Here is a 71,125-nt window from a genome sequence, read left to right on the forward strand (position 1 = left end):
GGGCCCATTCTACAGGAAGAATGCAGGCTGAGGATATTGCCCAGCCTTCCTCAGGGACGGTCATTTGTCGGGTGCCGATTCAGCCGTCTTGGAGAAGCCCACTCACGACACTAGAGAGCCACCTTTTGGACAGGTGATGTCTGGGCCTCCTCAGAGGGTATCCCCTCTCCAGGGTCTCCCTGCAGAGCCGCTGAGCACGTGGGACTCCTGCGAAGCAAGGCAGGCAAAGCCTCGGACATATTTAAGAGCGAGTTGGAAGTCGTTAGCTCCCATTTTAATTTAACAAGCCCAATTTTATAAATAAGACTGAATTTTCCCAGGCTATTATTTCTAATTATGCATTTACATCAATTCACATTATGCGGTTGATGAAATGTTAATACCAAAGGCAATTTTCTGCTGATGGGCGGCATGGAGAAGAGCTTTCTTCACATTACGAGTCAATATTTTTGGAAATAATTACCGAGTTGCTCACCAAAGTTTGCACTGACTAACGCAGTTGTTGCATCTACGTAGTCCCCAACTGGAGAGACTAAGAGGGAAATCCCCTGACAGGGAGCGGGGGGAAGAGACCGAGGACTCAGGGAGCTGAGCCAGGGACCCGGAGCAGCTCCAAGGGCTGGCCGCTGCTGGCAACCAGGCTTCCCTTAGCTCCACTTGGAGAAGGAAATGGCAGCCCACTCCAGGACCCTTGCCTGGAAAATTCCACAGATGGAGGAGCCTGGTAGGCCACAGTCCACAGGATCGCAAAGAGTCCAGTGATTCACTGGCTCAGCTCCGCCACGTACCAGACTAAATGGCTCCAGGACACAGACTTTTCATCTGCGCCATGGGAATGATCATAGCAACTCTCCCACAGGGTGTTAATGCCTCTATGCCTTCATTCATTTATTTGTCCAGGAGGAATCTATTGTAGATCTATTCGGTATTGGTACTCAATAAATGGTAAGGATGCTTATGAGGAGAAGGAAACACTCTGGACCTCCTAACAGAGCAGGCTGGAGGTGCCTCTCACCCTAAGTGACAACACAGGGCCGGTGGAGCCCTGCAAGAAGGCCAGAGGACCAATACTCAGGCCCCGGCAGCTTCACACACCTTCCTGCATAAGAGAGGCAAGCGCTGGGTTCCAGGGCTGCAGGGGGCCTCAGCATGGCACAGGGGTGGCAGGCCAGCTACTGAGACAGAGATGATCACCAAGACCGCCCCAGACCAAGCTTGCAGAGGGAACGCACAAGCTTCAGGCAGACATCCTCCAAGTCCTCCGTGACATCTATACGGAAGCCCGTGCAGGCAAAGGACCACTTCCATCTGAGCTAGAGAAGCGGGCCTGGGACTAAGTTGTGAGGAGTCCAACTCAGCAGCATGAGAAAGATGACCAGTGACAAGAAGACTGGGGGGTGTGGCCAGGGTAGTGGGGGGAAGCCGAGATGGGACATCGCAAAAGCCAAGGGAGCAAGCGCTTCCCGGAGAGGAGCACGCCCAGCTCTGCCGCCATGTCCAGACAAGGACTAGACAGCACTCCCGAGGCTGGAGAAGTCAGGCGCGCCGAGGTGTCACCGCTGGAGTGGTGGCGGTGAAGGAATGGGGTGGAGCCATGCTGAGAAGGGCCAGCGACAGGGACACCGCAGACCGCCCCAAGGCCACCACTTCCCAACCTCAGCACCTCCCCCGGCGATGTCTGGGCTCAGACACGCCTGCGCAGAACAAGCGAGAGACCCCGGGAACCGGTAAGAGGAGAGAGCCAGGTTCAAGGATAACATTCTCACCTCAGCTTAAAATAGACAGAAAACGCAGCAGAGCCGCACCTCATGGAGACCTGCAGCCTCACCAGTGTCCCCGCCGCGGGTCCAGGGTGCAGCCCAGTCCTGCATCGGCGTCTGCACAGTTGCAGAGAGCCCACCCCAGAGTGTCCTGCCTCTGGGGCCACTGGGGCTGGTGACGCCGCACACTGGGCCTGGAGCCAGCGTTAGCCTGCAGACCCTGCAGCGTGTGTTTCTGTAGTGAAATCAACAATTAAAAATTAGATTTCTCGTAAACTCCTGGGTTTCCAGCTTCATCTGAGACTGAAACAGCAGGCCTCTCAGGGTCTGCCCCGAGCCGTGCCCCCCAGGCAGGGTGTGACGGGGCGCTCTGTCCCCTGCCCCCCAGCACCTCGGAGACCAGCCCCACCCCTGTGCATGTCATCCCAGCCCACAGGCCTGCGAGTCCACACACGGGACCTTGGGCCTCCGAGAGAGACCTGAGACGCGGCACATGGGGAGAGGGTGCGCCTCCGAGAGACAGCTGAGGCTCAGTACACGGGGAGAGGTACTGCTCCAAGCCAGTCCAAAGTCCCCTCCACTGCCCCCCACCCCCACCCCAGAGCAGCCAGGCAGAAGACAGGACAGCCCAGAGGAAGGGGGAGACGGTGACGCTGGCTCAGACCCACAGTCCCAGGAGAGCGCAAGGCCGCTAAAGAGAGGGCAAGGAGAGTGTTTTGCCTATGTTCTCCTCTAGAAATGCAAATCAAAACCACAATGAGGTACCATTTCACACCAGTCAGAATGGCTGCGATCCAAAAATCTGCAAGCAATAAATGCTGGAGAGGGTGTGGAGAAAAGGGAACCTTCTTACACTGTTGGTGGGAATGCAAACTAGTACAGCCACTGTGGAGAACAGTGTGGCGATTTCTTAAAAAATTGCAAACTGCCTTATGACCCAGCAATCCCACTGCTGGGCATACACACCAAGGAAACCAGAATGGAAAGAGACACGTGTACCCCAATGTTCATTGCAGCACTGTTTATAATAGCCAGGACATGGAAGCAACCTAGATGTCCATCAGCAGATGAATGGATAAGAAAGCTGTGGTACGTATACACAATGGAGTATTACTCAGCCATTAGAAAGAATACATTTGAATCAGTTCTAACGAGGTGGAGTGAAGTAAGCCAGAAAGAAAAATATAGTATAATATAGTAAATATTATAGTAAATATAGTAAAATATAGTATAAATATTATAGTAAAAATAGTAAAAATATTATAGTAAATATAGTATAATATAGTATAATAACACATTTATATGGAATTTAGAGAGATGGTAATGATAACCCTGTATGCAAGACAGCAAAAGAAAGACACAGATGTATAGAACAGTCTTTTGGACTCTGTGAGAGAGGGCAAGGGTGGGATGATTTGGGAGAATGCATTGAAACATGTATGATATCATGTAAGAAACGAATCGCCAGTCTATGTTCGATACAGGATACAGGATGCTTGGGGCTGGTGCACGGGGATGATCCAGAGAGATGATATGGACTGGGAGGTGGGAGGGGGGTTCAGGATTGGGAACTCATGTACACACGTGGCGGATTCATGTCAATGTATGGCAAAACCAATACAGTATTGTAAAGCAAAATAAAGTAAAAATAAATTTTAAAAAAAGAGAGAGAGAGAGGGCAAGGGAAGAACCAGGGGACTGGAGAGGAGCAGAAGGAACGAGAGAGAAGTCGGGGGCAGGGGGGCCTGTTCACCAGCCCCCGCCCACAGCGTGCCTTCCCGCCTGTGTGTGCACACACACGCTCCATGTGCACACATTCTGTGCACACACCATTTACACACACCTACGCTGTCTGCTCACACCAGCTGCCACTCATCCAAACATCGCCTGTACACACACACGGAGGTCACGCTGTCTATGCACAAGCACCCCACACAACACAGGCACACTCAGCACACGCCCAGCACCCATGTCCTGAGGGTGCAGCCTGGGACTCCAGTCCCTGGAGGCGGGGCCCAGGGGAGACTTGTGAGCTGAGGGGCTCCAGGACAGGAGAGGACCACAAGTGATAAAGCCGGCCCCTGGAAGGTGCCCCCAGCCTGGAGGGCCAGGACTGCAGGCAGGTGTGGGGAGAGCCACAGCCCCCTGTCACTGCCCGGTTACCCCAGGTGTGCCCTGCCACTCTCTCTTACTACAGGGCACCCACAGCTGTCACCATTCACAGCTGCCACCGTTCACAGCTGCACCAGCCCCTCAAACTGGCCACCCTGGTCTGCGTCCCACCTCAGCTGGGTGGGCTCTGGAAGGCACAGCTGCTGCAGGAGCCCTCCACCTCAGAGAAGGCCCACCGCAGCCGAGGCAGCGCTCCTGCGGGGCCAGACCTCCCCACCCCCACAAGGCACCTGCACACTTGCCCAGAAGCCCCAGGCTGGGCCATGCACACAGCAGGCACTCACTCAAGGCTTGCCAAGCCACCTCTCTTTAAGCACCATGGGACAAGATCAAACCCTGACAAAAGTTCTCGTCCCCGCGCTCCACCCCAGGACGAGCAGGACTGGGGAGGACGGGGCCAAGGTGAGGGGCACAGGCCCGAGAGGCTCAGCATCTGGGATCTCCCCAACTCAGGCCTCTTCCCAGAGAATCTCATTTTCTCCGGTTTTTTCTATTTTGGAAAAAAAATGACATTTTGAAACATTATTGTGAAAAATTAATTTAGGCCTGAAGCATCAAAGACATTTTGCAAACGAAACTAAGGCATCTATGCGTGGCCACTGCCTGAGCTGAAAACCCCCGGGGGCCTTGGCCAGCCCTCCGTCCCCAAGGGGAGAAGCAGCCGTACCCACCCGAAACCGCTCTCCTGGGAAAAGCACGGCGTGATTCCAGGGCCCGGGGAAGAGGAGAGTAATCACACGCATGCAAGGGCATGGCAGCCGCTGGCTTCCAAGGCAGGGTGACCTTTTGTCAACTTCGGACAGGAACACAAATCTCCCTACCATCACGCCGGATCGGCCTTGATTGGATCAAAATCCCATCGGAAAACAGGGGGGAGGAAAGGCAATAAAACCTCCAGAATTGATATTAAACCACTGACATTTCACAAACCGAGCAGCACTGGCAGCTGCCAGTCTAACAGCAGGAGGAACTCTGAAGGGGCAAGTCAGGCATGAAGGTCACGGCAGTGCGGAGCCTCTCTCAGGCCCAGGCGTCAGCACCAGGGGGGCGGGGGCCCAGACGGCAGGCTGCAGCAAGCCCCTGCCTGGCAGAGCTGCCCTGAGCCCTGTCCACGTGCCTGCCTGGTGCGCCCGAGCGGGGACACCAGGGGGTCTCAGAGCCTCATGGACCAGGCCCTGCTGGATCTGTTGTGGCCTCACACGGGGATGCGCCCGTCCAGTGCTAGACTGGGAGAGACAGCCGGGGGCTAAAACTCTCCGGGAGCCTCCTACGGACCACAGCACCCCCCACTGTCCCCAAGGCCCCCACACGGACGCTCTGGGCAGAAACTTCTAGGTGGTGGCCAAGAAAGATGTGGAAGGATGCCACAACCTTAGGGGCCTAGAAACAGAGCCCAGCTGGCACTTCCTGAGTGGCTCCTGAAACCCAGAACTGCAGAGGACGTGGGACCATAATCACCGTGAATCCCCACCCGTGACAGCTCACAAAGCCACACAGTCCAGGAGGTGGGGACCCCAGTGCGCTCTGGCGGGGGAGCTGAGGCTTAGTTCACACGGCAGAGAAATAGCCATAGTTCCTGGCTTTGACCGTCCCATCACTGCCTCCACTGTGCCCTGCCAGAGGCTCTGCACTCTGTGCCCACCTGAACTCCCTGACCACGCGATGCTGACTCTTCAGAAGGCTGGCTGGTCAAAGACACTGGAAGGGCACCAGAGATGCCTCTGATCCCCAAGGGCATCTCCAGGAGAACCATCACACAACATCTTGCCAAGGGGGAGACTCCCATGGGTCTGGAGGAAGCACTGGTGCCACAGCCCTGACTCTCCGGCCAGCCCCTGGTCATTATTAGCCAGCTCCGTGTTTCCTAATCACCATCCTCATCATTAAGGTGAAGAACACTCATGGGGAAATAACAGAGTTTTATCTCAAGCAGATTGATCCACTCAGATCCGTCTGCCCGAGCCTTGTAATTCTCCATAAAGTCAAAGCAATTTTTGGTTAAGTATACAGTCTGTCCTCTACTAAATTAAACTAATAAGATCCACTGGGAAATAAAACCCCAAGTGTATTGAGAATATTAAAAAACGCACAACTCTCCATGGATCTATAAGATTTACTCTGGCAAATAATTGTGAACATAACACACACAGAGACTATAATGAAATCATTAGGGGACACAGAACACCACTTATCACTTCCCCCTGATAACACCACGCTTCCCAAGTGCCCAGGCTCAAGGAGAGCCAGTCCGCACCCTGAAAGTTCCCATCCCGCACTGTCATGTCACCAAAGTCAGCTAGGCACGCACTTTACAATGTGAACTGCTGCTGTTACTGCTACGCCCAGGTGCTGAGTGATCTGCTGTAAACACTGTCTTAGAATCAATCCTCCCATTCACCCTCTGCAGTCAGCAAAGCTGGTATTCCGTTTTTACAGATGGGAAAGCTGAGTTCCAAGAGGTCAAGGCAAGACCAGGACCTGAACCAACGCGCTCCTGACTCCGTAGCCCTAGATGCCAGCTGGCTCTGCTTTGCTTAGTTTTGCATTTGACTTACTTTCCCATCGAGTGATGGGTAGCCCAATCACTGGGCAGGATTTTGCTCTCATCTGCTCATCAGAGATGGAGTAGAGAGCCCCCTCAGCCAGCCCACCAACTCTGGCCTAGGACCATGCGCATCAATCTCAGTGGAAGGTGGAAGAGAGAGAGCAGAGAGGGCAGGAATGAGAACCCACATTGCAGTTGGGGAACCTGAGGCTCACGGCCCCTCCCAACCAAGCCCAGAGGTCCAGGGATCCCAGCAGGTCAAGGACCCAGGAAGACAGGGTTGAGGCCCTTAGCTGGGAACTCAGGCACCATGAGGCTCACCTGAAACCCGCACACTTTTGGGCCAGGTGTGGTGCTGTTTGTCAGAGCCAGCCACCAAGTGCAGAGGGACAGGAGAGGGCAGGGACAGGTGAGCTCCCGTCAAAAGGCCTCTCCTTGGAGCCGTGTCCAAACAAGGAGCCGTCTGCGGCCTTGCACTTGCTTCCAGGCTCCAGACCCGTCTCTGAGAACTCGCTTTCCTGCCCCCACCCCGCCCCACGCTGCCTTCAGGGTGGGGCCTCCTCCGTGTCCCCCCAAGCCCGGAGCGTTAGCCCGTCCTCCCCTCACCGCTCCCTGCTGACCCTGTCACTCTGGACTCCTCTCTGTCCCCGGATGCGGATGCGTGCCTCAGGCAGCACAGGCGTTTCTTCCCAGGGCTGGGCCCCCAGAACCCGGCCCCGCCTCTGTCAATCAAATATCCGCTCCACGCTCAGCCGCGTTTGGGAACCTTCCGAGGTGGGGTCTACCTCTCTGCCGGGGCTGGGCTCACTCTGGGCTGGATCTGCACCCCATGGGCTCTGAGCCCCACTCTTCTGGGTATGGAAACCCTTACTGTGGCTCCAAGGCCCCCTGTGCCCCCACCTGCTGCCCCCTAGGCCACCTGAGCCCCTCACTGGCACCCCCTGCCCTCTACCAGGCCCCTGACCTTGACCTTGGCCTTGGCCCCCAGCACCCTTCCCCTCCTGGCCTTTGCCTGGCTGATGCTTCACGTCTTCCCCCACCATGAGGACCACCATGATGTGTGTCTGTGTGTGAGGGGTGGGGTGCGGGGTGCATGTTACACATCGCTGACTGAGCTGATCAGGCTTAGGCTGTGTTTGCTCTTTGCGGGTGCGTCTCTGCTCCCTTCTGGAATGAACTGTAGCTTCTCTGTAGGCAGGTGCTGTGAGCACCCCAGTGTGGTGCCCGCAGATACGCTCCGGTGAGATGCATGATGAGGTCCTCCAGACGTGCTGGCTGAGTGAATGTTTGAGGTGACACAGGCTCTGTCTGGAGTCTCTGCCCTTTGTCCACCTCTCCAGGCAGTCCCCAGCCTCAGCAGGCCTGTCTCTGACGAGCAGACTACCGGCCCCAGGCTCCAGGGGCCCCGCGTGGGGACACTGATCCAACACGGATGGACCAGGCCCGCCGGCCTCACAGCTCGTGGTCTCCTACTGCCGCGGGCCCGGCACAGGCGCGCTGCGCACCAGGTCCACTGTGGCGTGCGCATGAGCAAGGGCCGGCTCAGCTCCCCAGGAGGCCTGCCAGAGCAGAGGGCCCTCCCTTGCGTCTGTGCCATTCAGGGGCTGAAGCCCCAGGGTCTTCCTCCCGGGAGCAGGGCAACAGGAGCTGCCACCCCCACATCTCAAGCACTCGATCCCCCATCACCCGGGACAGAGACCGCCGCGTGCAGGGAGGGCCCGCCTCTGCTGCCCACACTGCCCTCCGTCTGCCACAGCTGGCCGGAGCTGTGCCCTCAGGGGACGTCCCCTGGGGCTGGACGTCTGGCCTTTATCCCCAATACGAGTGGCAAGTCAATGACTAAACCAGCCAAAAATGAAAGTCCCCGTAAATCTGATCTTTTCCTTTAAGCTGTTGGGTGCACAGAGTGTGGCCAGGATTATTGATAGAAAAGTTTATGGATGGGCTGCATCTTAAAATGAAAACACATTACCCAAAATCAATGTTGCTGGATGTGGTTCCAGGAGGACAGGAAAGGTCAGCGGAGACAAGAATACCGAAACCAAAACTCCAAGAGGACGTGAACATTAAAGCAAATTTTGAAAGTGAGTTCCAGGAAAAACATTTACGTAGGGCTATAATTTAAGGGTGCTTTCACGAGAGGCTGGGCAGTCTTTCTAAATAGCATTTTTGAAGCGTCTTTGAGAGTCCGCTGAGTTCATCCACAAAATGGTATTGACAAGTGCTGCATGCCCCAACTTGCAGCCCAATCAGAACAGCACGTGCTGGTGGTGGGCATGACTTAGAGACCTGCCGATGGGCACAAGCAGGCCCCCAGGCAGAGCCGGACCAGCGGGCCAGGCACGCTCATCTCCAGACCCCTGTACACAGCGATCCTGCAGGCACTTCAGAGCCTGTGGACACAGAGAGGAGGGGAAAAACCTGGAGGCCAAAAGGGCAGCTGTCACTGCCTACTGATGAGCACTCGGGACCGGCCATGCAATAGTTCTGAAACGTTCTGACAGGTCCATCCGTGGGAAAGCAGTTTCATCTCACGTGGCCAACGCTCTCCTTAAACAGGGCATCTTTGTGGAAGCCCAGGGGACACTGGCAGCTGGCAGGGCTGAGGAGCTCTGGTCCCCAGAGAGCAGTTTTCCTTTGGGGAAGCAACATACACACTTTGTCACAGATGCCTTCTTTAGAGCTTCCAATGGAGACCGTGGCCCACCATGATTCAGTGAGAAGGGACTGGCTTCCCTGCAGGAGGGGGCCCGGCCCGGCTTCGGCCAGGACGGTGGGGGCTGTTGCCTGGCAAACGCTAGATCGAAGAGACTGAAGGCCATGAGCTGCCCACCAGGGAAGCCCCAGGAAAGGAGCCACCGCGCCCTCTGGGACACTCCTGGCAGGGCCCCTGGTTCCTACAGCCACAGAGCCCTAGGCACGGGTCAAACCCAGCCTGGAGGTAAAGACACAGAGAAGAAAGATGCAGCTGCGGCCTCAGTCTAGGAGACAGGAGGGAAGAACAGACCCGCCCAGCACAGAGCTGCAAAGCAGCCTCACCAGGCGCCGCCAGTCAAGGGCAGAGGAGCCTTGCTGTCTACACCAATTCCAGGTACGGGATCACAGTCTCATCTGGGGTGGGGCTGTTTGAGCTAAAATTAGGACCTCAGAGGAAGACAGACCTGGTTTAAGCCTTACTTGCCTGTGCGACTGTGGGCTAGTTCCTCAAACACTCTGAGCTCCAGTACCACACTTCTAATAAGATGGGTAAAATCAGTCTACCACACAGGAGTAGGTACCCACCATTATAAGGGTTAAATGAGCCCATTCATTCACTCCACAAATATTTACTGAGCACCGACTGTATGTCAGACCCTCTTCTAGGTGCTGGAGACACATCCATGAGTGTAGACTCCACAGATCTCTGTGCCATTATAAATAAGGATATTGGATCATGTATTGGAAGGAAGCTGGCGCTAAAGAAAGGAGAAAAGAAGCGCAAAGTCAGGGACTGGGGTGATGGAGGTAGGGATGGAGGAGTGCAGGTTGCATATTAAAACTGTGACTCCAGTGGGCCTCACTGAGATGTGACTGCTTAACAAAATCAGAAGAACCAGGTAACTGAGGAAGGAGTATTCCAGCCAGAGAAAACACCTGGTGCAAAGGCCCTGGGGTGGGGGCACACCCTGTGGGTGCGGGCACACCTGGGGTGGCATTGTAGGAAGGAAGCCAGTGTGGCCAGAGGATTCTGACCAAGAAAAAGACAGGAAGCAAGAGACGAGGACCGAGGAGGTGGAGGTGGGAGGCAGATGGTTTGACCCTGCCAGTCATTGCAAGGTCACTGATGTTTGTCCTGAATGAAAAGGGAGCCATTTGCAGGGCTTTGAGCAGAGGAAGAGTAATCTGATTTCTGTTTGAGAAGGACTGCTCGGTTGTCATGTTGACAACTAATGCATGGAGAGTACCCGGTACATGAAGAGCATGTAGAAATGTATAGCTATTATTCTTATCAATAGCAACACTGACTTATGTGGTGGGAAAGAAATACCTTACCCCCACAAGGTGGTACAGGTTTAGAAGATTCACCAACCTTAAAGGTAAGTGAGGCATAACTTCCTCTAGCTGCAGGAATCCTCCCCGTGTGCATCCCTGATCACTGGCCCTCCACCTCGATATGGTATCAGGACAGGAGACTGCTGCGTCTCCGGGCAGGCCACTGCACAGTAGGCTAGCTCCTGCCATCATAACCCCGCCTGGAATCAGCCCCCAAATGAACCTGGTTTCCTAGAATCCCACCAGCGTCCCGAGCCTGTGCAATATAGTGCAAGTCTCCCCCTCCCTGGCGAAGCTGAGGACAGCAATGGGCCTGGTAGGCTTTTATATTCAGGGATCCAAGGGTGGTTTCCAAAGGAAGGTGGAATTTTTAAGGGAAAGCTCTCAGGGGGTGGGGGCTTGAAAGGACAGAAAGCAGCTGGCAACCGCCTCTCTGGGTCCCCTGGAGAGAAACTGTAGGAAGAAGAGGAAGGCCCTGAGACATCCCTCCCTTCTTGGCCAGAAACCTTGGCCAACAAGGGCCCAACAGATGAGCAACAGTGGCCTGAGGACGCAGGAATAACTCCTGGGCCACAGATGAGATGCTGAAACTCAGGCCTAGGAGCGGGTAGATGGACCTGCCCAGGGCACCCAGCTGGCAAAGACCTAGCTTAGAAAGGGCCTGCAGCTTCCTGGACCAAAGTCAGCTGCTGGAAAGTGTTTGCCCAGTCGTATTCCACCTCCTTGGTTCTTGGGGAACCCTCTGGTGGAGCCTCCAGAGAGGCTGGGGAATAGGGACAGCAGTCACGTGAATTCACAGGGCTCCTCTCATCTCGACCTCAGGTCAGAACTAAGAGGTTAGGGATCGGGGGTGGAAACAGAGACGCTGAAGTCCGCTGCCTGGTTTCCCCTGGTGAAGGCAAGAGACGCCGAGCGCAGGCGTGGGACTCGCCCCTACAACTGTGTGTCCCTCCAAACCACAAGCGCGCCCCATGTTTTCCCTCAGGGGCCAGACTGCTCTTCCGCAGAGGGCTGAGGACGGAGGAGGCTCTGGCGAAAGCTTTGAGAGGTCCAGGGTTTCGGGGGATGCGAAGCCAGGGATGGGCTCCGAAACCGCCCTTTGCCTCCTTCCTCTTGGGGATCCCGCCGGGCACCGGTAAAGCGAGGGCTGCGACCCGTGAAGAACAAGGCGGGACGCAAGGGCCACGATCGAGGCGCAGGAACCCCACCCCGCTCGGAGCCGTCCTGGGCCTGGAGTCGTGCCGGGCGCTCCGCAGCCACCCCGCCCCACCCCGCCTCCGCCGTCACTCACTGCCGCCGCTCCGGCTCGCTCTCGCGCTCTCGGCGCCTCGGGCACCTGCTCGCCCCGCGCCGAGCGCTCACTTCTCGCTCGCACGCGGCAGACTCCGGCGTGGCCGCCCGCACCGGCCCCGGCCCCGGCCCCGCGCGGCGCTCCACCCTGCTCCCGGGCCCGCGGGGCCCACTCTCCCGCGCCCCAGCCCGCCATGGCCTGGGTCGGGGACAAAGAGCGGGGCAGCTTTTTGTCCAAACCGGGGTAAGAAGTTGAGGGCGGGGGTCTGCGGAGAGGGCCTCGGGCCCCGCGGGGCACAGGGATGCTAAGCGGCCGTCTCGGGAGACGGAGATGGAGAAGAAACAAGGGAGAGTTGGGGTGGGAAGACCCCCAGCCCGGGCGGGGGCGGGGCGGGGCTGCGCTCCAGCCGGAGACTGGCGGTCCCTCCAGGCGACCGGGCGGGGCGCGGGGAGCGCTCCGGGGCGGGGGCGGCGCCGGCTGTGGCGGAGCAAAGAAGGGGGGAGAAGAAGGGGGGGCGCGGGTGAGGCAGCGCTGGAGGCGGCCCGGCGCCCAGCCGCTGACCGCCCCCTCCCCTTCCCTTCCCCCTCCTCTCCCGCCGCTCCGGCTCCGGGGCCGCCACGCCGGACCCGCTCTCCCGGCGCTGCGCTGGGTCGGACGCCAGGTCTGCGCGCCGCGGCTGAGCGCCCACTCGCCCTGCGGAAAGAGCCGAGCAGGGACCGGCGGAGGCGGCAGCGGGAGAGCGGAGCGGCCGCCGGAGGCGGCGGCGGTCTGGCGCCGCAGCAGCAGGAGACCGGCAGGCAGAAGCTCGGGGCTCCGAGGCGCGCGCTCTCCTGGCCAGGGATGGGTCCCGGCGCGGCCCGGCCCCCGACCGGCCCGCCGGGCAGAAACTGAATTGCGGGTCCCCAGAGTCCGGCGGACGACTGGACAAAAGGAAGCACGGACTGACTGCCAGGAGCCTCCCGGCGGGACCTCGCGTTCCGCGCACCCGGAGCAGCGCCCCCCGCCGGAGCCGCGCCTGGCGAGCCGGCTAGGGAGCTGGACTGATTGGCGGCCGCCGGCGGCCGGGGGAGGGGGCGCCGCGCGGGGCCATGGCAGGCTCGAAGGCGTCCTAGCCCGAGTCCGACCGGATCCGAGCCCGCGCCGCCGCCACAGCCGCCTCTCCGAGCCCGGGTCGCCGTCGCCGCCGCGCCCCCTGCGGGAGATGGAACAGAGGAACCGGCTCGGCGCTCCCAGATACCTGCCGCCGCTGCTGCTGCGCGCCCTGCTGCTCTTCGTGGCCGAGGGTGAGAGCGGGAACTTTGCTGCCGCTGGGGTCTCAGGGGTCCTCGCCGGGGCCGCCAAAGCCAGCCTGTCCTGGCCGCAGCGGACAAAGAGGCGGAGGAAGCGAAGGGGAAGGCTTCACAGTCTCCAGCGATCCTGGTGTGCAGCCACTGCCCGGTGCGGTAGGGGGTGGAGAGCGGCGAACGGTCGCGGCGTCAGTGGCGCCCGCGCCCAGGTCCTTCGAAGCCGGACCCGGGCTCCAGCTGCGGCCAGGCGGCTCGTGGGGCGCCGGGAGTTAGCGCGCCCCAGCCTGGCGCTGGTAGCGCGGCCGGGCGTGGGGAAGAAGCGTGAGCCGCCCCCCGCCGCCCCGCCCGGACTGGAGGGAAGCGGCCTGCAGCGGCAGCCGGTCTCTCTCTGCAGCGGCCCGGCAGCTGCTCGACCGGACTTGGCCAGTGCCTGGGCCGCGCGAGCAGCCGAGGGGTAGGAAGCACACGGCCCAGCGAGCCGGGGTGGCCCCGGGCCTCAGCCCCACAGCTGGTCACGCCTCTCTCTCCCCCGCCCCCAGCGACATTCACCGAAGTCCCCAAAGATGTGACCGTACGTGAGGGAGACGACATCGAAATGCCCTGCGCCTTCCGGGCCAGTGGAGCCACCTCGTACTCGCTGGAGATTCAGTGGTGGTATCTCAAGGAGCCTCCCCGAGAGCTGCTGCGCGAGCTGGCGCTCAGCGTGCCCGGCGCCCGGAGCAAGGTAACTGGCCGCCCGCGCCGCGCCTGGGGTGACCGGGGTGAGACAGGCAGGGCGCCGCCCCGTGGTGCCACCCATCTCCTCCCGTCCGCGTCCTGACAGCACCTTCAACAACAGCGGTTGTTATCCCCTAGGCATTTGCATTCCTTTCACGGAAACCTCCCCCGAACTCCACGCCTAGCCCTAGGAAGCTACCCCTCATCCAGTTTGCCCGCTATTGCCAGCTGCCGGCCCAGAGGGTGATGGGTGCCGGGTGTTGAAAGAAGACCGCTTGCTGGGGCCGGGCTTTCCCTGTCCTCTGCCACTCTGAGGTCCCCAGGGCACACGGCCAAGCAGCTAAGCTCCTCCGGGCTGGGATCCAGCGGCTGGAGGAGCACGCTGTACAGGTTACCTCCAGCCGCTGCAGGGTCAGAGGGACTTCCCCCTCTGCCCATCTGCCTCTTTAACAGTCTCTAGCTGTCTCTCTCTCTCTCACACACACACCCACCTCCCCTAGCGCCGCACAAAAACACACACACCGCACACCCACACCGCCTACCTTCGCTCTACCCGGAGTCCCACCCTTTGCTCACATCTCCCATCGGGTCCTGTCCATCCAGTTTTCCAAGGGGTTTAGGGAAACACCATAGGGAATGGGGATGCGCCTCCGGAGGGAAATGGGTCTTCTTTCCCACCCGGGAGGCGATCCAGCCTCCCTTCCTTGGCTGGCAGGGGTGCTCCGGCAGCCCCTCCTTGGCCGGGCGCCATACTAGCTCCAAGCCCTGCTTCCTTCCGGATAAAACTCCTGAAAATCTCGATGTTCTTCCTGCCCTCCGCCGTGGCTACATCCTGAGCGGTTTCGAGTCTCAGCCCGCCTGCGGAGGATCCTCTTGCAGGAGGTGCGTCTGAGTTCTCTGAGCCTGAAGGCCAACAGCCTAATGTCTCTCTCTCCCTCTTTGCATTTTAGGTAACAAATAAGGATGCGACTAAAATCAGCGTAAGTGTGGAGCCCAGCGTGGGCCGCGGGAGACCCCTTCCGGCCGCTTTGCGCCCCGCAGCCTCCTCCCTCTTAGAAAGGCTCCTTGGCGGTGCGGTATAGGGCCCAGCTCACAGCCTGGCATTGTCGGCCGCTTGGCGTGTCCGTGCGCCATCTGTCGCCGGTCTTGTATCGGGTTCTCTTTTGCGTAAATCAAGGGTCCCAGGCCTGAATCTCCTTCCTCTGTACGCTTGCCTGTAAAGCTCTCCTGCAGGCTCCCTGCCCTAGCTCCTGGCTCAGGGCTGTGGGCCCCACTCCCACCCCGCACGCAGCCCACGCCCTGGCGGCGCCCTCCGCGGCAGCCCTCCGCTCCGCCTGGGTTGCGGGTCGCGGTGCCGGGCGCTGTGGGCTGGCTTGGAGTTGCGGTGGAGGGGAGGAGTCTTGCCAGGGTTGGGGAGGACATGCGCCAAGCCTTCCCCGCTGGAGATGGAGGGATCACGGCCTGGGGATGACCAGGGCCTCCTGTGCTTGGTTCGGAGGTGAGGGTTCCCTGGGAGCTTGGTGAGGGCCACAAAGCGGTTGCTCCCCGGCATCTCCAGCAGCTCGCAGGAGCTGAGCTTTGTCTGCCGTTCCATGCTGCCGCCGAGAGGCAAGTTCCTAGGCAGCAGGGACCCAGTGGCTGTGGCAGCAGCCTCTGCATGCACTGCCTCCCAGCGAGGGCAGAGCGCTCGCTGAGAAGGGCTGGAGCTGGGAGCAGGTATCTGCACTATGAAGGCAGAGCGACTCTCCCTCGGACACCACCTCGGCCCTCCGGGCTCTGGAATGAAGGAGTGTTAGTGGGAGCGGATGTGAAGGCCCCAAGGGCAAGGCGCCGGCCTGCCCGCCCCGGGCCCTGACCGAAGCCCCGCTCTCTTGCAGACCGTGCGCGTGCAGGGCAACGACATCTCGCACCGGCTGCGGCTGTCGGCCGTGCGGCGGCAGGACGAGGGCGTGTATGAGTGCCGCGTGTCGGACTACAGCGACGACGACACGCAGGAGCACACGGCCCAGGCGCTGCTGCGCGTGCTCGCGCGCTTCGCACCGCCCGACGTGCAGGCCGCGGAGGCCGTGTCCCACATTCAGAGCGGCGGCCCGCGCCGCCACGGCCCCGCCAGCGCCGCCCGGGCCGACGGCGCCCAGGAGCCCGGCCGCGGCGACAAGAGCCCGCCTCCCGGGGGCCCTCCCGCCGCCCCCGCCCCAGGCGTCCCCGAGGCCGCCGCCGCCTCCGCGGCGCACAGAGCCGCGACCACCGTGGCGGCCGCCGCCTCGTCCGCGCCGCCGCCGCCCCGCGAGGCGGCCCTTCTGCGCCAGAGGCACTCAGGTAAGGGCCCCGCGGAAGGCTCTCGCCGGACGGGCCGCGCCGCTGCGGTCGGTCGCGGGCGCCGAGCCGTCGGTGGGTCATCTGGCGGGAGCGTTCCCGGAACCCCGCCTCTGCTCTCTTCCCGCCGCTTTCCCATCCTTACTGTCGGCTGCTGGGGGTGGTCACCACCCACCTTTTTGACGGTGGGCGCCGCCCCGGGTACACGAGGCTGGAGGCGGGGAGCTCGCTCTCGAGTTTGGGGAACCGGACCTCGGGGGCTGCACCCCAACAGCGTCGGGCCTGCTTGTCTCCTGAACATGCAGGGTGGGCAGTAGCACCCAGTCTAGAGTGAGAGGAGGCGGTTACAGTTCGGGTCTTGTAAGTCTGGGTGCCACCTTGACTGGACTGAACAGACACACTTTGTTGGAGCCCGCGTGGGTGGACCTGGCTGCATGCGCTCTGCCCTCCTTGGCAAGCTCCAGGCGGTCCTAGACACCAGTTGGGCTATAGTCGCCACTCCAGGCTCCTTTAGGCCCTCATGGGGGACAGCGTGAAGACGGAGCCCTGCCATCGTTAGGAGGGCTGCTCTCCCAGGGAGCTGAGCGGATCAGGGGAGGGGGAAGGGGCAAGGAGAGAAGGGGAGAAGGGAGTCAGAGAGCAGAGGGCAAGGATGAGGGACTGACTGCAGGCTGGGAGCGGGAGGGCCGGCTTAGCAGTGGTGGGCTTTTAGCCAGGGCAGGAGGGCCTACTGCGCAGGGTGTCCCTCCTCCAAGGCACCCCTCACTCCCAGCACCTGCTCAAAGGTGGGACCTCAGAGACAGCTCAGCTCCAGGGCTCACTCCCTGTGTCTGCCTTTAAGCTTGTCACTCCCTCTCAGGCTTGTGAGGCACAGACTCAGAGAGAGCATCTCCATCAGCCTTGCAGCACTCAGAGTGCTGGGCTCCAGGACCGTCATATAAACCACCACAGAGTGGGCGAGCTGAAGCGCACCGCCCTACTCTCATGGTTCTTTTTTTTTTTTTTTTTTTTGAAAGCCTCGTCCCACTCTTTGCAACCCCGTGGACTGTATAGAATTCTCAGGCCAGAATACCGGAGTGGGTAGCCTTTCCCTTCTCCAGGGGTCTTCCCAACCTAGGGATCGAACCCAGGTCTCCCGCCTTGCAGGCAGGTTCTTTACCAGCTGAGCCACCAGGGAAGCCCTCTCAAGGTTCTTAAAGAGCAGATGCCCCGCCACCAGTATCAGCACTTTGTAAGGATGCAGACTCCTGGGCTCCCCCTTGAATCCAAGGACACCAGCATCCTAGCCTCCCTCCCTGGCCGATCGTCTTGAGGCTTCCAACAGTTCAGACCCTGCCAGTTTGTCTTCCACATTAGTTCAGTTGCTTCTCACCAAGTCACCCTCCCTGTGGAAGCTTCTCCATGCGGCTCAGGCTCTTGGCTATATCTGGAGGCTTCATCCCTCTCAGGTTCCACACAGGTACCCACAAGACCTTCCCGCAGGCTAGGAGGGAAGGCGAGTCAGCTGGGAACTTGTGAGGGTCCTCTCCCCAAACTCGACCACCTGTCTTGCAGCTTACACCATATCGGTTTAAGATAACATGAGTTGCTGTGCAGAACTGCAAAATGCCAGAGGCTTAACACAATTCGAATGTACCATTTCTGGCTTCCATCGCTGGGAGGCGGGGCTGAGGAGGAATGGCTCTGTTCCATGCAGTCATTCAGAGATTCAAGCCTACAGAAACTCAACCATCTTTAAGAGGTGGCTTCCACGCTCGCTCATCAACACACAGCCCGCAAACAAGGGAAGAGAGAATGGAAGCAGCCTTTCTCAACCCAGTTCCTTGAGCACACCAAGCCCCAGAGCTCTAAGGCTCACAAAGCATGTGATGAATCTTTCTTATGCATTTAGAATGGGTCTTGGTATCTGCCATTTTTGGAAGACTGAGAAGATAGCCACTCAGATAATTTTGGTAGAGTTCAGTTCTCTCAGAGAAAAGCTGATATGGAGAATGGCAATGGAAGTTTGTAAAGGCCATGCTTAGAAGTGGTCAATATTACTACCACCCTCATCCATCAGCCAGAACTCAGTCTGATTGTTCAACAGATGCAAGCAGGGTAGAAAATGTAGTCCTTGGCTTGACAGCTGTTCTCCAGTCTCATCTCTTTAGGGTGGAAGAGGAGCCTAAATCACAGGAACGAAGCCATCTCTGCCTAGCACGCTGGAAAAGGGTTACTAGGGATACTGGAAAGGGGTTACGGGCCTAGATACTGCTGGTTGGTGAAGAAAACACCCTTCTGCCCCATCCCTTGGGCTCTAGCAAGTAAACGTGTGTCTTGGGCTGGAACATTCCTCTGGGATGTCCCGTAGACCATAAGCAGAGCAGAGGAGGTGGCGTGCCAGGAGCCCAGATATGCGTTGTTTCCTTCTTTTACTGGCTGTGTGATTTTAGGCATGTGACTTACCCTCTCTGAAAGTATTTCGTTTAGAAATACTTCAGTAATCCCTGACCTCAGAGGGAACTCAGCATGGAAGCTGCTCTATTATCACCAAGGCCATTATATTCTCTGAGCCAAGAGGAGAGGATGAGGGAGATGAAGCGAGTGGCTGGTGGTTGGAGGCCAGGCTGAGGAAGGTCTTGAATGCCGAGTGGAGCAACAGGAGCCACTGAAGGTTTTGGTAAAGGAAGCCCCGTGTGATAAGAGGCCATTCCTGCTCGGTCTCCCTCCTCCCTGGGCAGAGCTTGACCCCTTGAGCCTCATCGCAGCTGCCCTGACTGCCCAGCATGGCTGTCAGAGCTCCAGTCTCTGGGCGTGAGCGCAGGGAAGCTCCAGATGACGCATCGCTCCAGCAGGGACCCAGACACGGAAGTTGGCATAGACAGTGCCTTCTTTCTGGAAGTCCTTAGGTCAGCCCTGTTCTGATGGCACTTGCCAGCCCAGGCGGGGGCTCCTCTGCCCTCCCTGGGGTGAGAAGCAGTACTACTTCCCCCCAGAAAGCAGAGCCAATGGGGCTGGCAGCAGGGCTCACAGGGCAGCTCGACCGGGATGGGGTGTGCTGGCCCTAACGCCTCTGTCGCCCCAAAGCCACTGCCGGCTCCTGCACCATCAGAAACCACGCAGACACAGTGCAGAAAGAGCCCCGGGTTCCTCTCCAGCTGTGTGCAAGCCCAGGAAGGTGGGCCCTCAGCTGGAGGACCAAAAGGCTTGTGTCCTCTGGGCTCCAGGGAGAATCACTGTGCTGTGGCCCCCTCTGTGGCCCACTCTGGGTGTAAAGAAGTGGGTCAGGACTTCTAACCCACACACGTACCCGACAGCCTGATGCCAAGGGGGCACCCGTACTGTCTTCAGTGCCCCAGCCTGCCTCACCTGCTGCGCCTGGGGGCTGTGGGCGGGATGAAGGCTGCAGCTGGGTTCTGAGTCACGGGCGCCAGTACCCTTTCTGCAGGGCTGTGTTGTCGAGCAGCTCTTGGTCCTGCCGAGCCTCTCTGGGATGCAGCAGGCAGGCGATCACTCAGAGCCAGCAGCAGTGTGAGTCAGAGAGGGAGCTCATGGCGATGACCTCGGAGTTGCTCCCCGCCCCCACTACTCTCCTCACCCCACTCTCCGTTCTTGGCAGCTTAGAGGGGGAAGGACGAGAAAGGATTGTGGCCACTTGGTTACCAGGCAGGCGTGTCTGCAGAGCGTAACAGAGGGGGCTGGTGGAGCAGATGGCACATTCGAGCAGAGTCTTGGAGGAAAGACAATGAGAGTATTTTTTAAAGGTGTGAACAAGGTTAGGACAGCCAAGGATGAGAACTGGCCCCTGGCTCATAGCAGTGGGAATCATTAGCACCTTGGGCCTGGAAGGGGCAAGGGGAGGGGGCAACTAGCAGAATCCAGAGAGGTCAGGTGGACAGAGAGACCAGAAGAGCTGAGGCCTTGGGAGAGGGACGTGCTAACCCCCGGTGGCCTGCAAGACCCCCCTCTCCTGCTGACCTCTAGTGCCCTGTCAGGGTCTCCCAGTGACCAAACCCTCCTGGGAGCTGAGGACAAGGGCACCCAGGTGATGCAGCCTGTACAGGCCAGCTTCTCAGGGCTCAGAGCAGAGTGGGGAGAGGTGAAGGGTGGATCTGGAGTGACAGAGGCAACCAGCTGGCTCTCAAGGGAGGAAGACGCATTCTTCCCCAGCCCAACACCAGAACAAACCCAGACCTGAGTTCCTAATTAAAGAGGGCATCTAACGCCTGAGCTGAATGGATACACTGGCTATTTCAGATCGGCAACCTCAGAGATGGTCCCAGCCCAGCTCCCCAGTCACCTGTTAAGCAGTTGCTCCTGGGAGAAAATCAGAAGCCCCAGACAAGACTGTGTCACTGTTTTTAAAGTGAGCCTCTTTGCTAATGCCAGGAAAGGGATGAGGGGACTTACTCAAAGCTTTGTTTTCAGCTTTCTCACAGCCAGGCCAGGAAAGCCTTCCTGTGCCCTATGCATGCCCAACATAGCCAAATACATAGTTGCACTAAAAGTTTATGTTCAAAAACTCATTCATTTCACGTCTCATTTGTCAAGAGACATTTTGATATTTGTGCCTAAAAATAACATGGGCTGGATTAGCACAACAGAGCCAGCACAGGAGACTGGGGTCCTTCTTAGCCATGTTCATAAATCTGACTCCTAATTAATTTGAATACTGACCTATTTTTCATGAACACTTTGCTGCTGGTTGCCATTTCTAGAAGAAATAAAAAAAGAGAGAGAAAACAAAACAGTATCTTCCAGACAAATGCTTCAACTAGAAGGTTGCCACAGTGAAGCCAAGTGTGGCCTCAACAAAATAGTTTGCAACTGACTGGCTTGTATGTTGGCAAGAGGTTCCCCTTTGCAGGGACCTGGGGATCAGCTCCGTGGTGTGTGAACCTCTAATTAGCCTCCAGGCTCCAGTTCAGAGAAGAGCCACCCTGGCCCCTACAGAGAGCCAGCTGGATGTGGCAAATTGCTGCCTGGTACCCACCCAGAGAACTGAGTCTCAATATTTCAATTAATAATGAGAGAAAGACAACCAAGGTCATAGGTGTGATGGCTTTAGAGAGACTGCTACTGCTGGGAGCCATCAAGGGGAGCATCCTTGGACGTCACCATGGCAACTGTAAACCATGACCGAAGAGGGCTGTGGACAAGGTGAAGGGAGCTCCTCTCAGCCCGGGCCCCTGGTGGACAACAAAGCCAGCAGAAATGCCAGTATGACCAGAGAGAATCTCCGCACGGTGGGGGGTTTCCAACCGGGCTGCAAAGGCAGGCGGCAGCCACCCGGCCTCCCCTTCTCCCCAGACCCACAGGGACCTGACAGCCATCACCTTAAATAAACAGCCTGCTCTTCCCTCAAGCTCTGATGTGATACAAGGGTCGTAAGTGAAGAGAAAGTAAATCTGGCCAAGGTTTTCCCAGAGAGGAGAAGGTGAAACTCTGAGCATCCTGAAAGAGAACGTGAAGGGACTTCACAAAGTAAACGGCCTAGCCTCACCGCTGGCAGGAGGCAGCCGCATCCTGCAAACGCGTGTGGTTGTCAACGTCACGGCCTCCCGTCCCTCACCAGCCAGTCCCATGGTTGCAGGAACCGGCGAGGACAGCCAGACTCGGCTCAGGGCATCAAGGGTGCCCGCGGGACTCCGGGACAAAGCTATCTGTGTCAACGGGAGTCCCAGGGAGCACAGCCCCGGCCCAGACGAGGCTGATGGAGGAGGCCTGCTCTAGGCAGTACGAGACCTCAGGCTGGGAGGAGGCGCCTGGGCTTCGTCCGCCTCTTAGATCAGTCCTGGGGAAGTTCCCGGGGGGGCCCTCTTTCCCTCCCAACTCTGTGCCCCATGGATTGAGAAAGTCACACCAGGTGGAAGGGCCTTTTTTGTCTATCATCCAGCCGTGAGTCAGCTCACAATGCAGCCGTTCTCTCAGCACCCGGGAGACCCCAAACTAAGGAGGAAAAACAGTACTGCAGATCCTCATAATGATAAAGAATACTTGCCTTTCACTGAGCACTAGGTGTGTGTCACGCTAGCATCTCACCAGTGTCCCCCGTTTCTACATGACCCCTTCTGTCCCACTCCATCAAACTGCCCCCACCCCAGAGCCCAGATTCCTTCCCTAGCCGGGGGGGCAGCCCCACGGGAAGAGCGGAGAGCCAGGCTTTCTAAATGTCACCAGGAGCCGAACCCACCAAGGAGCTTCTCGTTAAATACGCCGGGCGCACATTTTAAAAGCTCTGAATATTAAGGATTCCCCAAGCATCCATGGGAATAAATGAGGTCAAGTGCTTTTGTAATACGATATTGATTACTGCTGCCCACGTGGACAGAGGCAAGGGCTTGGCTGTGGTCTAAACCTCTAAGCTTTACGGGAGATGCTGGCTTGTTTTAAGATACCTTTGCAGCCCAGCAGGAAAAAAGAAAGTATCATCTTTTCTATTCCCCCATGCTTTGCAGGCATCTCTTAAAAACTCCAAAGCGGTGAGAAGCTCCCCTTTGTCTTACATAAGGGCTTCAGGAAAGTTTAAGATTACAAGCAAACAGGTCCAGCATCTGCAACTGCCGATCCCCGCCTTTTCCTTATGAAGGATGACAAACCTCCTTCGCTGGGATGGGGCTTCAGTGGGAAACAGTCCGCTTGTTGGTGGCTTTGGTGTTCTCAGGAAAGTGAAGTGAAGTCGCTCAGTCGGGTCCGACTCTGTGACCCCACGGGCTATAGCCTCCTAGGCTTCTCCATCCAAGGGATTTTCCAGGCAAGAGTACCGGAGTGGGCTGCCGTTTCCTTCCCCAGGGTTCTCAGGGAAGGTGCTCTAAGTGCAGGATGGATTACCCAGTCCAGTCTTCTCTGGGCTAAGGCTTAGCTGCCGGTGAGCTGAGAGCCGTGGAAGGGGCTGCCAGGTGCTCAGCAGCAGCGGGCCCTCGCTCAGGTCTTCTCGAGCCACAGCTCCACCAGGTGGCCCTTGAGAGGCAGGCCCTGTGAGTCTAGTCCCTGGTCAGCATCCTGGGTGAGGCCATTTCTGGAAAATACTGGTGGTTCCATTCCGTCATTACCTCTCCCCGGGCTGAAATATCAGAGCCACATTGGGCTGGCTTCTGTTCTTTGTGGTTCAAGGAGAGAGTTTTGGGGGCCCCACCATTCATCAGCTCACCCACGCACACGCGTTGTGCTCCCTCCAGCTCAGAAGTGACCAGCCCGCTGGAGGGCTCCTCAGGCGTGAAGGCCAGCTGTGCCCAGGGCACCTCTGGAGTGTGCCCAGCTGGACACCCAGTGCTGATAAGGCAGGAGGCCATGGTCAGCCAGGCTTCCCTGCAGTTCAGCTGGTAAAAAATCCGCCTGCAGTGCAGATCCCAGTTCGATCCCTGGGTCAGGAAGACCCCCTGAAGAAGGGATAGGCTCCCCTTCCAGTATTCAAGAATCTGCCCACAGTGCAGGAGACCAGGGTTCGATCCCTGGGTTGGGAAGATCCCCTGGAGGAGGGCATGGCAACCCACTCCAGCTTCCTTGCCTGGAGAATCCCAGGGACAGAGGAGCCTTGCGGGCTGCAGTTCATGGTGTCGCAGAGTCAGACACGATTGAGCGACTAAGCATGCACACATGCGTGGTCAGTCAGGGCCTAGACAAGCTCTCTTGACGGGGCTGCCCATTATGGTGGAAAAGACCAAACAAACCTGAGAAAGGCTGCCAACAGCTCAGGAGAAAGTGTTACTCACCCCTTTTCCAACCACTTAGTTCTTCCTCTGACATTTCAAACATCCCTTACTATTCAGCTAAGCTGGTTCATGGGCAAGCCAGTGTTTGAATGCCAACCCATCTTCCTGTTTCTGGGCCTCACGGAGCTCTAGCCACCCAGAAGTCACAGGCCATGCCTTGTTCCCTCGCCCTTCATAAGGACCGTGCTTCTCATTCTCCACGAGTCCAAGTGCTTGCATTCCAATCCTGACCCATCACTTCCCACCCACCACAGGCAAGTTCTCGTATCTATCATCTGGCTGACACCAGTGCCCACGCAGGACCAGAGGAGATAATCCACAGAAAGGGGAGCCTCACACAGGCCAGGCACCTGGAACACACCCACTGATGTTGGCTCTATCAGCAGCGTTCGTGGGAATGGCACTGACTGTCCCCGGTCATTTCTTGACCATTCCTGGGGGCTGGACAGGGTGCTCCAACGTGAGACTTTGCTCTGAGACGCGTTTCCCTCTGTGCACTGAGTGCATCATGGGGCCAAAGGTGAGGAGACAGCCGACGGCACTTCAAACAGAAAATGCCCTCAGACTGCAAATAGCTCGGCAAGGTGCTATTTTTGTCCTTTCTCCTTGCCATTTGGAGGAGGAGGAAAGGAAATGGAGATAATGCCATGTCCTCATTCTTTCCTGGCTGCAGCTATTTTGCATGAGTCAGGAGCAAGGTGAGCAAGGACAGGTTCGGTATGGGTCCTCGTGTCCCACCTGCTCACACCTGTGTACCTGGCCCCTAGTGATGGTCAGGCAGCCGAACAGTCTCCAGGGCCGACCTGGACTGGAGAGGAGGTGCCAGTGCCCTCCTCACTGAGACTCTCCCCGCATGAGATAGAGCCGCTTGTGCAGGGATGGGCATGTCAGGTGATGGGTCAGGCCTCTGCTGCAGGTTTGGGCCTACACTGTCTCCCATGCACTCTGGCACTCTGCCTTTTGTGTTGGTACCTGCTTGGATGCATTCTCTGATGACTGCTTGGCACCCAGGGACCCATGGGGAGAGGGTGGGATGAAGAGCGGGCTATATGCAGAACCAGAAGGCCAGGACCCCTTCAGCCCCACGTGAGCCTCCCTCCCACCAAGCACTGCAGGCTTACCCTGAAGGAGGTCTGCCCGCCTTTACCGGATGAATACAGGCAAAGATCCAGAGCCCCAACCTCTCTGCCCCCTGGCCCCTGCCCATCAGCTCTCCTTGAAGAAATACCGGTTTTCTCTAAGCCAGGAAATCCCAGCTGCAATGTCATATCCTTACAGCAACTCATTACAGTTGATTCTCACATGAATGCCGCTTAGCGCAGAGGAAGGATCTTTAATAAACCCCCAGGGAGACGGAGCTGACATGGTTCCATGGCTTATTCTGAGCTGGAGCTGCGGTGGGGGCTCCTAGCTAACTGTGTCTGGTCTGACTGAGGGTGGCCACTACCCCGGGCATCTGGTAGATGCAGCCCCTGCTTTAGGGAGAAGCTGATGGCCCAACAGCAGTGGCCAGAGAAGCAGGTGCTCTGAGAATGACTCGGCGTCATAAAGGGGACGGCCAGGGTGGGCTGGCAGTGGGGGATCACTCCACAGAGGGGAGGACGCTTCTCTGACCCTGCATCTCAAGGGCCCTTATCTGTCCTGGGCACCCAGGAGGGCCCCGCTGCTGTCTTGGGCCCCCACATTTCCCTCCTGTCCTGAACTGACGTCCTGGGCAGGCAGGCAGAGTTCGTTCTCACGTCTTTGTTCCCAGCGCCCCACACTCACATTCCCTGGGCCTGGCACTGATTTGCTCATTCGTTCATTTACTTGCACGTTCAGAAAACATCCTTGAGCATCTTATGTGCAAGATCTGTGCTAGGCACTGAGAGCACATGTGAACAAGATCAACAGGGTCCTAGGAGTCTGAAGAGAGGGACACGGCATGACTGTTGATCAGACAGTCACACAGCAGGGAGGAATCTGCGGCCATCGCTAGCACTCTAAGCGAAGGACCATGGGCCATGGCCCAGTCAGGAAAGGGCCCCTGCCGGAACAACAGTTAAGCCATAATCGGGGAGATAGTTAAGAGTGGGCATGAGAACGAGAGAGAGTAGGGCCTTCCAAGAAGAGGGGCAGCATGTGCAAAGATCCTCTGGCAAGAGGGAGCAGGGGTGTACAAAGGCCTGACAGAGTTGCTGTGTCTAGGGCACAGAGAGCACGGAGAGGCACAGGGGAATTAAGTGGAGAGGAGTTCAGGTCATACCCCAGGGAGGCTTTGGCTCTTGGCCATGGATGGGAACAAGTGGCTGGCAGGGCGTGATGCTTTCTGAAACAACATCCTGGCTGCAGCTGTGGGGGCTGGAGAGGTAGGGGCAGGGTGGATATGGGGAGACCACTGCAGAGCCGGTAATCCAGCCAAGAGGTCACAGGGCCAGGACTAAAGGTTTGCATGGGTGAGGGACAGGATGCGTGCGGAGATGAACTGGAAAACGAGTGTCTGCTGAATGAGTGAGGGGAAAGGTGTGTGACTGGATGACAGAGGTTGGGGGTCAGTGAAAGGAAGGGTGAAGGGCCATGTGGCTGGGTGGAAGGAATGTGTGCGAAAAGGCCATGACTGAGCGGCTGGATGGGAGAGGGGGACAGAAAGAAGGATGAGGAGATACTTATCCTTGGATGAGTAACTTGTTTCATCATGTGGATGAAACACAAATGCAAGATGGGCCCTGCAGGAGGAGCGGGGCTGGAGGAGGAGATATGCCTGGGTCAGGATTCTCCACACCTGACCTCTGCACACCCAGGCCACATCCTCCAGGAAGGGGAGGCCGAAGGGAGAAAGGTCCCAGGTGGTGGCGTGGGCCAGAGTTTCATGCCAGGTCATGCCTCTGCGGGCCGGCCCTGGGCCACAGAGAGGAGAGGCAGAGCAAGGGGACACAGCCCATTCCCAGCCTGCCCCAGCTCCCTTAACCCCTCAGCCTGCAGAAGGCCCTTCTGTCCCTTGCTGTGAGGGGCAGGAGTGGACACTGGGCATTCTGGAGGATGCAGCCTGGCAAAGACTTGATGATGACTGTCCACGTAAAAGTTAAATATATTTTTTCAAGCATTTAAAAAGTCAAATCTCTAGGGTAGGCAGATGAGTAGCTGTATTTGCATTAAAAACTAATGTAACAAAAATACACAAGGCAATAATTCATAATGCATTCTGTTCTACAGAGTCATCTTTTAATGCGTGACATATCCTGGGCAGCTCCTCTGTGCTAATTTTATTTAATGAGCACATGTTATAGAATTTTCAGAGCACTGTCCCTGGGCAATTAAAATGTGTGAACCTTTTCAGTTAAATTGTGTTCCTGAAGAAAAGTCCTCAGTGTGAAAAACAAAGGAATGTCCAGGTGTTGCCAAGGTGGACTCTAGAGAAAGGCGCTGCTGTCGTGCTCTGTGTGCTGGCCCTGGGGACCTACAGCCCTCCTCCCCCGGCCCTGGGCCTCCAGGCTGCCACTCCTGCATTTTCTTGGCCATGCCCAGCTCTCAGGCCTGGACCCACACAATGAGAAGCCCTCCTTGTGCAGGCACTGATTGAGTGCCCACTGTTTGTCTGACCTGGTTAAGCTGGGCACACTCTGCACCAAGGGACATAAAGGCTATGCAGGGGACAGTGGGAGCTAAAGGAGGCTGAAATGCCTCAAAGAGAAGCAGAGGCCCCTCCTCTGAGGTACTGACAGCTCTCCCCTTCCGCATCTGTGTAATGGGCATGCCAGCTTTCTGGCCTCTACAAGTCTGTGAGTCTTAGGTCTGGAAGGGGCCACAAACAGTCTCCAATGAGTAGCTCCCAAACTTTGGTCCTTGGAGCCTCGGGCTTCCCAGCCCTGCCTCCCGCCACAAACAAAGCAGTGCTGCTTCTAATCTTGTTTTCTTTTTTGGGAGGTGGGGGTTGTTGGGGTGTGAGGAGATGAGTGACTTTTTTTTGGCCACACTGCTGGGCATGTGGAATCTTAGTTCCCCAGCCAGGGATCAAAGCCATGTGCTCTGCATTAGAAGCGCAGTGTCTTAACCACTGGACCACCAGGGAAATTCTCCCTCGCATGGTTTTAAATATTGAGGTTCCACGCAGCAATTAGCTTGAAAAAGGAGGTCTACTGCTTTAAAAGATTTTAAAACTGATTTAGTCCATATATACATGCATATATATATATATATATATATATATGGTCTGTCTGACAGAATGTGGTCCACTGGAGAAGGGAATGGCAAACTACTTCAGTATTCTTGCCTTTAGAACCCCATGAACAGTATGAAAAGGCAAAATGATAGGATACTGAAAGAGGAACTCCCCAGGTCGATAGGTGCCCAATATGCTACTGGAGATCAGTGGAGAAATAACTCCAGAAAGAATGAAGGGATGGAGCCAAAGCAAAAACAATACCCAGTTTGTAGATGTGACTGGTGATAGAAGCGAGGTCCGATGCTGTAAAGAGCAATACTGCATAGGAACCTGGAATGGTAGGTCCATGAATCAAGGCAAATTGGAAGTGGTCAAACAGGAGATGGCAAGAGTGAACGTCGACATTCTAGGAATCAGCAAACTAAAATGGACTGGAATGGGTGGTTTAACTCAGATGACCGCAATATCTTCCTACTGCAGGCAGGAATCCCTTAGAAGAAATGGAATAGCTGTCATAGTCAACAAAAGAGTCCAAAATGCAGTACTTGGATGCAATCTCAAAAATGACAGAATGATCTCTGTTCATTTCCAAGGCAAACCATTCAATATCACAATAATCCAAGTCTATGCCCCAACCAGTAACGCTGAAGAAGCTGAAGTTGAACGGTTCTATGAAGACCAACAAGACCTTTTAGAACTAACACCCAAAAAAGATGTCCTTTTCATTATAGGGCACTGTAATGCAAAAGTAGAAAGTCAAGAAACACCTGGAGTAACAGGCAAATTTGGCCTTGGAATACGGAATGAAGCAGGGCAAAGACTAATAGAGTTTTGCCAAGAGAACGCACTGGTCATAGCAAACACCCTCTTCCAACAACACAAGAGAAGATTCTACACATGGACATCACCAGATGGTCAACACTGAAATCAGATTGATTATATTCTTTGCAGCCAAAGATGGAGAAGCTCTATACAGTCAGCAAAAACAAAACTGGGAGCTGACTGTGGCTCAGATCATGAACTGCTTATTGCAAAATTCAGACTTAAGTTGAAGAAAGTAGGGAAAACCACTAGACCATCCAGGTATCACCTAAATGAAATCCCTTATGATTATACAGCGGAAGTGAGAAATAGATTCAAGGGATTAGATTTGATAGACAGAGTGCCTGAAGAACTGTGGACAGACGTCTGTGACATTATACAGGAGGCAGTGATCAAGAACATCCCAAGAAAAACAAATGCAAAAAGGCAAAATGGCTGTCTGAGGAGGCCTTACAAATAGCTGAGAAAAGAAAAGAAGTGAAAGGCAAAGGAGAAAAGGAAAGATATACCCATTTGAACACAGAGTTCCAAAGAATAGCAAGAAGAGATAAGAAAGCCTTCCTCAGTGATCAATGCAAAGAAATAGAGGAAAACAACAGAATGGGAAAGACTAGAGATCTCTTCAAGAAAATTAGAGATGCCAAGGGAACATTTCATGCAAAGATGGGCTCGATAAAGGACAGAAATGGTATGGACCTAATAGAAGCAGAAGATATTAAGAAGAGGTGGCAAGAATACACAGAACTGTACAAAACAGATCTTCACGATGAAAATAATCACGATGGTGTGATCACTCACCTAGAGCCAGACATCCTGGAATGTGAAGTCAAGTGGGCCTTAGGAAGCATCACTACTTACAAAGCTAGTGGAGGTGATGGAATTCCAGTTGAGCTATTTCCAATCCTGAAAGATGATGCTGTGAAAGTGCTGCACTCAATATGCCAGCAAATTTGGAAAACTCAGCAGTGGCCACAGGACTGGAAAAGGTCAGTTTTCATTCCAATCCCAAAGAAAAGCAATGCCAAAGAATGCTCAAACTACCACACAATTGCACTCATCTCACACGCTAGTAAAGTAATGTTCAAAATTCTCCAATCCAGGCTTCAGCAGTACATGAACCGTGAACTTCCTGATGTTCAAGCTGGTTTTAGAAAAGGCAGAGGAACCAGAGATCAAATTGCCAACATTTGCTGGATCAAGAAAGAAAGAGAGTTCCAGAAAAACATCTATTTCTGCTTTATTGACTATGCCAAAGCCTTTGACTGTGTGGATCACAATAAACTGTGGAAAATTCTGAAAGAGATGGGAATACCAGACCACCTGACCTGCCTCTTGAGAAACCTATATGCAGGTCACGAAGCAACAGTTAGAACTGGACATGGAACTACAGACTGGTTCCAAATAGGAAAAGGAGTGCGTCAAGGCTGTATATTGTCACCCTGCTTATTTAACTTATATGCAGAGTGCATCATGAGAAACACTGGGCTGGAAGAAGCACAAGCTGGAATCAAGATTGCTGGGAGAAATATCAATAACCTCAGATATGCAGATGACACCACCCTTAGGGCAGAAAGTGAAGAGGAGCTAAAAAGCCTCTTGATGAAGGTGAAAGAGGTGAGTGAAAAAGTTGGCTTAAAGCTCAACATTCAGAAAACTAAGATCATGGCATCTGGTCCCATCACTTCATGGGAAATAGATGGGGAAACAGTGTCAGACTTTATTTTTGGGGCTCCAAAATCACTCCAGATGGTGATTGCAGCCATGCAAAAGACGCTTACTCCTTGGCAGGACAGTTATGACCAACCTAGATAGCATATTCAAAAGCAGAGACATTACTTTGCCAACAAAGGTCCATCTAGTCAAGGCTATGGTTTTTCCAGTGCTCATGTATGGATGTGAGAGTTGGACTGTGAAGAAAGCTGAGCGCCGAAGAACTGATGCTTTTGAACTGTGGTGTTGGAGAAGACTCTTGAGAGTCCCTTGGACTGCAAGGAGATCCAACCAGTCCATTCTGAAGGAGATCAGCCCTGGGTGTTCATTGGAAGGAATGATGCTAAAGCTGAAACTCTACTACTTTGGCTGCCTCATGCGAAGAGTTGACTCATTGGAAAAGACTCTGATGCTGGGAGGGATCGGGGGCAGGAGGAGAAGGGGATGACAGAGGATGAGATGGCTGGATGGCATCACCGACTCGATGGACGTGAGTTTGAGTGAGCTCCGGGAGTTGGTGATGGACAGGGAGGCCTGGCGTGCTGAAATTCATGGGGCGCAAAGAGTTGGACATGACTGAGCAACTGAACTGAGCTGAACTGATATATATATATGAAGTGAAGTGAAGTGAAGTTGCTCAGTTGTGTCCGACTCTTTGCGACCCCACGGACTGTAGCCTACCAGGCTCCTCCCTCCATGGGATTCTCCAGGCAAGAATACTGGAGTGGGTTGCCATTTCCTTCTCCTATATAGTTATATATATATATATATATATGTATATATATATATATAAATAACTATATATAGTTATTTGGTCACTGAGTGGTGTCCAGCTCTTGCAACCCCATGGACTGGGGCCCACCAGGCTCCTCTATCCATGGGATCTCCCAGGCAAGAATTCTGGAGTGGGTTGCTATTTCCCTCTCCATTTCTCCGGGGGATCTTCCCGGCCCAGTGATGAAACCCGTCTCCTGCATCTCCTGCATAAGCAGGTGGATTCTTTACCACTGAGCCACCAGGGAAGCTCATATACTCACACGTGTGTGTGTGTATAAATTATACAAAATACTGTTGTTGTTCAGACACTAAGTCATGTCCAACTCTTTGTGACCCTGTGGACTGCAGCACACCAGGTTTCCCCATCCTCCACTCTGTCCTGGAGTTGCTCAAGTTCATGTCTATTGAGTCAGTGATGCTATCTAACTGTCTCATCCAAAATATACAAATTATACAAATACACTTTTGTATATATATATACATATACATATATATATAATTTTTCCCTAGGGGAAAAATTTGAAGTGGTTTACAAAGCTGCACGTGGCATAACAGAGTGAAAATTATTTAACGACAAAACTGGAATAAAGGGAAAATGAAGGTGAAGTTAATTTGGAAAAAGGTAGACAAAGAGATGTGTGCACACAGTCTTGGGCAGGTGAAAAGTTCAGGTAGCGCTATGCAGTTGAAGACACAGCCTGTGTTTAAGTTGACAGAGATGAAGCAGCTGGCCAATGCCTGGTGCATCTTGCCTGCTTAGACCGCTGGGGGCCTCTAAGAACAACTTCCACTCATTCATTCAACACTTTGTGAGCAATGCAGGTGTGGGCAGGGTATGAAGCGATTGTGGGTTTTCCTACTGTCAGAGGAGACAGCAGTCAAAATGTAAGCCACCGTGACCGCTCAAACACAGCGCAGCATAAACATGACTTGCTCTGGAGCCCATGGGAAAACGGGCACCTCCAGCCAGGCCAAGGAGGATGTGGTATCTGAGAGACCCCCGTGGAGGGAGGGGCTGGTGGTGGGTGAGAGGACATGGGGTGAGCCGTGTGGACGGATGCTGGACCCAGATGGGAGGTGTGGAGGGGTGTTGAGGAGGGGCCCAGGGAGGAATCAGCCAGCCTGCATGAAGCCGCTGGGGGCTGGGGCTGGGCTGGGGGACGATGAGTACTTCGCATGTGCACAGAGCACTCTGGCCTCTGCTAGGTGGTGCCTGGCTGGTGGGTTAGTGGACGTGGACAGGCCCATCAGGAACACTGCGCTGCCCACGTGGGTGCTGGTGTGGCGAGAGGCAGGGTTCAAGGACCAGGGCAGGACTGGGCCTGGGGCAGGGGGTCCGGGACAAGAAGCAGGCAGATGGAAAGTTGTCTTGGAGGTCATGCTGTGGGCGTCTCGGAGCTGATCCATGGAGGGTGGGCGGGCTCTGGCAGAAGGGAACAGGAAGGGCTGTCTAATAGCAGGAGAGGGAGGGCCCTGTGGCTGCTGTGCAGCCGGTCTGCCTGGAGCTTGGGGCACCAGAGGCAGTGTGGACGCAGGTGAGACAGAACTTTCCCCCAGGGTGGGGTCAGGAAGGCATCCTGGACTGAATTCAAAAGTACCGGGGAGTGAACTGGAGATAACGCCTCTACCGCCTCGCAGCTGTCCATACTTAGGCGCGTTACTTCACCTCTCCGTGGCCCACCTGTGTAAGAGCGCCGCCGTTCCGCCTCCCAGAGTCTCCTGAGAGGATTAAAGGAGAGAATTCTCTTGGCACCACGAACCAAGAACCACAGGCCTGTTAGCACCCCACAGCCTCAAAGTTTAAAGAACTTGAATGAGCGGGTAGGAAATCCTCCCCTGAAGACTAGGCCCAGTACTGAGGAGCTAGGAAGCTCCATCCAGCCTGGGAAGCACCCTGATCCTGTGGTCAGGGCTGCCCTTGGCCCTGCAGACAGCAGCCACCCAACCAGAGGGAAAGGCCTGTTTACTGTTTTCATTAAGTGGCACCATTAAAGGGTCCTTTGGGGCAAGATTTCATTTCAAAAGAATTAAGGAGCTGGAAAGGAGCTAGCAGCAAAGTTGGCCACATTAAAAACCCATTATAAATGTTAAAATACAAAAAAAAAACCTCATTCCCACATGCTCTCCTTTGGAAGCAGCCTGGGGCTGGGATCAAGCTGAGGTGCCAGGGCAGGGGAGCGCCGCACCTTCGACCCTGAGTGTTGGTGTGTGCGGTGGTTAGGTGTGTGGACAGAAGCCAGATGGTCTGGGTTCATGGCCCAGAGTTGCCAATTATTTTAGAGGGGTCTTGGTAGGGCTGCTAGGTTTTAGCAACTTAAAATATAGGACACCCGTTTAAATTTGAATTTCAGATAAACAATCAATAGCATTTTGTGTAAGTATGTCCCATGCAGGATTAGAGATTAACATATATTATACTTTAAATTATCTGTTATTTATCTGAAATTCAAATTTAACTGGGCATCCTGTATTTTATCTGGCAGCTCCAGGCTTTGGGCAAGTTCCTTTACCTCTCTGGATCTCAGTTTCTCCATCTGTAAAATAGGGATAAAATAGTAACTCCTACAGTTAAGAGGAGGGGGTTTAAAATGACGCACTTACTGTGGCGCCTGGTCCCAGCTGGGCTCTGCCTTCCTGGGCCCTGGATGTGGATGGGGCCACTTGCTGGGGGAAGAGGGGAGGAAGCCGGGCCCAGCCTTCTGGCACACGGCTCCCACCGTGACTGGAGAGGCAGGATTCATGAGGAAGCTGTTTACGGGGCTGGGGGAGAAGGGGACACAGGCAAGGGCCACAAGAACAGACATTCATTGGTGCAAAGCCCTCTGTGCCTGGGTGCTCAGAGAGGGCTTCCTGGAGGAGGCAGCACTTGCTCCAGGCTTGAGGTTCAGGCCAGACTTAGACAAAGGAATAGAAGTCAGTGGTTCTGCAGGGTGAGCCTGGAGCCCACTCAAGGTGCTGGCAGAGAACAGTGGATTGGAGTACAGGGCTGATAGCAAAAAAGCAGTGGGGGTGAGGTTGCTGGGGGAGATTACGGAGCACCCCAGCTGTGGCACTGACGTGGTGGTGCTTTCTCCTGAAGGCAGAGGGAACCCATCAAGGTTTTTGCCCCTCAAGGAGAGTGAACCAGATGCGTTAGAAGGAGGGAGGCAGGCACAGGGTGGCAGTGGAGGCAGGAAGACACTTTAAGAGGTCACCGCCGCACTGGGACCCAGGCAAGGAACAGGGCGCCGAGAGGCGTGGCTAAAACAGGCAGGGACGCTCGTGTCTGCCCCCACCCCGTGGGCTTCCCTGGGGACGCAGCTGGTGAAGAACCCGCCTGCAGTGCAGGAGACCTGGGTTCAACCCCTGGGTTGGGAAGATCCCCTGGAGGAGGGAAAGGCTACCCACTCCAGTATTCTGGCCTGGAGAACTCCATGGACTGTACGGTCCATGGGGTCACAAAGAGTCGGACACAACAGAGCGCCTTTCACTTCAGTACCCCATTGAGCCCAGAGCACTCCCAGTCCTCCCAGCCCAGACACGGAGGCTGCCCTGCGGACGTCACCTCCCGTGGACATGGACCCCCAGCAGGAGGACAGCTTGTGCTTGAACCCAGGAGCCAGCTGCCTAAGGCTGGGGCAGGACCAGCACAGGACCAAGGCACCCACAGCTCGCCCCTCCTCTTGCACCTCCTCAGCCCACACTTTCAGTTTCCTTTAAAGACCAAGGCCGTTGGTTGCTCCTAGTTTTTGCCCTAGTTACCGGCACACATTAATTTTATGGCAGAAATTAAATTCTGTCCAGTCCTGTTAGTGCTCGATTATTCCTTGCTGATTCCCTTTGAATAAATATCTGTGAAGAGGGTTTAATTAAAACTTCAACAAGGGGAGCAGCTTCTTGAAAGGTGGTATCTTCCCACACAGCTGCGGGTGGGCTGCCTGGCCTAACCAGCACAGTGTTCAGGGGAGGCCAGAGAGCCAGGGTAGGATGGGTGCAGGGGGCCATCAGGAAGCCAGGCATGTCAGGGCGAAGGGAGCCAGCCCCGCGTGGTCACCCCAGGGTGTAGGAATGAAGGCGAGCTGACAGCCAGGCCTCCTGGATCCCGTACCAGAGCTTGCCCAGAGGTTGCAAACTCAGACACCTACAGAGGGCCAAGCATGGGGGGTGCAGGTGAGCGAAGCAGGTTGAGGAGAGGGCTGACTCCAGGGCATCAGGGAGGAAACAGGCAGCCGCCCGGGCCCGGCCTGGGCTGAGGCGGAGCAGTGAACTGGAGATCCCCGCAGCTAGGTGACTAGCGGGCCCGGAGCTGCTGGGTCGTGGGCCTTTCCAGTTCACATCTCGCTCTGTACTTTTATGTAAAAGTCTCCCACATTTTACCTGTTGGATTCTAACTTTCGATTTTTAGAGCTCAGCATGCACCAAGCCAGACCCTTCTGCATTCCAGACTGAAACCTCAAGTGGCAGCTCAGGGCCTCTCCATTGCCCCGGGCTCTGTGCGTGTGTCCCCCACAGATAACAGCCGGGGCCTGACCGTGGCCCAGACGACCGAGTGTTCTGTTCCACAAGCCCCTGCAAATCTCCTTGTACCCTGCCCCCAGGGAGCTCCTGGAGGAAGCCTTTCTCTTTGTCTGGGCTCGGCCACCACCACACTCACGGTCAGGGCCAGTGATGGGAACAGGGGTAAGAGCCAGTCTGTTCCCGGCTGCCCCAGGCAGACAGGCCTCAGTCTCCACGGTAAGTGATGTCCAAGTGCAGCCCACAGAGTCCAGCCAAGCCCAGACTCTTGCTGCTTGGGGGCTGGCCCCTTCCCTCATTCTCACATGGCAGCAAAGGGGAAAAGGAATAGAATCGAACAGCCACGCTGAAAGAAACTCATCCAGGGCGCTCCACTTGGTTTTCTAACATTTTCAACCAAAAAGCCCCTATTCAAAAAACATGACAGCACAAAATGCCGAATGGATGTAAGTGCCTTGCTCTGCTTGACACAGAGGAGGGACCTGTCCTCCAGACCTCCGTCATAGTCCTGATGTTAGGATACACACGCTCACTGGTGGAGTGGATTTGTCCATGAGGCTGGACTGGTTCTTTTCTGCCTGTGCTCAGCATTGGAATATTCTAATGCAGCACTTGAGGGGGCAAAGGCCAGGCACTGAGGGGTCACCCACAGGGTGAACCTCCAGCTTTGCTTAGGTCACAAGAGCCAGAATCAGCCTGTTAGCCATTTTTGTGTGTAGAACCAGACCGCAAATGTATTTTACTGACTCAAACCTGAAATAAATTTTTAGTTTCTAAGCTATAGACAAAACAAAACAAAATACGGCCTCTGAGCAGCACTGGCCTCTGAGGGCACCTTTGCAAACTCCTGACCCAAGCCAGACCCTCAGCTGTAGCCCTCAGGCCAGGAGAAGACTGCAGTGGGGAGGGGAGGGGCTGCAGACACCGCAGGACCGAGAGCCCCTGGATCCCAGACGTGTGGGTGGGGCGGGTGGCGGAGGGTGTGGTCATCCTGGGCTCACAGATCAGCTGGGGAGCAGCCTACCACAGTCCTGAAGCCTGCAGAGGGGGGTGGTCCCCCCAGTGCCCCATGCCTGTAGGAGTCCAGGCCAGAGTAGGGGTGTCCTCTGCATCCCGCTCCCAGGAACCGACTGTCAGGAACCTCCAGTGGGGGCAAAGTGAGGATCCCAGGGGGTGACTGGAGCCCAGCCTCCTTCAGTGCCATCATGAGGTGATAAATGGCCCCAGAGATTCCCTATTGTTTTCTGATGAGGGCTTTGGAATTCTGCCATTGCTGGGTAAATAGAGAAGCAGGATTTTCCAGGGGAAGCTGCTCGAACTGGCACCTTCACTGTGCCTGTGGGTCTGGGTGCACCCACAGTGTTCTTTGGGAAATGGCTCTGGTGTGAGTCTTACCCACTCGCCACCCAAATGATAAAAGTTAATATTCAGAGAGCAGCTTTGATTTCTGTAAGAATGATTAGCAAACCAGTGCTGTTTGTTTCATATAAAGAGTGAATCAGCTGCTACTCCATCGGGTGCTTCCCTCACCTCTCAAGCAGCCTAATTTTCCCACTTAACCACAACAGCAGCTTCTGTGTGCTGCAGAGCTCTTCCTGGCCCTCCTTAGGAAAGGGGGAAATAGACTGTTAGCAACCAGTCATCACAGCAGCCTGCATGTCCTTAGGAACATTGACCTCTCCACGGCGCATGACACAGGGGACCAGGATAGCAGGTCCTGCCTCAGCTGAGCCAGAGGCACTCTCCTGGTCCTTGCTCTGGAGGGTCAGGTGAGCCCTGGACAGCGCAAACAGTCCTGCCTCGCTCCAGGAAGCAGTGAGGACGTGGACTAGGGCAGCAGATGCGGGAGCAGGGGCGGGTGGGGGAGCTAGGTGCTAGACAATTGCCCACACCCCTCCACTGGACAGCGGTGGGGAGGGGATGGGGCTTCCAGACCCCTGAACTCTGACCCGTCCTGCTGTGAAGGCCCTCTGCTTCCAGGAGCAGCCCAGAAGGCTGTCTTCCCCGGTCGACCCTGGCTCATCTGAGTATCTCGTGAGGGATTCAGCAAGAGGTACCAAAACCCGAGTCCTCCACCCCTCAGAGACCCAGGGGCATCTGTCTGTCTGTCTGTCTGGAACACAAATGCTTGGGAAGATAGTTATTCTGTTTATTCCATCTTGGAAAATATTTCTCTCAGGAGGACAGCCCTCAAAATTGGTTCTTCTCCAACACTTTTCAGAAAAGGAATTATGTTGTCCTTTTCATTAACATTTTATTCACATGGCTCTTACTCTGTTTGAGGCATTTTTTTAATATATGATTGTATCAGTGAGCTTCTGACTCTAAACCGTGGTGACATGGATGTGACGGGCAGCCATCTATTTAGGTCATGGTTCTGTGGGTCAGTGCGTATTTCTCCTGCTGGTGTCTGTCAGCTTCTTCATGCACCTGTGGTCATCTGCCCTTCCATTTGGGGCCGGCTGATCTAGAGGGACCTCAGCTGGGGCATCTCCTGGCTCTTAACCTGCAGCAGGCCAGCCCGGTCTTCTCACATGGCAGTGGGTTCCAGGAGCCACAGAGAAAGGCAAGCGTCAGTACACTTTTCAAGCTGTGGCTTGCTTCACGCTTGATAATGTTCATTGGCCAAAGCAAGTCCTGTGGCCAGCCTCGTCAGTGTGCGAGGGCACCGTCACGGAAGGTGAGGGAGGAGGGGCATTTGTAGCTGTTTCTGCGACCTACCACTGTCGTCTTGCTTAGTCTGGACCCAGCCTGGGGAGCCATGCCCTGCACATACTCATTTCACAGCACCATGCGTGTGCCATCCGCATTTTACTGAGTGTGCCCCAGGACCCAGAGAGGTGAAGGGTGTTGCACGGGTCCCACAGCAACCTGGCCGGAAGCTGTCCTGGTTCCAGCCCACTACCCCATCCCACCTCCTCGGGGCCCGTCCGTGGCAGTGCGGGGTCAGGGAGATGAAGACGTGCCACCGAGGAGCCAAACCCGGCTCCCCCGACGCAAACATTGTCAAGCAGAGACGTGGACAACCCTGGTGCCTGCGCCCCAGGCACTGGCCTACAGGAGCACCCGCTCTGCAGCCCCTGTTGCCCGCCGCCTGGCCCAGCACAGGAGCAGGGTGGTTGTTTCAGTTCAGGGTTGTTTCAAAGTCTTCTGCAATTTTACAACTTTTAAACATGAGGAGGTGAGACTGCAATAGTGGAAAAGACACAGTCGCCAGTATTCGGAGGCAAGTTGCCGTCTCTTCTCCAGTCTCCCGTGCCCACAGTTCTGCAGCGTTCGTCCCGCCTGGCTGGCATGTGCCGTGCCTCCTGGCCCAGCGTGCCTTGATGATCTGGATGTGCCCTACTGCACACACACACTGCTTTTAAGTGCCTCGCATGCTTGTTTCTGTCTTGCCTGCATGGGCCTGAGTGTCAGGGTTTGCAGGAGCAGAAAGATCTGCACCAGAAGATGGGGAGGCCAGTGGGGCTGGGATGGCCACGTGAGCCCACTGGGCCCAGGAGCCAGTGCCCTGCTGGTCACCCCTGTTTCCACACCCCCGAGCCTCGGTGAGTCCACCCAGGCATGTGGGCTTCCATCAGCTGGTCTGTTACCACATCCACCCTTGTGCTTCCCAGAGACACATGGCCGTGAGGAGCAGCAAAGGAAGACCCAAGCCTTTGGAGTGACCGCACCGTGGTCCTCGCTATGACAGGGGGCAAGAGGGTGTGTCAGCTTGGGTGAAGCTGCAGAGGAGGGCCGGGCGTGGTGATGGCGTGAAAACAGTACCGCAAGGGAAGGTCGCCCGTCAGGGCCCTCCTGTCCTGTGCTCCTCAGTGGGGGCTCAGGGCTGGGTTCAGAAACACCGACCTTGGATAGGACGGGCACAGCAGATGGCCTCTGCCCTCTTTTCTTTCAGATCTTCCAACACAGCCCTCATTTCCTAAAGTGAACAGATGGAATCCTGGCATCTTGAGCCAGAATGGGCCTGGATCATTTTTCCAAGCCCCTCCTCGTACAGAGGGGAGACTGGGGCCCAGGTCACAAGAATGAGGGAAACACCTTGGACAGGAAAGACAAACGGCTCTTCCCCCTGGAGTGGGGAAGAAGTCAGGGGCTGAAGCCCGGGCTTGTCAGGGAAGCCACAAGCCTGGCCGGGCTGGCGGCAGCTGCAAGCAGCCGGGTGGAGGGGCTGCGGCCTCTGCATGTCAGCGGGCCGAAGGGCCTCCTGCGCCTCCCCTCAGGGTACAGGCCTCCAGCCCAGCTGGCTAGGCGGGGCAAAGGGAGGAGAGGTTTCCATAAGGTGCAGATAGGCAGGGTGTGGCTGGAAACTGCTTCCATGGACGCAGCCCGATTCTTTGCAGGTTGGTAGTGACACCCACATGGTTCGGGCAGGACCAGGGGCATCCATGGTGCCTCTACACTGGCTCCTCCTAATAACCTGAAGGGAGCCTCCCACCCCACAGTGAGAAGCCTGGGGTTCGTGGGTGGGCTTTTGCCGAGTTGCCCAGGAGGCCTCCCAAACAGATGAAGAGCTGATGGCTGACAGATGGGGAGCCGGGCAGGCAGCCCGGGTGAGGAGGGTGAAGGCAGTATGTCACGGTCCCAGTAGTGGGCCAGAGGCTTGGGTTAGAGCTCACATGGAAGACACAGATGGGGGTGACCTCCCATCAGGATAGTGCAAGGGTCACTCCTAGGGGGCCCTAGCCCACTGACCTCCACCAAACATTGATTGCTGAGTGCCCCACTTTGACCCCTGGGGCTGGACTGACGGTTTGTGGAAAGAAGACTCACACATTCAGGATGCCTCAGGCAGGGTGTCTGTGAATGCAGGACTGTGCGGTTCAGGCGGGAGCTGGAGGGGCTGGGGTTGTGTGCGATCAGGAGTCTCTCCGGAGGAGCGGGCAGCTGGGCCTTCAGCACCGAGGGCACTTCGCAGTGTAGTCCTGGGGGCAGGAGTGGAGAGGGAGCACAGAGTTCTTATTCAGCTGAAATAGTGCCTGGACTCGGGATCTGCTGTCTAGCACACGCCCTTCAGGCAGGGGCGCCCCGTGTCTGGAGCACGAATGGGCTCCTGTGCAGTTGGTAAAGAGGAAGCCGCCGCAGAGCAGTCGTGTCTGGCTGGGTACCAGCAGGGCACTCAGAGCAACAGCCCAGCGGGGGGTCTCATCCGCCCCCCACCCCCCACCCCACCCGCTCCCAGGAGATAACCCTGCCCCTTCTCTCGTCCCCTGCAGGCACCGGCCCAAACTACGCCACAGACCCGCTCCTGTCCCTGTTCCTGTTGGCCCTCCATGAGTTCCTGCACCTGCTGGCAGGGCCCTGACAGACCCAGCGGCCTGTGCTCCTGAGCGGCCCACATGGCTGCCCAGCCCTGGGTGAGGACCGCATCGCCAGATGGACACAGACAGACTCAGAGACGCATGACTGAGTCCACGTGGAAAGCAAATAAACCGTGTTTTTGGGGGAAGTTACACAAATGTAGACCACCTAAAATAATGCATCTAGTTTCCAAATAAGATGGAATTTGGACCCTGCAATATGCATGGGATCAATGATTTCTCTATTTTAATGTATTTTTCTTTTCAAACTTTTCTTCAAAGTCTTCATTTTGCACGAACTGTTGAGCAGTTATCTTTAGGATACTATGTAAAAATGTCGAGTCAAAGCCTTTTTGACAAAGCAAAATATTTTTAGTAGATTATTGTGTTTAGGAAATTTTTTAATTTACTTTTTTCTTTGGGGGGTTTTCTTTTTTATTAAATTATTTCTTTTGAGACATTTTGATTAAAAAAGATACATCTTATCATAATTAAAATTCACTGTCAATAATATTTATTTTTAAATAAAGATTGGAAACAAGGTCAGACACTCATTTATAAACTATACTGTATATTGCTGAATAACAGTTGAATAAAAAACAACTTTGAAATAACCTTTCTACAGACATGTATGAATTTAAGCCGTGGTGCCCCGAGCAGCCCAAATGCCGAGTGCTGTGCCCTCCTGGTCTCTGCTGCCAGCTGCACTGGTGGCTGGCTACAGCCCAGGGCTCCCGGCCAAGGCCACACTGGGCAGAACAGAGTGCTTGCCCAGCCTCCGCCAGGGACAGGGAACCTTGTGGAATGCACCCCCCAGTCCTGGTCCTCAAGGAAAGGAATTATTGGAAAGAGGTGTGATATAAATCAAGAGCCATTCTTTCCCTTCCAGCTTAACTACCTGTCAATGCATTTGCTCAGTTAGAGATTATGCATCCAGGCGTGATTACTGTGGCTGGAGTCACTGCTAGTTTGAGGAGAGAATTTGGGGAGAGAGTGGGGCACTCCACACTCTTTGTTCATGCATCCAGAGATTGTGTTGAGACTGAAATGTGTGTGTTCAGGGCAGGTTGAACGTGAACGTCGCTCAGTCGTGTCCGACTCTTTGCGACCCCATACCGTCCGTGGAATTCTCCAGGCCAGAATCCTGGAGTGGGTACCCTTTCCCTTCTCCAGGGGATCTTCCCAACCCAGGGATCAGGCCCAGGTCTCCCATATTGCAGGTGGATTCTTTACCAGCTGAGCCACAAGGGAAGCAGGTTACACATGTCTTAGAGAAACAGACAAGCCCTGGGGGGTGTTATTCTTCGATTCCATGACAAGATCGCACTAAATTGCCAGATCCCATGGATTCGTTTAAAATCTAGCCAGTTTTTAAACAAATGTGCTTGTCACTGATGTTGCTCACCAGACATTATTACTTCTTCACTGACTGGCACCCTGTGGCAGCTGGGGCCGTGTTACCTGCTCTGGCCACTGAGTTGAGAACAGAGGGGCATATATGATTTCCAGTTCCAGACACTGGATCACTAATGCAAGAGGCATTCCTTTCCCCCATAGGACAACTGGTGACTTTCAAGATAATAAACACTCTGCCAGCCTAGGTCCCGACTTTCTACTATGGGCAGAGCCCCCTCTGCAGGTCAGCTTTGGAAATGCAGCACGATGAGGGATTGGCCTTTGCCGTTTCAGGCCACTGAGCTTTGGGGTTGTTAGTTATTGCGGCATAAGCCAGCCTATCCCTGTTAACTCAGCAAGGTACTGCCGTATTTATTTGAGAGAAAAGAGAAAGTAAGTTTTTTTGAACAGTCCCACGTGTGCAGAGAGCCCCAGTGTGGAGCTGACAGACGGGGATACCTGTGAGAAGATGACCTTGAGCCAGCTGTTTTTAGTGGCTGCATTAAGCTGTTTTCACATTTCATTTATGTTGACCAGCACCAATAAAGTTGTGAATTTAATCATTTTGTCTGGTGGACAGTAATTCTGTCCAGAAGGATCATCGCTGTTTATAGTTAACTCAATACTGCACTGGGCTGTCATGTTAAATACAGGCGTCTGTGCTTGAAAAGAAAAAGGGACTTCCTGGATGCCGGGCTGAATGGAAACAATGCGTCAGTGATGGGGATGAGGTTGTGCCAGATCACTCCCGGGGCCAGGAGCCAGGGAGCCATCTTCCATCGCCAAAACCAGATCCCTCTGCACACGTGCAGTCAGCCAGGCCCCTGCCCGGAAGTGACTGGCCCTGAGTGTGGGGTGCGTGTGGGGAAGAGGAGGCAGGTGTGTTTGGCAAGCTGCTCCCATGGGCCGCCCTTTTCAGCACTGAGGCAGCGCCTTGCAGCCAGAGGAACAAGCCCTTAAGTCTCTCCCTGGAGATCACGGTCTCCTGGGAAGGAAGTCACAGATGAACCTTAGCAACTTCCCTAGAGTGGGAGCTCCACTGCCTCCCCACCAAGAGGTGACAATAAGAAACGGAGGAATCAGGGTCCATAGGTGGCAGCAGCAAATCCCTCTGACCTTGGGACCCCCGTGCACCAGCCTCCCTGCTGGTCAGGGCTCTGGACTCACAGGAGAAAGGGAAGTCAGCCCCTGCAGACCCACTGAGCAGGCTGATGGGACCTGGGTACATGCTCTCTGGGGTCCTTTATGCCACCCTCCTAGACAAGGACCAAGAATGAGTCGTTTGCTTTGAATATTATGGGATGCATACAAACCGGGAGAGCTAAGCACTCACCGAAAAGAGAAAACGTGGGACTGGACTCAACCCAAACCACCTTTTCCTTTGGATTTTGGTCCCAGCCCCGGGCAGACAGGGGTCCAAGGACAAGACAACTCATTTCAATTTGGGAAGAACACGCTGCGGGTGATTCAGGAACTCTGGCCCCAGCCTGTGACAACTACCTGCTCTGCTTGGAGGGACTGGGGAGGGGACAGTCAGCATGGCGACCAACACCAAAATGAGGGCACGGAGGCAGGAGGGCAGAGGAGGGAGATGGTGGCGGGCAGCCTGCACCCCAGCCAGAGGTGGAGCGAGAAAGGGAGAGTGCAGGGCAGGGCAGGGGGGCCAGGTATGTGGGGAGCCACCCCTGCACCCCAGTTGTGGTAAGGGGCTGGCACCTCACGCTGCTGGTCCCCCTGGGCCCTCAGGTAGCACCTTGGGGCACAGCCTGGGAGGAGGACAGGAACCCCCACGTCTGACAGGAGGGGATGTGACTGGGGCCAGTGCACTCCCAGTTTTGTTTCCACCTCCATCGCACAGTCTCAGTTACTGCTCTGAGTCAGAAGGGGCGCTGGGTCTGATGGATCCTAGACCGGCCTGGGTGGTATTCCAGACGAGCCATCTGTGAGCCGCGCTCGCAGCCAAGGGGCTTCTCCCACAGGGCAGGGGCACCCGTCCTCACCCAGTGTTGCCTTGCTTTCCCATAGAGGCCCCTCTCTGCGTCAGACACCAGCAGCCTCCTGCCAGGGCTCAGAGGGCGCAGCCCCTTCATTGCCCGGATGCCGAGCGGCGGGAGGCCCGCCGCCTCTGCCCCGTGTGCATGTCCGCTTGGCAGCCTGCTGCTCTAACTCCCTTCCCAGCTGGGGCGGGGAAGGGCGCAGAGGGACTGCGCGCCAGTTCAACCAACCTGCACAGCGACGCTGCTGCCCAAGGAGCCCCTGCCCTGCTCAGCCCGGAGGACGCCTGACCTCCTCCTTGGGACCCCAGGAACCCTACGATGCGTGGAGAACCCATGTCCTTTAGGAAGGACCTGCCCTATTTTGTGGCTGCAGACACCACATGAGCTAAAGTCTGGAAACAACATTGGCAGTGACCCCTTTTAAATGACAAAGACCCATGGAGCACTAAAAATACATTTGAAGTCAGAAAAGATGACTTCACATCAAGTCTAATCTGCCAGCAACTAAGAAAAATACAACAAAAATCAGATTTGCTCACTGCATCTGATTTTTTTAAGGGGGAAGTGATAAGTAATAATTTTTGCTATATAATAAATGATTACAGTAAGTGATAAGTGATAAGTAATACTCTTAGAAAATATAGATATCTTTTAGATTTTGAAATCAGGGAGGACTTCGTAAATAAGACACCAAAAGTGGTTACTATAAAAGAAAAGATGGATAATTTTGACTGCATTATAATTAAGATCATTTATCAAAAGATACCATAAAGAGACTGGAAAGAATTCATAAAATACAACTAACAGAGGGTTAGAATCAAGTATGTATAAACAACTCCTGGAAATCAGTAGGAAAACCACAAATAATACAATGGGAAATTAGACAAGAGACATGAACCACCATATCACGGAAGAGAAAATATGTCCAGAAAATTATATAAAAGGTATTCAGCCTCAAAGTGATAGAAAGTGAAAGTGAAGTTGTGTCCGACTCTTTGCGACCCCGTGGACTATAGCCCACCAGGCTCCTCCACCCATGGAATTCTCAAGGCAAGAATACTGGAGTGGGTTGTCATTTCTTTCTCCAGGGGATCTTCCCAACCCAGGGATCGAACTCAGGTCTCCCATGTTGCAGGCAGATGCTTTAACCTCTGAGCCACCAGATATTCAGCCTCAAAGTGATGCGTAATATAAATCAAAGCCACAATGATTATACCCACTCAACTGCGTGTGTGCAAACTCAGCTGCGTCAGTCGTGTCCAAGTCTTAGCAACCCCACAGGCTGTAGCCCACCAGGCTCCTCTGTCCATGGGGTTTCCCAGACAAGACTACTGGAATGGATGGTCGTTTCTTTCTCCAGGGAATCTTCCTGACCCAGGGAGGAGCCCACATCTCCTGCGCTGCAGGTGGATTCCTGTACCACTGACCCACCTAACTGCAGGAGGGTGAACCAGTCTAACGTCACTGGAAAACACTCGGCACTACTTCTTAAAATCAAACATTCATATACATACCTTTTGACCCAGGAGTTCCACTTCCAAGTGGCAAAAACTCGAGCTCACTTTCATATCCCCAGGGACGGTATAAACAGAAGTACACAGCAGCACCACTCACATAACCAGGAAACAGACAAGTCCCCACAGGCAGGACAACAGCTGGGTCTGCTGTGGAATGTGCTGATGGCACAGTACACACGAGCCAAAGAGAGTGCGCTGCATCTCAGCTTCTGTTAGTTGAGAAAAGTAAGTCCCCCAGAACTGCATATAGTATTGCTATAATACTCTTTTCATGAAGTTAAAATCCAACTAAAACCGATAGATAGATGGATGGATGGGCGGACTCTTAAAAACACACAAGATGAGATAAAATTATCTAAGAAGCAAAGTAATGCAGTGATGAACACGGATTCCTTGGTGGAGGGAGGCAGGAAAGGGAGGTAGGGGAGAGAGGAGTGCACAGGTGGATGTAGGTAATTACCACAACCAGTTTTCGAATTGAGTGGTGGGGTTGGTATTATTTTGAATGAATGAATGAATGAAGCCATACACAAATCAATGATGAGAGCCTATCATAAATAAGGACTGATTAATCAATTCTGTGCAGATGAAATTAAAAACAAAAGAAGGAAAAAAGATTGCAAACTATCAGGGATTTATATTAAAACCAAAAGCGAAATAACTTTCTCTTTCCACCGCCCCAAGACAATGCATGTCTCAATTCAGTCTCCCACCCAGAGGTTGCAAACTGGCAGTCTGTGGGCCACACAAGGATATTTGTTTGGCCTGAACAAGGATTTTTATTATTACTTCACAACATTGGGAACTCTCGTGTAAAACTCAAATTTCTGTCTTCCCCTGAAAAAAAACCGTAGTACGTGGCCCACATTCCCCACAGGGCCCACATTCCCATGCGGTAAATGTAAGTGCCAAGCAGTTGCTGTCTCCTACAAAAGAACAGTCTCCCCACTTCCCAACAAGCTCCACCACTCCCTGTCGCCTCACCCAGCTTGCAGCATGCAGATACACGGTCTGCGAGCGCCTGCAGGCAAATGAGCATGCACTCAGGAGGTCCTGGGTCTCCAACCCTCCTCTCCCCTCAGCAGCCTCTGACAGCTGTGGTCCCTTACAGGGCCAGAAAGCAGCCATCCAGAATGCTCCTCAAAGAGACTGGAGCAAGACGAGATTCAGGGTTCACCAGAACCCCATTCCCAAAGCAGGTAATTTACGTTTTCAAATAACATGTATCCAGTTTTTTATTTAAGTACACATCAAAGAAGTTAAATTGGATTGCAGATACCCTGAGTTTCTTTTTCCATGCAAATGCTATTTTTTCTGTGCCTTTTTTTTTTTTTTTTGTAAATTATAGTATACAAAATTTTCCATTTTGCTTTGAAAGGTCTTCTGTGTGTCTACAACAAAACCTAGCAACATACTTCACATAGGTGACTAATACGCTTTGCAGCAGCAAACAGATTCCTGCCCCTTACACCGAAAGACTTGGTATTATTATTCCAGCTCCCTCCACTGACCCAGCCCCAAGCACTTCCATGGTAAAAGTATGATCCCACCACCACCACTTCCCATACCTTCTCCAAACTGGCCCTAAGGAATTGGCGCTTTAAACTAAGGCAGATCACAGTCACTTTTCAGAATGTTAATTCCCATAAAACAGAGTGTCAGTTTTACATGGACGGCTCTCCTTTATCAGAAAAAACTGATTCCATTTGACTGATTAATTGTCCGTAGAACCGTCAAGGCTTCCAGACTAGAGGTGATGGCTGGGGAGGAGGCAGCCACACAGTGTTGTGACGTGTGAGGCACTCCTGGACTGGGGAAGCCAGGAGATTACAAATGTACAAATTATTAATTCAAATCAATACAGCAAGGGGTTCAGGCTGAGAGACATTCAATTACATTGTTCAAAGAGAAGATGCTCATCTTCAGCTAGTCTGCTCCGTGTTGCAAATAATAGAACATTTTTAATTTGTGCGGCAGGGATGTTAATCTTTTGCCATGTAATCCAGTCCTTGGGGCACGCCATAAATATGTGGCACTGAGTGTGTGAGGCTCCCTGCGGAGGGCACTCAATCAAGTCAGCCCTGGCTTCCCTGCCTGTCTCTTTACGTTAATCTCTCATCACTCGGTAAGGAAATATAAGCAAACGGATGATGGATGGATGGATGGATATGGAGGCAGAGATAAAGACAGAAATTTTCAAAAACTGTCAGACACCCAGACCCCCAACCATGAACAGTTTATGACTTCCAAATTTGGCCTCATCCAGTAGCACAAATCAATCCCAGAAGAATTATTCACATCCCAAAAGGAATCACTTTAGAATTCCTTTAAGTAGCAGGCGCCTGTAGCACGTTTAACACAGAATTTGAATTCCAACTTCATTATACAGAGACAGTGAAGCACACACGCAGAAATAAAGTTTTAGAAGGTTATACCCCAAGGTGTTAAAAGCTTACATCTCCAGTGGTGGGTGGGATGGTGTTTATGCCTGGCTGTGAGGTTCAATTTTTCTGTGATGAACACTTACTAAAATATTTTTAATTAAAGAAAAGACAATTTCCCTCACACAAACACACATACACAAAGGAAGATTCAGTTATAAAGGTGGAACTTCCCAGTGGGGCTTCCCTGCTGGCTCAGTGGTAAAGATGTCACCTGCCAATGCAGGAGACTTGAGTTTAATCCCTGGGTTGGGAAGATCCCCTGGAGAAGGAAATAGCAACCCATTCCCATATTCTTGCCTGGGAAATCCCATGCACAGAGGAGCCTGGCGGGCGACAGTCTGTGGGGTCACAAAGAGTCAGACATGACAAAGCGACTAGCTTTCACTTTTCAGTGCTTTTTCACGAACAGCTGTCACAGAAGGAGAGGCCTCATTACACCTCTTTTCAAGGTGTGCTAAGATACGGAAACAAGGACCAGTGAGTCTCAGGCTGTCTGAGAAAAAGGCAGCCCTGTGGGAGTCTCGGAGCCCACTCGGGGACACAGAGCCAGCTCTCCACGGGCTGCGACAGGCAGCGTGCACAGAGCTGAGTCAGCCACAGGGAGGGGCCCACTCTGAGCGGCGCCTGGGAGACAGAGCTGCACCGCGTGAATCAGAGGGCACCTGACAGGGACAGGTGTGGGGGAAGTCAACCACATCACAAATCAAAAATAACAAGGAAAACTCCAGTCAAACAAGACTGAAGAAGCTTCAGCTCTTCTGCTCTTAGCCTTGCCAGGGCGGGCAGCGGAGACTCACCTGGGACAACAGAAACATGAGGCGCGTGGAGATTCTGCAGCTCCAAGTCAAAGGATGCATTTGTTGACTGTGTAGAAAACTAAAATCAGTCAAATAAATGAAATACTTGCCATTTCCCTCCTAAATTTCGTGAGACAGGGACTAAGAACATAGCTTATCAGGCAGGAAAAACTTCGGCAACTGGTTTCTATTTATTAAAGGGCTGCATGGTGCTCGACATGCTGCAGTGTGCATTGTCTACAAACTAGAGATGAACAGCAGTCCAGAAGACCAGGGAGAAAGTTCAGAGACTTCCGTCCTTGTTTATTACCATAAATAAGTTCTCAATTTCCCCATTTACACTGTTGGTAAAGATTAAAAGGGAAGTTTCACTGAAAGATTATTTGTAAATGCCACCTGAAGTGATAAACTCAGCCATGCAAATTTGGGGCATCTACTACATTCCGTTCAGTTAGAACTGGACATGGAAGAATGGACGGGTTCAAAATTGGGAGAGGAGTACGTCAAGGCTGTGTATTGTCACCCTGCTTATTTAACTTCTATGCAGAGTAGATCATGAGAAACGCTGGCTGGATGAAGCACAAGTTGGAATCAAGATTGCTGGGAGAAATCTCAATAACCTCAGATATGCAGATGATACCACTCTAAAGGCAGAAAATGAAGAACTAAAGAGCCTCTGGATGAGGGTGAAAGAGGAGAGTGAAAAAGCTGGCTTAAAACTCAACATTCAAAACACTAAGATCATGGCATCTGGTCCCATCACTTTATGGCAAATAGATGAGGGAAAAGTAGAAACAGTGACAGTTTATTTTCTTGGGTTCCAAAATCACTGCGGATGGTAACTGCAGCCATGAAATTAAAAGATGCTTGCTCCTTAGAAGAAAAACTATGATAAACCTACACAGCATATTACAAAGCAGAGACATCACTTTGCCAACAAAGGTGTATACAGTCAAAGCTATGGTTTTTCCAGTAGTCGTGTATGGATGTGAGAGTTGGACCATAAAGAAGACTGAGCACCAAAGAATTGATGCTTTTGAAGCATGGTGTTGGGGAAGACTCTTGAGAGCAAGCAGACAGCAAGGAGACAAACTGTCCTTTGGAAAGCAAGGAGATCAAACCAGTCAACCCTAAAGGAAATCAACCTTCAGTATTCATCGGAAGGACTGATACTGTGATGCAGAAACTCCAGTACTTTGGCCACCTGATGTGAAGAGCTGACTCAATAGAAAAGACCCTGATCCTGGGAAGGATTGACGGCAGGAGGAGAAGGGGATGACAGGATGAGATGGATGGCATAATCCCGACTCGATGGACATGAGCTTGAGCAAACTCCAGGATATGGTGATGGACAGGGAAGCCTGGCATGCTGCAGTCCATGGGGTCACAGAGTCGGACACGAGTTCCTGCTTCTGAGTTATTTAGGCACAGGGGTTGTGAGGGGCGGAGGTGTGACTGCCAGTGTGTCCTGACCGTGGATGTACTTCCTGGGCCACACAGAACTTTCTCTCAGCCCTCTCTGACTTCACAGTGCTACAGTGGATGCTTCCAGACAAGGATTGAGGGCCCTCCTCAAGGTGTAGCCTGTGTTCTCTGCTTTTCTACCAGGGGTTTCCTCTAAGCTATGGAGCCTGTTCCATCAAGAGCAGACACAGCAGAAGCACACTGAGAATGGGCAGTGCCTTGGAGGATCCCATGGGCAAATGCCCCTGCTTCACGGTCCTCAGGCAGATCATTCTGGAAGGCATTCTGCTTGCTTTGCAGTGTACAGGCAAGCGACGTGCTGTCAAACACATTTACTTCTGCCTTCTGTCTACCAGCTGGCTCCCTTTACTCAGGGCCCTGCAGCTGGTGAACGGTGATCCACTCCCAAGTTGACCTGTTATACATCAGTTGCCCAAGGAGAAGCTGTACGCCCACCCCAGCACGCGCGCGCGCACATACACACACGCAGGAGCACACACACACACCCCCGCACACATGAGTCCTACTCCAAATTCCCAAGAGAAGGGCTCTGATTGGCCAGTCTTAGGTCAGATAACCAGCCTTAACCCTAACAAACATGACATGGAGCTGGGGTCAAGGCATCCAACAAGGCTGCAAGCCCCACTCCATCCTGCTGGCAAGGGAACAGAGTGTCACTGTGATCTGCTAAGTTATTACAATGAATCCATTATACTTGTGCCATGAGCCACTGGAGACTCCTGTTAAAATGCAGGTCTGGGGTACAGGTGGTGCTGATTTGAGTGTAAAGTCTGCACTTTTCATAGCCAAGGAGGACATACTCATCCCTCTTCAGTCTCACTGAGGAAGGGCCCACCCTCCCCACCCCCAACAACAGAAACCTCTTTGCTAAGCAGCAAAGACAGAAAGGAAGATGACTTCTTGCTGTTGAGATATGATAGGAGTGAACTGTCAATGACATTTTGATGGGACTTTTTTTTTACACAGGGACATTTAACTCAGCCTACAAACCAAACCATTAAACTTACAGCCAAGTAATCACTTTTACCAAGTAGTGATCAAAGCAGATCAGCTCAGACCCTGACCCCAGCCCAGAGCTTACACCATCATCTGTCAAGGATCACTGATCAATTAAAAGCAGCGATTTTACATTTTGGCGACATAGCACTTGTGGTGCAGTCGAGTCAGCTGTCTCGGCGGTCCTCTCCCCAGTCCCTGAGGTGGCCCTCAGCTCCTCATCTCCACCCACGTCAGGCCCACCCTGCCCTGTCTGTGGCCTCAGCGATGACCACCAGTCCAAGGCGCTCCCACACCAACCGCTCTTCTCAGCCATGTTCACCCACCCCTCACAGCTCTTCCCCTCTCAAGAGCCAGCTGGGAGATGGCCAAACCACCATGGGCTGTGGAGGGTGCCCATTTAGGGTGGCAACACAATGCAGTGGAGAGGCTACCACCCGACTGTGACGGAGCCTGTCAGTGAGGCCCCGGGGGCTGGGGAGGCGCACCCGGCGCTGGGCTCCACGGGTGGGGCTGCAGGAACAGTGCGGCCTCGACGCTTACCACTCAGCATCTCACAGTGTCTCTGTTCCCGACCTTTTCATCCAAACACTACATACCTCTCTTCTAGGAAAGGCCACCAATGGCAAGTTTCCGAACACATGCAAAACACCCAGCATACGGACCCAGAACAAGCCTGAAGTCTTCACAGACTTTCATCTTCTGTAGGCCTGGCACCAGAGCCAGAAGTTTTCTTCTTGGTAACCACCCTGGGTTGCCACTAGACCTCCATTAAGGAAGCAACTTCTGAGAAGGGAACGCTGTACTCCCCCAGAGAAACCCTCTTGGTCAGGACTGGTTCAATCCCAAGCGACAGAAAAACAGCTCTGGGAGAGTACTCGTGCTATGACAAGCGCAGACAAGACCACGACCAGGCCCTGTTCTCCTCTGGCTCCCAGTGCTGGCTCCTTGGGGCTCACAGGTGTCGAGCCAGGCCCTTCTCCAGCCTGTACCCCACTAGTTTAGCAACCTGTGGAAAGAGACCACCTGTCTCCTTAAAACTTCAGGAAAAGACCTGGGGTTGCCTCTCATTGGTCTGGGTTGGCTTATGCACCAAACCGAGAGGCAAGCACAATAGCCAGGAAGATGTGGCGCTTTCACTGGCCAACATGAGTCACAAGCCTCTTACTGGAGCTGAGGCTGACGGTGGGAGAAGAACGCTCCTGAAAGCAAAGCTGGGGGACTGCTCCAGAAGGCAAGCACACTACAATCTGGCTACAGCAACTAGATCTCTGGGGACAAAGCATACGTTCTTATAATCACAATGATTATACACAGTGTTATATAAGCCGCTACCCAACATGCCCAAGGAGTAGCCTGTCATGGATAATCCTATATTTCTGGCTAAATGGTGGGCCCACACAGACACCATCCCCATATTACTGAACGTCTTAGTTTGAGTCATCCCGGATGCAGCTACTGGGATGAAGATGTTTGGAAGATCATGAAACATCTCCATGGATATTGGAAAGTGGACAGGGAAAGCGAACCAGGGAAGACAGGCAGCCAATAAAGAGTATGACCAGGCTAGTTAACACGATGGAGATATGGAACCCTGCAAGACAGCAAATCACACCTGAGAGTTATCCCACCAAGGAACGAGGGAGCTGTGGTTTTTTAGACAGGAAGTCCTGTTACTCTTGAGAACTCATCTGGAACTGCTGACTCCCTGGCGCTCCCGGCTTATGGTGCGTGGGAGAGCGCATGCTCAGTCACTCAGTCATGTCTGACTGTTTGCGACCCAGTGGGCTATAGCCCATAGCCCCTCCAGCTCCTCTGTTCTTGGAATTCTCCAGGCAATAATACGAGAGTGGGTTGCCATTTCCTTCTGCAGAGGATCTTCCTGACCCGGGATCAAACCTGCATCTTCTGCATTGGCAGGCAGATTGTTTACCACTGAGCCACCTGGGAAGCCCTTGGCTTATGGTGTCCAGTGACAAAGGAGTCCTCCGAGAAAGAGATGTAGGTGCTGTCTATTGCAAGCAGCGCTCACAAGCCCAAAAGTGAATATGGGCAGGGAACCAACAATGTCCACAATTTCCAAAGGCTGACTAGACTGAACTGCATTGTCTTGGAGGTCTTAAAGTCACCTGAGAATACTTAAATTCCTCCAAGTCTGTAATAGGAATATCACTTACCACTGTATCAGGCCCCTTACAAGGACATTGTTAGTAGAGATTTTTCATAGACAGAAAGTTGAGTAAAGTTACTTTATGAGGTCTAAAAGTTAGAGATTCTCAAAGAATGATACTTTTTTCCTCTTTAATATTATTCTAAGAATTTCAAAACATTTTATAAATAACATGGTCTCTAAGCCACCCTGAGAAGGGAAATTGAATTGATTGAGGTTTTTATTTTTTTAATCAATTTCTTTTTTAAAAAAGATCCAAATTGGTTGCATAACTTTCTGGAGACAATGCAACTGATTGACTTTTGCACTTTTAGCCCAATTGTTCTGACTTTTGAATGAAATGCCACCCTATCAGATACAGGATTGAGCCTCTTGAAGACAACCATGGCCAGTCCCCAGAGCTGGGCCCCAAGTGTCTTCCTCCCAAACAGATAAAAATTGGAGTTTAAAGAAGGTACACTTTGCTCCCTGAAAGTCCAAGCCAAGAGTTTCATCATGATGCATAAGAATCTTCCCAGCTGCAGGTCATTAACCCGCATGCGCCAGGCACTTTACCACTTAAAAAGCATGTGACCTGTGAGATGGGAACGACACGAATTGTGAGTTCCACTCCAGAGACTCACCCAGACAAGGGAGTTATCAGGGTTGGTGGAAGAAGTAAAAACCAAATTCAACTTTGAAAGTGAGTGTAAAAATCATTCAGTCCATTCTGACTCTTTGTGACCCCATGGACTATACAGTCCTTGGAATTCTCTAGGCCAGAATACAGGAGTGAGTTGCCATTTCCTTCTTCAGGGGATCTTCCCAACCCAGGGATCAAACCCAGGTCTCCTGCATTGCAGGCAGATTCCTTACCAACTGAGCTAACAGGGAAGCCCAAATTCAACCCTTAACCCAACCACTCCTGGCATGAAATTCTTTCCAACTATGTCACAGGGTCCCAGATGTTTAGTTTCCCAAGCATTAGTAAAATTACTAGATTGAATTATCCAAAGTTGCTGTTCTTATTGATCAAATGACGAAACAACAGCAAACTTGCCATTTTTATAGTTCAGAACAGTCAAATATTAGCAATTTCACATGATTCAACTGAATACAAAACAATTTGGGTAACTAACTTTAGTGAGCAATAACATCAGGGGAAAAAGCTCCATTTCAAATAGGAAAGACTATCATAACCAGTAATACAGGCAGGTCACTGCCTCACAATGCAGGACGTGATGCTCATGAAGCACTTGCTGTACTGCCTGTCCTGTGCTCATCAGACCAGCTTGGGGAGCCAGGAGCCCCGTCACTCTGGAGTCTCCAGGGCTGACTTTCTCCAGCTTGACAAAGAAATGCCAAGGAATCCCATCCTGGGGCCACTGCCGTGGAAACCTTGTGCTGCAGGGATGACACGCTGCTTTGCCGGCCCCTCCTCCATCCCACTGACTCAGCACCCCCTCCCTGGCCCCAGGAGAGGGAAGAAGGTGGCGAGTACAAGGGAACTGCCATCAGGTCCCCGGCACTGCGTAGCAACACACTGAAGGGACTGCACAAGTGGCGAGAGGCATGCTCTGCCTGCGCAAGCAGCCCCGCTGCACAGTGGGGACAACAAAGCGGTACCACAAGGGAGCGACCGCGGCACATCTCACAGCAGAGAGCTGCGGGCTGAACAGAAGTGATGACGCATAAAACCCACAACTGTTTTGAGACAAATTCCTTTTTATGTAAAAAGAACAAAAAAAAAAGAAGAGAAAGCGACATGTCTGTTTATTCTTTCCGAGCACTGAGCTCAACATTTAGATGAAGCATCTTTATGAACGGGCCCCACAGATCATCATCTCTGCTGCATTAGTTCTAATTGCATTATTGCTTAATTGCAAAGCAACAGAGTGTGTAATTCGGGAGCTGCACTGCCTGGGGACGTGGGCATGATTTAACTGTTCATGCGAAGCCCAGCCTTGGGGACACTGTCCTGAGGACAGCAGTGAGAGGCCAGAATCTCTCTCCCACTGTCTCATTGGACGGTTCAGCTCCCTCCATCAGGGAGATGACAGAGAACAAAGATCCTTTGGGTCGTGCCTCATGCTACCCTTGCAGCAGAACCTCATGAAGGGATGCAAAGTTTAGGAACAGAGTGTCCACTGTGCACCTGCTGCTGGGCTGTGTGAGCATAGCAATGCGCAGATGAATGTGGCTAGATTCCTGTCTGCAGGAGAGCCAGTCCAGGGAGGGGAGACGGACATGTGGACAGAGCCATTCAGGGATGGAGACAAGCTGAGGAGGTTTCTTCACAGAGAAGCCTCGACCTGAGTGTCCAAAAGAAAAAGCCGGATAAGTAAGGTGCTGTGAGATATAAGTGCTCACTAGTTCTTGCTTCTCTTGAGTGCAATTGATTTGTTAAAAATATGCCGCTGAAGGTGCTCACAATGGGGTGGGGGGAAGCAGGGCTGAGAAAGGGAGAAGGCAACAGAATGTGACTGATGCGGTTGCAGGTGAAAGGCCCAAGCCTGATCCATGGGAAGTATAAATTACACCTTGGAGTTTGACCTGCCTCGAGGCAAAGATACTGGTCTTTTCTTCTCCCACAGCAGTCAGTCACATTACGTAATATTCTCTACATTCACGGGAAGAGGCTCTGGTGCCCAAGAGCAGCCCACAGAAGGTTGCAGGTTCTATCTGTAAGCAGAAAGCAGACAGATGTTCAGAGATAGATGCATGCAGTTGATGAAAATGACCCTCGAAGATTAAGGTGCCAACACCAGTTCTATAACATGAAGGGACTCAACTTTGACAGTGAGATGTGGATGGAAGGAGACTTGACAAATCCAACCTGGTCATAAACCCTGGGCACAATTAGCCATTTACCTGCTCCCTTTCCAGTTTGTGCAAGTCCTCCAAATTTGTTCATTCTTTTAAAAATTATTCTATTTTAGGACTTTTGTAATCCCACACAAATTTTAAAGCTAGCATGTCAGTTTCTTCAAAAAAAGTTTCTGGACTCTTGATTGAATTTTTGACTATGCTGAATCTATAGGACCAAGCTGGAGAAAATTAACATCTTAACAAGGGCTTCCCTGGTGATCTAGTACTTAAGAATCTGTCTGCCAAAGCAGGGGAGATGGGTTTGATCACTGCTCCAGGTAGATACCCACGTGCAACTAACTAATGGGCCACAACTCCTGGGCCAGCCCTCTAGAGCCCCTGAGCCACAACTCCTGAGCCCATGCACGGCGACTGCCGGAGCCCTTATGCCGAGAGCCCAGGCTCTGCAGAGAGAAGCCACCACCAACAAGCAGCCCCCACTCACTGCACCTGGAGAGCGCCCGCAGGCAGCAACAAAGACCCAGCACAGCCAAAAGTAAATAAACAGATAAACCTTTAAATAAATCTTAACAAGACTGAGTCTTCTGATCCACGAACATGATATTTCTCCCTTCATTTATGTGGGTCTCTTAATTTCTCTCAGCAGTGTTTTGTAGGTTTCGGTTTACAGGATTTGTGCTTTTTTCCCCCCAAACTTATCTCTAGATGTTTCAAATTTTTAATGTTAATGCAAATCATACTATTTTAAGTTTAAATTATGATTATTGCTAGTATGTAGAAATACATGTGCTTGTTATAAGTGAACAGAAATGAGTAGAAGTGGGTAGAAATAATAAGAATAGACATCCTAGTCTTGTTAATGATCTTACAGAGAAAGCACTTTGTCTTTCATCATGAAGTATGACGTTAGCAGAAGGATTTTCATAGAAACCCGTTATCAGGTTGAGAAAATGACATCTATGCTTGAAGGTTTTTTTTTTTTTATCATGTTTGGATGTTTCATTTTATCAAATTATTTTTTACCTCTATTGAGATGATCATGTGACTTTCATTTTCAGTCTGTTAAAGGTCAGCCACATTGATCTATTTTCAAATGTTAAATCGTTTGGCATTCCTTAGATAAGCTCCACTTGGTCATGATGTACTCTTTATATTTTGCTAAATATAAGGATCCGATTTGCTAAAATTTTGTTAAGAATTTTTGAATCTACGTTCATGAGAAATAATAACTTGCAGTCCCCCTTACTTGTATTGTCTTTTTCTGGGTTTGAAATTAAAGAATAAAATGAATTGGGAAGTGTCCCCTCATCTTAATTTTCTAGAAGAGTTTGAACAGAATTGATATTATTTCTTCCTTAAATGATTGGTATTAATAGAATACCCCACTAAAGCCATCAGGGCCTGAGGTTTATTTTGTGGGGAGGTCTTTAACTGTAAACTTATTTTCTTTGAATGATGCAAGGCTCTTCAGGTTATCTTTTTTCCTTATGTAAGCTTTGGTAATTTATGTCTTTCAAGAAACGTGTCCATTCCACCCATGTTGTGGGATGCAGAGTCTTTTTCCGCTCTGACCACTGGGGACACAGGCCTGTATCAATTCCAAGATTGTTCTACCTGCTTCTTCTGATGGCTCTTCCAGCGGCCTCAAGCACCTTCCTGACACTGACACAGTGCTCAGGACTTGACGAGAACCTGCAGGCTTCCAGGGCCCTCTATCATGCTCTCTCCATCTCTTCTCTGGTATTCTCTGCCTGTAAATTTTAGCCACTTTACCTCCCTGAATCTTCCCCTCAGTCTTTCAATTCAGGGAAACCACTGGGCTCTGCGTGGCCCCTCTCCCTGGAAACTTACTCCCGGTAGAAAGCTCAGGCGCTCCAGCCTCGCCTCATTGGTCTTCCTTCTCTCCTAGATCACGGCCCTGTGCTGCTTTTCATTCAATGGCTGACGGCAGTTACTACATGTATTTGGTCTGTTTTGTTTTTTTTAAGATGTTTGTGATACATTCAGTCCTTTTTCTCTGTCATGGGCAGAGGCAGAAGTCCATTTTGACCACTTTGAAATTGAGGTTTCCTGTAGAATACCCAACTGCAGATATCTACCCTATAGTTGTAACAGGAGAGACTGTGACCAAAACTAAATATTCAGGAGCAAGTGCACAGAGCTAGTAACTAAAACCAAGGTGCCACGGGAGACAGTCTATAGTGGAGGAAGAACAGTATCTTACAGGCAAAACCCACAGAGACAGGGACAAAAAGGAGACCATGAGGCAGAGAAGTGGAAGCAGGAGAGAAGCCGAAGAAACTCGTCGGAGATGAGGCCGCCGCACTCAGGGCTTGGAGAGTTTCCCAATACTGAGGGGCTCCCAGGGCCCAGGGCCCCAGAGACCCACACACAGGCACATACACAGAGCCACTTTTGCCTTGCCTATGTGCTCTGCTGCGATTCTGGGCACACTGGTTCCCTTTATCAGAGAAGACCGAGACGGCGTGAACGAGTGAGATGGGGGGAAGTGGTATAGCGGGCAAGGGGAAGGGATCAGTGGCTGGGAGAGGCCTTGGTCGTGCCATCTGTGCACAGGAGGAAAAGGCAATCAACAGGTAGAGCCGGGTGATGGCAGAAAAGATAATTGGTGGGTGAAGATCCCAGAAGATGGGAAGGAGAGAGGAGGGAAGAACAGGTACCAAAGCAATGAAGGCTGAAGACTGGAGAGGACCCAGATCTGCCAAGGACCACTCCATATTTACTAAGAGAGACTGTGAGACACAGACAGGTCACATGCTGGACTATGACGGCCTGACTACAAGCCTCAGGCTTGTTTCTACTGGCCTAAGCCTGCAATTCTGAGACCTCTCCCCATGGCTGGTGGCAGGAAGCCCATAAATGCATGGCGGCAGTAGGCCCAGTTTAGGACTCCTTTGGACCACTGAAATGGTGTGACATACACAAGACACTAAAGAAATCCATCCTCCACAGCACCTGTACCTGAAGCATCAGGTTCCACGTAGGAGAAGTGGACCCACCTGATTTTTAAAAAGTAGAAGCGTATCACATTGACCAAATATGGCAATCCAAACTGGTTCAAGCCAAGACAGAATACAGAGGGCTGGATCTGGCCGCAGCTGGCTCCAGAGCACGGAAGGAATAAGGCCTGGCCAGTTCCTGCTCTCAGGTCTGCCTGACACACAGGTGGCTACATGTGATCGTGAGCTGATCGCAGCAGGTCCATCAGCTCGACAAAAGTGCCAGAGCTGAGTCCCTGGTTTGACTGGCCTGGCCTGGATCATATGTTCATTGGGACCAATCACCAGGGCCAGAGGGATTGGTTGGCTGAGCGCAGAGTGGACTACCTTCCCTGGATGTACACGGGCCAAGAGCAAAGAGCAGGTAAGTGATTCCTAGGAGGGAGGCACAGGCTAGGAGACGTTAAACAACTAGTGTCTCCTACAGTTAGAAATCTGACTCCACTGCAAGGTGTCAGCTAGGGGGGACTGCTCCAGGAGTGGAAAGCACAGACGCAAGAAGCCATGGCCTACACTTGCGTCTGTGATGGAACGCAGTCCGCGCAGGACATGTGTGACAAGCCACAACACTGGAGGACGGCAGTGTCGGTCTGGGAACACTGTTGTGCAGAGTGTGTATCATGGATGCTCAGAAAACAGCTTCTCCTCAACCTTCGAGCCCACTGCCCCTTTTATTCCCCTACCAATGAATCCATAATTCCATCTTGAGAATTCAATTGGAACTAATTCCTTTATTAAATAAGCTTCATTTGGGAGCTGAATGCCACAGACCTCAGGAGAAAATGCATCTTGCTTTTGCAGAGATCAACATGGTTCAACAATGCCCAAGGCTCCTCTTTCAGAGAGTTGAACCTCAGCTTAGAGCAAGGGCCGAGGAGGCTTCCACACTGAAGGTGACACGGAGAAGAGGTAGTAATCACATGGGAGCCAGTCCAGGAGCAAACGGCGCACATGGCCACCTGCTGCTTCCCTGCACCCTGCCAGGAGAGCACTGCAAAGCAGAGGCATCCAGGTTCCCAAGCGGGCACCAGCAACACCTCCAAGGCAGACTCCAAGCTCCCCCTGCTGGCGGGGACCTGAGGAACCTGAGAATGAGGTTCCAAAAGTAGTCCCTGCAGAGGCTGAGTCTGATCAGGAATAAAAGTAGATCGGGTGGCGGGGAGGGTGGCGTGGCGTGTGTGTGTTCAGCCCTGTCTGACTCTCTGCAACCCCATGAACTGCAGCCCACCAGACTCCTCTGTCCATGGAATTTTCCAGGCAAAAATACTGGAGTGGGTTGCCATTTCCTTCTCCAGGGATCTTCCTTGACCCAGGGATCGAAACCAGGTCTCTTGAGTCTCCTGCATTGGCAGGTGGATTCTTTACCACTAGCAGCACCTGGGAATCCCCAGACAGGGGTGAACCAAACACTTAAAAATGGTTCAAATGGTAAAATTCATGTTATGCATTGTTTTTGTTTGGTTGCTAACTCATGTCCAACTCTGCGACACCATGGACTACAGCACACCAGGCTTCCCTGTCCTTCACTAACTTCCTGAGTGTGCTCAAACTCATGTCCATTGAGACAGTGATGGTATACAACTGTCTCATCCTCTGTCACCCCTTTCTTCTCTTGCCCTCAATCTTTCCCAGCATCAGGGTCTTTTTCAATGAGTTGGCTGGTCAAAGTACTGGAGCTTCAGCTTCAGCATCACTCCTGCCAGTGAATATTCAGGGTTGATTTCCTTTAGGATTGACTGGTTGGGTCTCCTTGCAGTCCAAGGGACTCTCAAGAGTCTTCTCCAACACCACAGTTCGAAAGCATCAATTCTTTGGCGTTCAGCCTTCTTTATGGTCCAACTCTCACATCCATACATGACCACTGGAAAAACCATGCTGCTGCTGCTAAGTCACTTCAGTCGTGTCCGACTCTGTGTGACCCCATGGACTGCAGCCCACCAGGCTCCCCCGTCCCTGGGATTCTCCAGGCAAGAACACTGGAGTGGGTTGCCATTTCCTTCTCCAATGCATGAAAGTGAAAAGTGAAAGTGAAGTCCCTCAGTCATGTCCGACTCTTCGCGATCGCATGGACTCCAGCCTACCAGGCTCCTCTGTCCATGGGGTTTTACTGGAGTGGGGTTGCCATCACCTGCTTTGACTATATGGACCTTTGTCAGGAAAGTGATGTTTCTGCTTTTTAATACACTGTCTAGATTTGTCATAATGTTTTCCTCCAAGGAGTTAAGTGTCTTTTAATTTTGTGGCTGCAGTCACCGACTGCAGTGATTTTGGAGCCCAAGAAAATGAAACTTGACACTGTTTCCACTTTTTCCCCATTTATTTGCCATGAAGTGATGAGACTCGATGCCATAATCTTCTCTTTTTGAATGTTGAGTTTCAAGGTGCCTTTTTCACTCTCTTTTTTCATCAAGAGGCTCTTTAGTTCCTCTTCAGTTTCTGCCATTGAAGTGGTGTCATCTGAAAAAAAAAAAAAAGCGGTGTCATCTGCATATCTACGGTTACTGATATTTCTCCTAGCAATTTTGATTCCAGCTTGTGAGTCATCCAGCCCAGCATTTCGTATGATGTACTCTGCATATAAGTAAGCAGGGTGATAATACACAGCCTTGACATACTCCTTTTTCAATTTGAACCTGTCCATTGTTCCATGTCCTATTCTAATTGTTGCTTCTTGTACTGCACAAGGTTTCTCAGGAAGCAGACAAGGTGGTCTAAGGTGGTCCCATCTCTTTAAGAATATTCCACAGTTTGTTGTGATCCACACAGTCAAAGGCTTTAGTGCAGTCCAAGCAGCAGAAGTTGACGTTTTTTGGAATTCCCTTGCTTTTTCTATGATTCAGCATTTCTCTGGTTCCTCTGACTTTTCTAAATCCAACTTAAATATTTGAAAGTTCTCGGTTCACGTACAGCTGAAACCTAGCTTGAAGGATTTTGATCATAATCTTAGTAACGTTCGAAATGAGTGCAACTGTACGGTAATTTGAACTTTCTTTTTTGTTGTTGTTGTTGTTTAGCTTTTTATTTATTTATTTATTTATTTATTTTTACTTTATTTTACTTTAAAATACTGTATTGGTTTTGCCATACATCAACATGAATCCGCCACGGGTGTACACATGTTCCCAATCCCGAACCTCCCTCCCACCTCCCTCCCCATACCATCTCTCTGGGTCATCTTTGGGATTGGAATGAAGACTCAGCAGGCCTACAGCCACTGTTGAGTTTTCCAAATTTGCTGGCATGTTGAGTGCAACACTTTAACAGCATCATCTTTTAGGATTTGAAAAAGCTTAGCTGGAATTCCATCACCTCCACTAGCTAAGGCCCATTTGATTTCACACTCCAGGATATCTGGCTCTAGGTGAGAGACCACACCATTGTGGTTATCTGGGTCATTAAGAGCTTTTCTGTACAGTTCTTCTGTGTATCCTTGCCATCTCTTCTTAAACTCTTCTGCTGCTAGGTCCTTGCCGTTTTTGCCTTTATTGTGCCTATCTTTGCATGAAATGTTCCTTTGGTATCTCCAATATTCTTAAAGAAATATGCATATTTTATCGTTAAGATTAAAAGAAATAAAAGGGGAAAAGCAGACAGGAAAACTGCGGGCTCTGCTCTCCAGCCCCAGTCCCCCTGCTGGCAGTCCTTGGGCTGGCCCTGTGGTGGCCAGCCTCCCACACTGTCACCGGGGATCTCTATCTCCTGGTGTTGAGTAGTACTGGCTTGTGTAATCAGAACATTGCAGAGAGGATGATGCCTTTGGAGGGCAGGTCATGAAGGATACTTCAGCCTCTGACTTGCAGCTCTCTTGGATCACTCATTCTCGGAGAAGTCAGCTGCCATTTTGTGAAAGACACAAACAGTGAGTAGAAAGGCACACTTGGCAAGGAACCAGGACCCCACCCATACCCACACGAGCAGATCCTCCAACCCGAGCCAAGCCTTCAGATGATCAAAGCCCTGGCTGACATCTGGACTTGAAGATGAAAACCATGAGCTAGAACTCCTCACTTAAGCCCCCGCCAAATTCCTGACCCATAGAAACTAAGATCATAAATGTCCTTTTAAGCCACTAATCTTAGGTACTTCGCTATCCAGTACTCAGCAATAGAACTCCAGTTGCCGGCACACAAGTCTAGTCTCCTAGCTACCCATGTCACGTTCACAGGGCTCTCCCTCAGTGCCATGACCTCGCCCTGCTAGATGAATGCTTCCAGAGGGCGTGGACCCAGGGTGTCATTAATGCCCTCTGCCCCTCTATGTCCCCAATTTCCCTGTGTGTTGTAAATGCCCAATAAACATGTACTACATTAACTTAAATTTCTGTCTCTCTGTAGGGGAGAAACCTCATGAGCACAGTGTTTCCCTCTCCTAGCAATCCCTTTCCATAACTCAAAATGAGAAATGAATCCACAAGTCAAAGCAATCAGCTTCAAGAAACTGTGTCCAGCAGGCAACCTCGATATCCCAAGAAGTACCCCCAGTGCAGCACAGATCAGCAGCATGTGTCTACCCAACTACCCATGCCGAGTCACAGGCTTCAAATGGCCCATCAACAAGGACTTAACCCACCACCGCCTGCCACCCCGCCAAGGGGTCAACACAGAGCCCTGGGGAAAGACGTTAGGAGTTCCTCACGGGCCTCTCACATCGCTGCACACCTGGTGAGCGGAGGCACTGTCGGCCTTTGTTCTGGACTTTTTTCCAAGGATGTTCATATAGTGAACAGCCTTGGAAGACAGAGACAGACTTGCTCTCTGACTGCTCATTGTAAACTTCAGGCACCCTGATGGCTCCTCTCCTGTAACACAACCACCTACAAGTACAGGTGTCCTCTGGCCCTGTGCACTGAACCTGTATAAGAAAATGCTCATTCTCTGGCCATGCGACTGCTATGAAAACAAAGTCCTTCCACTGAGCCAGGATGCTTGCGTCTCCTGCCAGCGTCCATACTGCTGCAGCAGGCTCACCAGTTAGCTCGCAAGCAGAGTACAATCTCAGACTTGTTACAATTCCTGATAAGTGAAGTGAAGTCACTCAGTCGTGTCCAACTCTTTGTGACCCCGTGGACTATAGCCCACCAGGTTCCTCCATCCATGGGATTCTCCAGGCAAGAATACTGGAGTGAGTTGCTATTTCCTTCTCCAGGCGATCTTTCCGACCCAGGGATTGAACCCAGGTCCCCCCACATTGAAAGCAGACACTTTAACCTCTGAGCCACCAGGGAAGCTACAATTCCTGATAAGAGACCTGGAATTCTAGGTTTTACCCTGCTGGTTCTTGAGCAGAAAATTGCATATGTCTTCAGCCATAAAAGAGTGTTGCTAAGAACACAGGAAGGTGGTTTGATAAAGGGTCATTGATTGATTGGGTTGTTGCTTTTTTTTTTCAAGATATACAGAAATCTCAAGAAAAAAGCTGAATCCCTTGGATCTTTTTTCTTAGCAGGGTTTAGTAAGAGTCTACAGGGCAGAGTGGGGAGGAAACCTGGTATGCCCAAGCAGAACTAGAAAAAAGTGCCTATGACTGTGAGGCCACGGAAGTCCCCAGGACACCCATCTACAGGGGTTAACCAAATTCGCCCCACTTCCAAGATAAAGAGCCTACTGACCAAACCACATGTTCCTCTGCAGACACGGTAGTCTGAACCTCCTTGGGCTGCCATACAGAATACCTTAGCCTGGGGAGCTTAACAGAAATCTTCTCACAGCTCTGGGGGCTGGAAGTCTGGAGAGGACTCTCCTCCTGGTGTGGAGAGAGCAGTCTTGTGTGTCCTCACATGGTGGCAAGAGGAAGCCAGCTCTCTGGCACCAACCCCAGGGGATTAGGGCTTTGACATAGGAATGGGGGCAAGGGCTGGGAATTCAGTCCACAGCAGGCAACCTGAGGTCCTGGCCCCCAGGAGGTCCCAGGACACACTCACAATACTGATTCAATCTACAGCACTTATGGACCCCTCAAGCCCAGGGAGCCTTGAACACCACCTGTCGCTGGGTGGGGAACAGCAACATTATGTGCAGTAGGTGACTGGTGATTTATTTATAAAATAAACTAATAAAATTTATAAAATCTCAAGGGAGCAGGAACCTTCCTCACCCCTTCTCTCAACACCTCAGTGTATACTGATGGTCAGATTAGTCAAATCATCTGAAGACATTCCCTTTGCTTTCATCTAAACCCAATTTCCTGACTTTTTGGTCTCACTTAAAAAAAAAAAAAAAACACTCATTATTCTAACGATAATTTCTGCTTAAAACCCCCCTAAATGGTTTTAAAGTCAGATAAGCAGTTGCAAGAAGGGCATGTGAAGACGCCCAGTGCCCAAGAGTCATAAGACAGTGCGCCATTATAACTTAACATCCGGCAAAAGCAGGAAAGAGGCGAGATGTCACGGGAAAGGAGCCTACTCAGTTAAGGGTCTGAGAAACCTCAACAAAAACCTGGGCCCAGAAAAGCTACGAGAGCGAAGGCCAGGCTGGACTAGACTCTTCCGGCGACTGGGCCGCCGTCTACGGTGCCCCTCGGTCACAGGGCAGCTCAGGCACTCCGCAGCAGGGGCTCTGACACGGGATTCCCAGATCCCAGACCCAGGGCCTCCTCATGCACTTCCCAGCCAGCCGTGCACAAACGCTGGACCTCCCCCCATACCATAACAAGCATTTCTTACCACGGTGAAAGAAATTCGGGCCTGCCTCCAAGACCAAAACACACACAAAGAACAACATTAAAAAGGGGAATACACTGACACTCAAACTAAAACCCTAGAAGCCTTGACACAGTTATCTTTCAAAGGAAAATTTTCTCACAGTAGTGACAAAATCCAGATTGAGAAAAGAAATGTGTGCTGGACGGGAAGACAGAAGAGGCTGGACACCATTCATGCGGCCGTCCGGGTTCCACTCGGTGACACGCTGAACAGGTTTACCCCTTCCAATCAGCACCTGTTGCAGGTACAGGTGTACAGAAAAGTAACACCCTTGATCTTCAACCAAGAATATGGTCAACAGGCATATTTTTTCTGATCAATGTTTGCCAATCAATTACATAATAAAAGAGAAAGGGGAAAGAGGAATTCACTTTTGGCATCAGAATGAATTTATGTGCCTCTCTCTCATGCAGCACTTACAAACCTCAGGACTGTTCCTACTCAGGATTCTGCCTTAATAACAGATGACCTTCCAAGCCCAGTGAGAAATGTGTGGTCTGTGTTTCAAGGAAATCATGTGTGTCTCCAGGAGGGAGAGGAAGCCAGCACCTCCTGGAGCAACCAGCCTTGGGGCGAACAGAACTCACACCCGACACTGCCCTCTGTACAGGCAGGCACTGCCAGCCCACAGCTGCCCTAACCAGAGCCTCTGATGAGGGAGGCCGGGGAATCGTAAAAGGAGAAAAACATCTCCTCCCCAGTTACGTTCAACTGATGGAAGTCAAGCTCTCAGGACTCGCCACGTCAGACGATATTGCAAGTCCAGATCTTCACTGTGAAAACAAATTGGGAAATCAACCAAGTGTGGGGTCAGTGCCAAGTCTCCCTACTTCTTAACCTCTCTCTTTGCCATCACCTCCCACCCCATCCTGACTCCTCAATCAAGGCTCAGGGGCCCAGAGGGGCTCACCTTGTCACATGGCAGGGTTAGCCTCAATAGCGATGTTTGCATTTCAAAAAAAAAAACTCTGGAGGAAGCAAAGCTTTGCCTAAACAGTGAATCTCCATTGTTGGAATTCCAGGCACCCTGGTTCCCTAGGGGTCCAGAGCTTGCTTGTTATCGCACTACTAGGGGTGGAAGGTGGGTATGTTACGGTCCCTGGGATCACACTGCTTCGGAAGCCATGTCTTCTGCCTAAGAATGAGGTGGCTGGCCCCTCTCTGTGCCTCTCAACTGATTTCAGACTTTCAGTCCCTCGTGCCTCCTTTCACAAACGCTCTCTGCTCCGCTGCGTCCCCGCGCCGTGGATGCACAGACCCTGACACGCCTGTCAGCCTCTCCTCCAGAGCTGTCCAGCGAGGAGGGGGAGGGAACACTGCAGTCACGCGGTTCCTAACCCAGATGTATTGAATAGTCAGTCTCTAACGTAAAAAATAAAGCTTAATTGGTAGTAATTTTGCTAAGCAACTTCAGTTCCCTTTATCTCAATTTCTACCTCTATTAATACAGAGAAAGACACTTTTCACATGAAATTCATGAGCTTATGTCTATATGTCACTGTCCAACATCATATACCCTCCACAGGTATGACTATCTCTTTCCATGGTAACAAGATCACTGGCAGAAAATCATTTTACAGTCAAAGGAAGGTGGGACACCTCGCAAAACAAACCCGAGAGGAGTCTCCTCCCTCTAAGCAGCCCAGTCTGTTTCAGGCCAGTCTGCCACAAATCCGGCCAGCAGAACCGCTCCTCACTGCCTCTGCTTCCGCCTCGTCGATGCGCCGTCCTTTTCTGAGTATCATCGATAATCGCACCACGTTGCAGTCTGGTAACTTCTCTCTCCTTTTAACCTCTGTGTAAACCACTTGACAGTAACTGTCCATTCTGGCAGAGAAGGTCTTGATCTAAATCTTTTGCTTACAGAGAATTAATCCCGGCTCCTGGATGTCAGTGCCGTGATTCTTTGAAGAGGCCAGTAAGCTGGAGTTTCCACAGCCTTGGAGGAAAACAACCCGACACAGAGAAGCTGCAAGCCACAGATTCAGTCCTTGCGTTAGGCTGCCATCTAGTGACAGAAAGGAATATCTGCTGCTGACCGCGGGTGGTTTTCACCTCCCACATTCTAAGTTGACGGAGAGGGGGAGAAAACCTCTAAATAAGAGATGCCAATATAACCTGTCATAGTTCAAATGGCCAAATTAATATTCAAGCTATTCTTCTTCAGGCATCAGGATACATCATTATTTAAGAAAACAGATTTCATAGCAGACTCAACCTTCCTCAAAAATCTGGTGGCTTCCCTGGTGGCTCAGATGGTAAAGAATCCGCCTGCAATGCGGCGCATTGAACCTGGGTTCAATCCCTGGGTCGCAAAGATCCCCTGGAGAAGGGTAAGGCTGCCCACTCTAGTATCCTGGCCTGGAGAGTTCGGATATGACTTAGCGACTAAGCGCACGTGTGCGCACATGCGCGCGCGCACACACACACACACGAGAATTTCATGGACTATACAGTCCATGGGGTTAAAAAGAGTTGGACACGACTGAGTGACTAAGCGCACGCGCACACACATCCAGTATCTGTACTTATAAGGTTTCCCAGGTGGCTCAGTGATTTTAAAAAAAAACGAATCCTCCTGCCAACGCAGGAGTCACAGGTTCGATGCTTGGGTTGGGAAGATCCACTGGAGAAGAAAATGGCAACCCACCCCAGTATTCTTGCCTCGGAAATCCCATGGACAGAGAAGCCTGGTGGGCTACAGTCCATGAGATCGCAAATACTTGAACACGACTTAGCATTCATCACAGAGACACAGGCACAAGATATTTGCTATAACATTTTAAAAGAAGATTGCAAAAACCTAGTTTTCATCCGTAGAATCAAATAAAGTAAAACTGATCCACATAACAAGCTGCAGATCTCTTTTACCACTGGTGCAGAACTTTTTTTCTCATGTATTTTGGCATAAGAAAAACTTTATTTCTTTCACCTTTTGAGTTCCACAGCATTTTTCAACAACCTTCAGTTATAACACATCAAAGGAAAGTTTTTATGTAAAATGAAGTCATAATTCTTGAGTTCAGAGACTGCTTCCTGGTTTTGTTGTTGTTCAGTAGCTCAGTCATGTCCAACTCTTTTGGACCCCAAGGACTGCGGCATGTCAGGCTTCCCTGTCCTTCAGTATCTCCCAGAGATAGTTTCCTGATATAAACTGGCTCAAAGCAGCTAATTATTAGATCTCTGACTGCTACTGCTACTGCTGTTGCTAAGTCGCTTCAGTCATGTCCGACTCTGTGCGACCCCAGAGACGGCAGCCCACCAGGCTCCCCCGTCCCTGGGATTCTCCAGGCAAGAACACTGGAGTGGGTTGCCATTTCCTTCTCCAATGCATGAAAGTGAAAAGTGAAAGTGAAGTCACTCAGTCGTGTTCGACTCTTCGCGACCCCATGGACTGCTGCCTACCAGGCTCCTCCATCCACGGGATTTTCCAGGCAAGAGTACTGGAGTGGGGTGCCATTGCCCTCTCCAAGATCTTTGACTATCAACCATTAATTACCTATTTATTTTTTCTCTGATTTTCTCATTTGTGTACATCATTGTTGTTGTTGATCAGTAGCTCAGTCGTGTCTGACTCTTTGCAACCACGTGGACTGTAGCCCACCAGGTTCCTCTATCCCTGGGATTTCCCAGGCAAGAACACTGGAGTGGGTTGTCATTTCCTCCTCCAGAGGGTTTTCCTGACCCAGGGGTTGAACCTGTGTCTCTTACATCTCCTGCACTGGCATGCAGGTTCTTTACCACTAGCACCACCTGGGATGCAAACGTGAGTCTAAACAAACTTCCAGACAGAGATGAGACCTCCTTTGGTAAAAAAACACCTGAAGAAAATTTCATCCCCAGGGCAAGGGCAGCCAGAATAGATCCGCTACCACCGCAGAACTTGATGGAGGAAGAAAAGCCAGCTGGTCTCTGAGAGCTGTCCCGGGGCTGAGGCTGTGACTGCATGTAACTGATCTGCCTGTTCCCAGCAGCAGTGAGCTTGATGGGTGGGAGGATCTGTCCTGCACCCAGGAAAGGAATTCAAGGAAAGGACCTTGAATATTCACTGGGAGGACTGAGGCTGAAGCTGAAGCTCCAATACTTTGACCACCTGATGATAATAGCCAATTCACTGGAAAAGACCTCGATGTTGGGAAAGATTGAGGACAGGAGGAACAGGGGCAGCAGAGGATGAGACGGTTAGATGGCACCATCAACTCAATGGACATGAATCTGAGCAAACTCCGGGAGATGGTGAAGGACAGGGAAGCCTGGAGTGCTGCAGTCCATGGGGCTGCAGAGAGTCAGACACGACTGAGTCAGTGAAAAACAACAAACTGATTTCTCTGGCCGTATCTTACAGTTCTGTGGCGAAGTGTTAGGCTTGGAATCTACGCTAGCTTGAGCACTTTCTTTGGCTGGGCATTATCCTTTGGCTGGCTACTTTCCTAAGAGCAGGATGGAAGACACTTGGGTAGAATCACAAAGTCACAGGACAGGACAAGACTCACATCCGGTTTATCACTCGTCTTCTGATGGCTTCCAGGTCTGAAGACCAGCTCTCTTAGTTTATCAAAACCAGAGGAGAAGGAGACGACCGAGGATGAGATGGCTGGATGGCATCACGGACTCGATGGACGTGGGTCTGAGTGAACTCTGGGAGATGGTGATGAACAGGGAGGCCTGGTGTGCTGCGATTCATGGGGTCGCAAAGAGTCGGACACGACTGAGCGACTGAACTGAACTGGCAGTCCGAG

General features: G+C 52.5%; 1 protein-coding gene across 1 annotated transcript; it reads left to right on the plus strand.

Moving 5' to 3' along the window:
• Positions 1-13,001: 13,001 nt before the first annotated feature.
• On the plus strand, positions 13,002-41,059 carry VSTM2B (V-set and transmembrane domain containing 2B). The gene is made up of 5 exons (XM_052656617.1): positions 13,002-13,083; positions 13,626-13,810; positions 14,754-14,783; positions 15,681-16,122; positions 40,971-41,059. Exons 1-5 carry the CDS (start codon positions 13,002-13,004, stop codon positions 41,057-41,059), a joined length of 828 nt encoding a protein of 275 aa, XP_052512577.1.
• Positions 41,060-71,125: the final 30,066 nt, after the last annotated feature.

This window comes from Budorcas taxicolor, chromosome 18 (assembly GCF_023091745.1).
Source record: "Budorcas taxicolor isolate Tak-1 chromosome 18, Takin1.1, whole genome shotgun sequence".
In the NCBI taxonomy this organism is placed as follows: Eukaryota; Metazoa; Chordata; class Mammalia; order Artiodactyla; family Bovidae; genus Budorcas; species Budorcas taxicolor.

Excerpts from the sequence above, each read along its gene's own strand:
- VSTM2B (XM_052656617.1), top strand. The coding sequence starts at position 13,002 with ATGGAACAGAGGAACCGGCTCGGCGCTCCCAGATACCTGCCGCCGCTG. Across the intron at positions 13,811-14,753 it reads TGCCCGGCGCCCGGAGCAAG|GTAACAAATAAGGATGCGAC; the intron begins GTAACTGGCCGC and ends TTTGCATTTTAG. Across the intron at positions 16,123-40,970 it reads TCTGCGCCAGAGGCACTCAG|GCACCGGCCCAAACTACGCC; the intron begins GTAAGGGCCCCG and ends CGTCCCCTGCAG.